This window comes from Rhipicephalus sanguineus, chromosome 11 (genome assembly GCF_013339695.2).
Source record: "Rhipicephalus sanguineus isolate Rsan-2018 chromosome 11, BIME_Rsan_1.4, whole genome shotgun sequence".
Lineage (NCBI taxonomy): Eukaryota > Metazoa > Arthropoda > Arachnida > Ixodida > Ixodidae > Rhipicephalus > Rhipicephalus sanguineus.
In genome coordinates, this window is record NC_051186.1 from 118,328,135 (window position 1) to 118,400,223 (window position 72,089).

General features: G+C 46.8%; 1 long non-coding RNA gene across 1 annotated transcript; it reads right to left on the reverse strand.

Moving 5' to 3' along the window:
- Positions 1-7,490: 7,490 nt before the first annotated feature.
- On the reverse strand, positions 7,491-19,116 carry LOC119374442 (uncharacterized). The gene is made up of 2 exons (XR_005180178.1): positions 19,009-19,116; positions 7,491-7,651 (listed from the first exon to the last, which is right to left on the reverse strand). It is a non-coding gene; the product is annotated as an uncharacterized LOC119374442 (long non-coding RNA).
- Positions 19,117-72,089: the final 52,973 nt, after the last annotated feature.

Genomic DNA, 72,089 nt, shown 5'->3' on the forward strand with positions numbered 1-72,089 from the left:
TTTTTTGTTTTGTGAAGTTCCTGAGAGAAGACAAGCCGACACGCTGTGCCCCGGCCAGCATAGATGTAGAAGATTTATTCCATTCCCTGCAGCAACAAGAGATTGTTCGCAGCGTCAACACATGCATCACGGATTTTGCATCATGCATCACACATCACGCAGAAGAAGATGTGTATCTGTGATAAGTGAAGTGCGTGTTTTGGTGAAGTGCGCGAGTGCAACTAGTGCGTCATTTGAAAAGTGCGCGAGTGCACCGGCGCAAGAAAGACGATGACGACGACAGATTGGGTGGACGCGCGCTTTCGCGGTGTATTCGGCGAAGAAGACGATGGGCAGACGAGGCGCGTGAATTTCCAACGAACGAGAGACCCCCACGCTGATTTGGAAGAAGCCCGATGGAAGAACGGGCAGACGTGGCCGGGACGCGACGGAGGCAAGCAGGCGACCAGGGCGCGGGGGTGGCAGCTGAGTTCCTGAGGCAAGGCCGCTGCGGGCTCCCACCTGGCCGTGTACCCGAGCATCAACCATAGTCTGGCGTTGGCCAGGCTGCTCGTAGTCTGGTGTTGGCCAGGCTTCTCATCGTCTGGCGGTGGCCAGGCTGGTCTTCGTCTGGCGCTGGCCAGGCTCATCCCGTCTCCGGTTCCACGTCCCAACGTCGGAGGAACGCTGAAAGGGCGCCTACCTTGGTTCTCCCGACGCCACCTTCGACCGAGCGACGCCTGGACTTCAGGTCTACATTGACTGCGTCTTGCCGCGTCAACCCTTGCCGTCTCCACGAGTGCCGCTACTGAATGGTGACAGTCGCTTTTCGTCTCGCATACGCTGAACTTGTGCACACTTAGCATGTCGCGACTGTTTGGTTAGTTCAGTTAATTTCTCCTCTCATTTGCATGCTTTGTTTGTTTTTTCTCCTATTTCTTTCTTTTTATCTAGTTTATTAAAATATATTCAGTTGGTTCTTTTTCTGTGCGCAAACGGTCTCGTGTCCCCTTTCTCGATGTCGGTTTTGTCATCGGCTTACATTCACACGAACGTACACGAGAGCTTATTGGTTATTTAACAGCCTCTTGACAATTGGCGTCCGCGACAGGGCGAGACCGTTTATGCAATTTAGTGTTTTGCAGAAGGAAGGGAAATGAGCACGTGAGATCTAACGGCGTTAGTGATACGCATGGGGCTTGAGGGCGATGAGTTGAAGGCATGGCTTGATGAGCGTGAGGCACGAGCTCGCGAAGATAGGGCCGCTGAGCGAGAGGCAAGAAAGGAGAGGATGGAACAGGCGGAGTTGGAACGGAAACTTGAGGCCGAATGCCAGAAGACGATTCAACTGCGTCTTCAACTTGCTCAGGTGGAAGGGGCCAGGGGATCCGCGGCGTCGGACCATGGTCGACAGGTGCGAGAACCGTGCAACGTTAACCCGCACAATTTCATACCCGGATTTAACGAAAACCGGGATGACCTTGATGCTTATCTGAGGAGATTCGAGAATGTGGCCACCGGTCAGGAATGGCCTTAGGATAAGTGGGCCACGGCCCTGAGCCTTTGTATGAGTGGAGAAGCTCTCAAAGTATTTGGTCGCTTGTCTCCAGAAGACGCACTTGACTACGAGAAAGCCGAATTAGCATTACTGCAACGTTTTCGTTTCACGGCAGAGGGCTACCGGGAGAAGTTCCGGCATAGCAAACCTCAAGATGGAGAAACCGGCAAGCAGTATGCAACGGGGTTGGCAAGTTTTTTCGACAGATGGGTGGAGATGTCCAAGACAGCAAAAGAGTATTCGTCTGTTCGAGATCTCATATTGGCTGAACAGTTTATCAATAAGTGCCATAACCGCGTGGCGCTTTTCCTACGGGAGAAAAATTGTCGTAAACTAGATGAAATGGCCGAGGCTGCAGACAGTTTTTTAGAGGCCCAACGACAGTCAAATCTGTTAGGTTTTCGAGACAAAACGGAGAACGGCTCCGCAGGAAAATGCGGAAGTACAGCTGGGAAGTCTCTCACCCGATGTTTTGTCTGTGATAAAACAGGTCACAGAGCAGCAGATTGTCGTGCTCGGACGAGACAAGTGTACTGTGACTACTGTCGCAAAATGGGGCATGATATTAATGTATGTACCCGAAAGCAGAACGTCACGAAGAAGACTTCTTGTATCTTGTCGCCAGAGGAAAAGGCAGAAGTAGTTATTGATATGCCTGCGGCCAAGCAGGAAGAGAATATGGCCAGTGCGGTAAATACGCAGCCAAAGTCAGGAAAACAGCCGATGCCGGTGCTGCAAGGCATTATATTCGGTCAAGCTGCTTCCGTCCTACGGGATACAGGAAGCAATACAATGGTGGTACGGCGTTCTTTGGTGCCAGATGAAGCACTGACAGGAAGCACGACGGCTTTATTCTTAGCAAACTGGAGCCGGATCACGGTACCCGAGGCGAAGGTGGAGATTTTTTCGCCATATTTTTCGGGCACGTGTATCGTGAAATGCATGGCCTCCCCGCTATATGACATCATCGTTGGTAATGTGCCAGGGTTTCGTGCTGCTGATAACCCTGACAAGAAATGGAAAGAAAAACTGGATGAAGGGAACTTCAATCCGAACGGCGTAGCCGAGACCTTGTATAAGAAGAAAGAAGACCATCGGGTAAAGTAATCACTTGGTAGTATGAAGAGCACAAGGGTCCGGCCGGATTCAGCTGCGGTCAACGCTAGCAGTGTGAAGATGAACAAGAGAGAACTCGAGATGGCCCAAGCAGAAGACAAGACCCTGGTGGCTTGCAAGAACAAAGTCGGGCAAGTTTTTTATGGTAGAGGATCAACCCAGTATTCCTTTGTCATAGAGAAGTCCTTGTTGTATCGCAATTACCGACTATCCTCTGGAAAATTGATACAGCAGGTGGTAGTTCCTCTCAAGCTGCGAAGTCAAGTGTTGAAGATGGCCCATGAGAGTTTGATGGCCGGGCATCAAGGGGTAACCAGAACGACCGATCGGGTGTTGGGTTCATTCTATTGGCCAGGAGTCCAGGAAGAAATTAAAAGATACGTGCGTTCCTGTGACACGTGCCAAAGAATGTATCCAAAGAACAAAGTAGGAAAGGCACCTCTTGGGAAAATGCCCCTGATTGACACTCCTTTTGAGCGCGTGGCCGTGGACATTACTGGACCCTTAAAGCCAGTCTCCAATAGGGGTAATAGATACATACTGACCATGGTCGATTTTGCTACGCGCTATCCCGACGCCGTTGCTTTGCCGGCGATTGACTCCGCAACTGTGACAGACGGGTTGGTGGAAATGTTTTCCCGTGTTGGATTTCCCCGCGAAATCTTGTGCGATCAGGCCTCGTGTTCCACGTCGGACCTGATGAGAGAAGTAAACGATCTGTTGGCAATCAAACATCTGAGCTCGACGCCCTATCATCCCATGTGCAATGGGTTGGTAGAACGATTTAATGGGACCTTGAAACAAATGCTGCGCAAGCTATGCCAAGAGGATGCAAAGTCATGGGGTCGATTGCTCGCGCCACTTCTATTTGCATATCGAGAAGTTCCTCAGGCCAGCATGGGGTTTTTTCCTTTCGAACTCATTTATGGGAGGTACGTCCGAGGACCAATCAACTTGCTAAAGGAGCTGTGGACGGGAGAAAAGATCGAAGAGGAGATGAAAACGACCTATGGATATGTCCTCGATCTCCGGGATCGTCTGGAGAGGACGCTAAAATTGGCCCATGAGAACCTGAGGCGAGCGAAAAGGATTCAAAAATATCACTATGATCGGAAGAGCAAGAGTCGTCAGCTGAAGGTTGGAGACAGAGCTCTTATTTTGCTTCCTACAACGGCGAATAAGTTGTTGATGCAGTGGAAAGGGCCGTTTCCGGTCATTGGGAAAAAAGGCGACTACGACTATTGGCTGGACTTGGGGCATGACGCCAAACTTTTCCATATTAATATGTTAAAACGCTATGAAGACCGGCAACCAGACCCAATTCCCCAATTAGCATCCTTTGTGGTCATGAAAGAGGAGGAGACAGATACCCCTCTACCAGCTTGCACAGTTAAGCCGACTGCGGGCGTAGAAGCGGTTCCGATCGGCAGTGGTTTAGAGGAAGACAAACGTACAGAACTTCAGAAGATTCTAACCACCTACAAAGATGTATTCTCTGAAATACCGGGAAAGACGAATCTGTTAGAATGCCGACTTCAATTGACGACTTCTGAACCGATCAACACACCGCAGTATCCTTTGCCGTTGGCCTTGAAGGAAGTGGTAGAGCAAGAAGTTCAGGACATGTTAAAACTGGGTGTGATTGAGCGATCCCATTCGCCCTACAATTCGCCCTTGGTACTTATTAAGAAGCCAGATAACACTTATCGCACATGCGTCGACTTCCGTCGCATCAACGAGATCCTGGTTTCCGACGCTGAACCCATACCTAGAACCGACATAATGTTTACAGAGGTGGGCACAAAGAGATACTTCTCGAAGTTCGATCTCACAAAGGGATATTGGCAAGTCCCACTTGACCGGAACTCGAGGCCAATAACGGCATTCTCCACGCACTCAGGTCATTTCCAGTTTATATACATGCCGTTTGGCATAAAGACAGCGTCTGCGGTGTTTACGCGTTTAATGAGAACACTCCTACACGGCCTTGAAATTGTAGTCCACTACATCGATGACCTTCTCATAACCACGAACACCTGCGAAGAACACGTAGACACTTTGCAACGTTTGTTGCAGAAAGTCCGGGAGTCTGGCTTAACCATCAAGATTCAGAAGTGCGAAATTGCTGTGGAGTCTATAGTCTTCTTGGGACATCATTTAGGAGGCGGGAATATTCAACCTGTACAAACTACGGTTTTGAAGATAGCCAGTGCACCTCTACCTGACACCAAGAAGCAGCTCCGATCTTTTCTGGGACTAGCTGGGTATTACCGAGATTTAATACCTCGCTATGCGGAGAAGGCGCAGCCTTTAACTCGGCTAACCAGAAAAATGGAGAAAAACAACATTCATTGGACTCCTGAAACAGAAGAAGCATTTCAGACGCTGAAGCAAGCCCTGGCTTCTGGGCCGGTCGTGAAGGCACCAGATCGAAAACGTGTGTTCGTGCTCCGTACAGACGCATCGGACACGTGTATCGGTGCAGTCCTCATGCAAGAACACGATGGGGTGTTACACCCAGTATCGTATGCCAGCCGCCAGCTGTTGCCTCGTGAGCGGAATTACTCCACTATCGAACGAGAATGCTTAGCGCTAGTGTGGGCGGTAGAAAAATTTCATATTTTTTTGTACGGAGTACAGTTTGTAGTGCAGACAGATCATCAACCGCTGCAATACTTAGCGAAGGCAACCCTTGCCGTCTCCACGAGTGCCGCTACTGAATGGTGACAGTCGCTTTTCGTCTCGCATACGCTGAACTTGTGCACACTTAGCATGTCGCGACTGTTTGTTTAGTTCAGTTAATTTCTCCTCTCATTTGCATGCTTTGTTTGTTTTTTCTCCTATTTCTTTCTTTTTATCTAGTTTATTAAAATATATTCAGTTGGTTTTTTTTCTGTGCGCAAACGGTCTCGTGTCCCCTTTCTCGATGTCGGTTTTGACATCGGCTTACATTCACACGAACCTACACGAGAGCTTATTGGTTATTTAACAGCCTCGTGACAGTATCGCAGGTGACAAAGATAGGGATAGCTTTCGCCGCCTTCAAAGCAGCACTAGATAAATGATGCACTTAAAAATTTCAGTACAGCTACCTCAAATAGGCAGAGAGGCTAAACATGGCTGGGTATCCGGACCACGTGACAGCCACTGTTTGTATTAAACTGGTAGGTGTAATCAAAAAGAAGGTCACTGATGAGCACCGGCTTCCCGTGATCCCATATGATGATGGCCTCTTCCAGGCCTAAACAAAATAGGTACGAAGTGTGGCGTGCGCATATTGTTTTCAGCACCACATAAGCCGAAGAAGGAGAAGCTCTGCTGTTTCATGAGGCAGAGGAAACGATCAGCCAGTATGATAGAGAGAAATGAGTGTCATGTTCAGCATGAGCACAAATGTGAGCCTAGCAACGCAGGCACAGTGTATCAGGCACTGTTCACGAGCGGGAACTCTAATATCAGTGAAAGTGCGTTATGCATTATTATGATGTTTAGCGAACGCGATAGATTGATTTCCAATTCCCCGGGCTTACATTTGCCAGCGAACTGCCGAGAGTGTGGTTGCGTACCGGGTCTCCAAAAAATACATGGCTGATCCCTCTGTCATAGGAACCGGTATAACACGAAAGTGAAACGTGCCTTCAGAGACATAATTGAGCGTTTGTTGTGCATTCTTTAGCCCCAAGCGCGAAGGAATGAATGCTGCAGTAACAAATTATAATGTCACGCGAAGAACATCAAGCAGCACGAAACTTTCAACGCGCTCCTCAAGCAGAAAGGACGCACGCAACGAACATACAGAGGATGAGCGCGAACTAACTGTCACAGTTGTAACTTATTTCTGTGTGAGGAGCGTGCTTCTTTCGCAAAAGCGGCCGCTGCGGTGAGTGAAGTAACTATTGTGCTCTCAACGCAAACTTGCGGTGAGAGCGCAAGACATACATACCACCGCGATCACGATATACTAAGCGCGCCCATGAGCGACCCCGCCCTGTAGAGGCGCGTGCTTCTCGGTGTGGGGCGACGACCTTTAAAGCGCACTCTTCGAGCCCATCGCGCCATCTCGCTATTAGATAACAACAACACGCTGATGTACCACCGCTCTCCAAGTACCGCCACCCGCAAATAGTGTGTCTAAATAGCTCGCCGTTAGCATGGTAAAGAACGTGCCGTATGTGCCCGCGTCGTGTCGCGCCGCGCGCTGCGGGGCGAGAGGTCGTAAGCTCGACTCCCGGTGACAAAAGTTTTCTTTCTGGTTTTCTTTCTCTCTAATCTGTTTTTTATATTTTACAACGTCATATCCGTGACGAAAATACGTCAGTGGAGCCGTGATTGACCCCGGCATAAAATACTTCCATGTAAAAATTTTGTCGAGGTTTGTGCGCTAGGACATCTGATCATCTGGTGATAAGCCCAATCATCAGCCGCCACATGGTAGAGGTTGTATTGATTTCAATTATAGCGAGCCGGTAACACTGCTATAAATCTGGCATTACCGCCAGCGACTAATCGGAATTCAGAAAAATCTGGCTCTAACGCGAATTGAATGATTTGTAAAAGAGATCGTCATCTTGTAACACTACAATAGCGGGGGAACAACTGGGGAAAATATTACTAAGCGTACTTAATCGATTTTTCCATAAAATAATAATTATTTCAAGGGTATGCACAAGAGGCAAAACATCATAGTGGCAACGAAGTAAATCCGCTGGCATGAGCTGTAGAATGTGAACATTATTTGCTTGTTATTGCTGGTAAGCATCACGTCAGATAATTCAACCAACATAGGCTTGAGAAATGCGGCATGAGAAACTATACCGTAGTAGAATGTTGAGCAGAATACAAGAAGATAAGCATTTTATTGTTATATTTTTTCCGAGACCTTCTCTACACCAGAGCGTAAATCCTTATTTACTAATTTACGACTTTTCTGACCCATGATAAAGGCATAACCATCAGAATATGGCGGCACACACAAATACATCCTGGTATCGCAACGCGCTGCAAGACAAAATAAGAACAACTATTAGCTATTAGCACCAAGAAACACCACGCAATGCGCTTTCGAAGAAGAAATGTTTGGTTTTTTGAAGCCTCATTTGAGAGACCCATGTATAAATCGTGACAACAAAGCCAGTTAAGCTGGCGGAAAGACCCTCGTCAAAGAAGGTAAAGTGTGCAGAGACAAACGCAAGAGGTGAAAATGAGACAACAGAAACAGCGACTACAAAGGCATTCAGTAGCCACACCTTCTTTCATAATGAATGCCTAGCAATCTTCCCAAATTTCTCTCTTTTAACAGTGGTAGGCAGCCGCCATGTTGCTCCAGTGGTTCCGGTGTTCAACTGCTCACCCGAAGATCGTGGAATCGAATTCCGGCCGCTGCGGCTGCATTTTCGATAGCGGCGAAAATGCTTGAGGCCCGTGTACTTAGATTTAGGTGCACGTTGAAGAACCCCAGTGGTCGAAATTTCTGGAGTCTTCCATTATGGCATTCCTCTAATAACATATCGTGGTTTTGGGGCGTTAACCACCAAGTATAATTATATACAATGCTAGAGTGGTTAAACATTCATCCGATCCCACGTCATGTGGGAATCACCTTCATGAGAAGCTGTGAGCGAGTTGTTCCGTGATGCAATTTTTTGGCTTTGAGCTAAGCGTCACGGGGCGGATGGACATGTTTCTATAGGTGCAATAGCTGTGTTAAAATTGTTGGATTACCAAGCATGTCAACAACACTGACATTTTAAGGACACCTTATGGTCTGACGTAACGTCAGCACTCAAGCTAGAGCAAAGATGTCAGTATTGTCGGAACGAAGTGCACTGTCGCGGTTCGATATGAGTATCAAACGTAACTTCCGTTAGCGTAAACCTCCGGGGCCGAGTATCGCTTGAATATTTTTTATTTTATTTATAGATTTTTCGAAGTATACAAAAGCATTGCCCGCGGTCAGGACAAAAGGAGGTGGTTAGCCCCCTGACGTGGTTCTGCTCGCGCTGGGCGCAACATTAGCAATAGAAACAACAGAAATCATTGCAATGCGCACACATAAATATATATACATACACAAAAATATATGCATGCAAATAAAAAGACAAACAAGAGAAATCATTGTAGTAACAATATAAATCATGGCAAGGCGCGCACATAAATACATATATAGATACACAAAAATATATACATACAAATAGTATGAGAGACTGTAGCTCACCCTACCGCGCAGAAAGTGCATTTATCATAAGTGTTGAAAGGGACCGAATTTTTATTTTGAAATTTTTAGAGTTGATACACGAGAGAGCCTGCTGAATCACAGGAATAGAAATGTTGTGTTTAGTAGAGTGCTATAAAAGCAGATCCAACACTGGAACCACAAAGGACGTTAACGCGACATGAGGCCTTAATCATAAGAGTACATATGTAGTATTTATTGCTTTGTTATGAAATTGATAGCCAGCACTACAACCACAGTGTACGTTGCACCGAGATTAGGCCTGCTTAGGGAGTTTTTCTAAAGCAGTTTCTATACTTTGCGTGGCTCCGTGGTAGAATACCTGACTGCCACGCAGAATGCTTGGGTCCAGTGGCGTAGCCGGGGGGGGGGGGGGGCCCACACCAGGTCCCGTGCCCCCCCCCCCCAAATTCTTTCCTATAGAATACATAGAACGAAATGACACTCGACCACATCTGCCTGCCCTGCCCCCACTTAAGATCATGCAGGTGCCTCCCCCCCGGAAAAAACAATTTCTGCCTACGCCCTGCTTGGGTACGATTCCTGCTGGGATCGTAATATTTTCTCTTTGCATTCGTCGGGTGATCGCTCTCAATGTCGGTTTTTTTACCCTCTCGCATTTACCCTACCAATGGGTAGATATAAAATGTTAATCACCTGTGGCGCATGCCTGTATACCGTGGCCTGATGTATACGAGTATGTGCCATATCTCTTTGGGGAAAAAAATTTACCACGTACGCGACAGGCTTCTCACGTTATTCATGACATGACTAGACAGTCATATTCGTCAGCCTGATGCCTATTTTGGTCCACAGCAAGCGGACTAAAATTGTAGATCACGAGAGCACCCAGACGTAGGCCGCTAGATAGATAGATAGATAGATAGATAGATAGATAGATAGATAGATAGATAGATAGATAGATAGATAGATAGATAGATAGATAGATAGATAGATAGATAGATAGATAGATAGATAGATAGATAGATAGATAGATAGATAGATAGATAGATACGGAGAAAGAAACGCTTAAAGGGCGTTGGGTTCGCTTATGAATATTTCGCATTCAATAATGCTAAGCAAAACGTGGAGAACGCTTGAGCTTCGCCTTCAAGGGTAGAACGGGATAGCGTAGGCGGGCCCCGTGCGCATCGCTTCTCCATTGCTAGCCTGCCTTGGCATCTGGGTGCATGCATCAGTTATGCCGTAACGATACGAACGACTCTGCGCGCAACATTGCCCGTTTCACACTATTCTAGAATACCTAGTGCAAATACAGTTCTTAAGTGCCCACTACGGATCAGCAAAGGGTCCACTACACGTCCGCATTGTAACACGCGAACCTACGCAGCTGCTCACTTTGTTGATGCTTTTGCAGCTGATGATGATTAAGTATATCTGAGCGCTTTGTAATGCCTGGGCCCTTTAAACACGCACTCCTTGAGCAATTCACATATTTTGACACGTGGCGCTATTCTGTTCTTCTGCCACGCAATATTACATGCGTTGAGGAGACTCCTTCACTACATGTCAGTCATATATCGTTTTTTCCGAAGCACTGTCAAGCAAGATTGTGTCTCTCTGTTAGCACACCTACTTGCCACACAGACGGCCTGGGTTTGATTCTCACTCGAACCTAAAAATTCATTACTTATTTTATTTCACGCGGGATTGTAAGCTCCGGTCGGCGAAAGCTCTGCAGGACTATCAATAAAGTTGTTACCAACAAATTTTCCATCTTTCTCGATATTTCGGTCACAGACAAGACGATGATTTATGGCTGACAACCGACGACACTACCTTCGCCGCCTACACCGGAATTTCTGCGAAACGAGCTCTTTAGGCTATCGTGGTAATATGGTTAAGCAGATAAAATGACTTATTTTTGCAGTCCGTAAGGGAGCATAGCGCAAAGCCGTAGAGTATGGTAAGAGAAGAAAGGTGAAGAGAATGAGGATGAAAGCTTGAAGTCAAAAGGTATTATGGCGCTACGAACAGCTGCGGGAAATCTTTAGAGATTTCAGAGTTTCTTTTATTGGAATGTACGAAGCCGCAACACGAGGGCTTACGATTCTATTCATAGGCGCGACTGAAGGGCGTAATTGTGCAATCACAATGCCTGATCATTGTATAGGAATGATGAATTAAACATTTGATTATTTACTTCTTTAAAGTACTTAGCTTTAAAGAACTGTAAAAGTACCATCCGAGAAAACAGAGCACAAGCTTTTTAATTGGGTCATCCTTTAAACATTCTTGCAGCACGCTATTTAGCTATCACTGGGGCGTAATGCCGTATTTTCAAAATGAGCCCAAGCCCACACCCAAAATAACAATACAATATGCGATCTCGGTGAAATCTTTTGACTGAGAAAGCCAGCAAGCTAATGTTGTGAATCGATATTCAGTGTATAAGGAAGATACAAGAAATGTCGAGCGGGTCAGTTGCTGAAGGAGCTTCTCGGGAAAAGTATTTGTCAATTCCCTCAACATTAAATGCCATAATTATTTTCACCAGCTTTGTACGTCCATGCATACATGGGCTTTCTGTGTGTTCCTGTAGATACGAAGTAGAGTTGCCAGATTTCGTCACTTCTTATGCCAGTGCGGCGAAGAAAAACGCCTTGAATTCTTGGCTACTTTTCGGTGACGCTCTTGTACCTTAGATTTGAACCAAATTATCAATATCTTGTGACCTGGCAGCCGCTGGCGTTCCAGTATGACGTGTCAAAATATGCTGACCAAGGCGCGCTTCCAGCTAACGAAATCGCATGTGGTTCTTGCATACCTGGTGAGAGAACTGTTGCATGGGTCCTTATTTTGCAGGCCATCTACTGATGAACTCGTCCTTTCATCGTAACAGGAAGTGTCTAGGACAATCGAATGAGCTCCGCATGCAGGAAGCTTCGCACCACAGACGTTGGAAATCGGATATCCAACGAACAGTCTATCTTATTTCTTAGAATTGGGTACGGATTGCAACTTGGAAATATTACCTTTCTGCGCTTCTCGATCACGCCACAGAGTATTGCGAAAGTAACTATAATTGATGCTTCTATCTAAGCCTCTGTGATACTGAGCGAACTCATCTAGTACTCATTTCCATTGTCTCCACTTGGCTGGTACTTTAATCTTTTTAAAAATGTCACTCAAGACGCGTAAAAAGAGTGTCATTTCTGTTATAGCGCACAAAACTTCGTTATCCTGCACGAAATGGTTGCTAAACTCCATAATTTATTCATAGCGGCAGGTAAGCATTATTTGTGAACTTTAGCAAGTCGACAATTTATGTAGCAAGCGCGCGCTCGGATCCAAGCGGATGGTCACGTCTGCATGTGTGCTGCCACGTTGCTTCGCCGCCACGGTTAGCGGCGGGGACATATATAAAACTTCGGCACATCCCACGTAGGAATCGGTGTTATGCGAAGCATGCACGCAATGGTGACTGTGGCGTCAGTTTTCATATTGTGCGAAACGTTACGGAATGACGCTAGAGAAAAGTGGAGGTGGTATACACACACTCATATGCTGAAGAGGCGAATATGTATTATATAACCGGTTGTTTACAGTTGCGTAACGATGCCAACAGCAACACGGCTGTTACCAACACCAGACTGGTACTACTGGTAGCGCGAATCCGAACAGCACAAACACAAGTTGACAGGACCGGCGTTACTCGCAACTAAGCTTCATGCAGGAAAGTTCCCCTGCACTAGCCGAGTGGCACGGGCAGACCAGGCCCGTAGCCAGGTGGGCGGGGGGGGGGGGCTAGGGGCCCGACCCGCCCCGAAAGTTTGGTGAACTAGGTGTTTTGATTAAGAATAAATAATAAAAATAAGTGTTTTTCGCAAATAGTCGAGGTTTTGAGCAAGAGGGCCTCCTAGAAAGAAATTCCTGGCTACGGGCCTGGCGCAGGCGCACTGCATGCATATTACAGTCACAGATGCAGTTATTACAGTTGCGTTAGAGTTATGCTTATGCTTGTCCGTTATGACGGAGAACGAACGCACGTTTCACGAACCCGTGTGTATGTGGAGAAGGGGTTCTTGACAGTTCTTGAAAAACGTCATCATCACCATGAACAGTGAGCACCAGCAGCTGGACCAGACTTGGTAATCGGATCCGTTCGTGATCGCGGCTACGAGGGGTCTCAGTATAGTGAAGTGCGAGGTATAGTACAGCTGGTGGAAATCCTGGAAGCCTCTTACCATAAAATGATCTTTGGTGCCTCCTCTGTCCTGGACGTGGCAGCGCGATCTTTTGATGGCCTATCCACATCCAAGCCGTCTTTCACGCAGTGTAAGGACCAGGCGTAGTTGGGTCTTGATAAGTCAATGTTGAAGTCAATAGTAATGATGAGAGGTCTGGTACTCTCGGTAGATTTATTGTAGGAAACATTGGCTTCGGTGTTTGCGTAATCCACGTAGTCCACGTTGCGGACCACGTGCACGACTGGATAGTAGTTGAGCGTCCTCCAGGGATAATCTGTCTTCAGCTTCCTCACCTTCCTTGCGTTCACCGCTGTGGTGTAGCGGCTACAGTGCTCGGCTGCTCACTCGAATGCCGCGGGTTCGATCCCGGCGGCCGCGTTCGCATTTCGATGGAGGCGAAATGCTAGATGCCCGCGTACTGTCCCATCTCGGGGCACGCTAAAGAATACCAGATGATCAAAATTCCAGAGCCCTTCGCTACGGCATCTCTTATAATCATATCGTGGTTTTGGGACAAAAAGCCCCAACAATTATTATTATTATCACTTTCCTTGCGTGTGCATGTGTGTTCGCGGTTACTGTGTTGGTAGAGACTTTGTATCGCCCGTGGCACATACCCGCATAACATGTACTCTGGTATGCGGGTATGTGCCACACGTGACTGAGAGAAAGGGTTTCATGACGTACGCGACAGATATTTTACGTTATTCACGTCATGACCAGTGAATCGTCTTCGCCACATGCTGATCCCCTGCTGTGCCAATTTTGGTATATTACAAGTGATGGAGACGACCAGGAGAGCGCCCAGATGTAGGCGGCTAGATAGATGAATAGATAATAGAAACGCCCAAAGTGTCTGAGTTTCGCCAAGAAATACTTCGCATTTAAAACTGAAGGCATGCGGCTTACATGCGATTCATAATTAGCGGATCAGGTATCGTTGTGACGTAGCTCGTGCCGAGAAAGCACAATAGTTTTAACGCTGCAAATTGCATTGTAGTTAGAAACAGAAGTGTGCAATGCTGCGCAAGCGCGTTGTCTGCTTGCACATCGTAGCTTCCGCGCTACTTCAACCTGCTTGTGAGATGGATATAGTTGTCCGTGTCCTGTGATCCTGGCGCTGTACCCGATCACAAGGCTCGTTCAGTTGTTCATAGAGTTGGAGAGGGCATTACGCTTTCAAACAAAAGCTTTGTCGAAGGCGCGGCACGACAGACCGCCGTCTGGAGTTCTATGCAGTCTGTGGGTGTGGGACAAGGCACGTCACATGGTCACGAGATCCACTCACCGAGACCTACCTTCTTCCAACGTAGCGATGCATTCCAACACACTGTGCACTCGTACGACGTGGCCAACGTAATACGACCCCAATTTTCTGTTTTTTGTTGTACTTTAAAAACTGTGTGAAGAGAAAGGCGTGTATGGAAATGCTCCCTATGTAAGCACAGTAGTCGAGGTTTCCTTGAAAAATATCAGAGAACAAGCTGAATTCTGGCTTAGCCTATCGATGTGGGTAATTAACCTTTTGTGCAACAGCGGCACACATACGTCCTACTTTTCCGTCTGCAGGAAACGTTTCTCCCACATCACCCGTTGCATTTAGCGCAACGAAAGTCACTCATACCTTACCTCAGTCTTCTTAATATTGAGGAAAATTCTTTTACCACGCTTTCGAAGGGTGAAAGTAGTGTTACAATGACGTTGAATTTCGTTCTATTTTTAGGATAGCTTCTGAATTTTCTGTTTCTTCAGATAGAAAGAACAACACATCGATATACCGCGTAATTTCTTCTTTTTTCTTGTTTTTCAGACAGCTGAATTTAGCTTCCTGTCACCATGTGGTTTTGTAAATTTGCGGAATAACCTGACCGACAAATGCATCGATACAATCCTCTGCGATATTGCCACGCCCTTTCCTCAACGTAATTGAGGATATTTGTTGAGAATATTGAAAATATCCTCAACGTAATGGCGATATTTTTCTTGATGGGCATATTCACGGACAACAGCTGTCCTCGACAATTTCAACAGCCAAAGCGAAGGCTGACAAATGGACAAAAAATGGTTGGTTAATGGTGTGAATTAAGCTTTACAGGAACAGACCACAACGTTATGACGGCTCACAAGAGGCGCAGGTGCATGTGGTGTTCGACTGCTGGAATGAAATCTCCACAAGTTTTGTCAGCACACCTTGAGATGCGATACTCTGTGCCACTTGCTTCGGCCATTTCATCCAAAATGCCCATTGATTCAATCTCGAGATGGTGCCTTCATGAGGCAATGGGACAGTGTTTCCCACTTTTTGAAAACACTTTCATGAGTCAGTGGGACATATATATCCCATGTTTTTTTCAGTAACTACTGGCTTGATTTCTTTGTAGCTTATATTACTATACCACAGCCGCTTTTTACATGATCATGCCAAAATATAGGCAAACCCACAAAGGGTTAAGGCGTAAGCGTTAGATACTTTATTCAACGCGAAATTTGATCGCCGGCGTCAGCATCCCGCGGCGTCGGGGACGAGTGATGTAAAACCTCGTCATCACGTGATGAAGTCACAGATCGCCAAAATTCGTGACGTCACCATGACGTCATTACCACTTCTCTGCGACGTCACGTGGCAAAACATCACATGATGACGTCATCACAAGACATCGTAGGCTGGTCAGAGGTGGTCCGATCACGGAGGCAAAGCAAAACCAGTTGAACCGCCTCTGGTCTTAGAGGCAGTGCGAAACCAGCTTAGATGCAGAGTTTTCGGAGGGTGACTGAGCAGAAGTGGTACATCGACTGGGAACAAAAACATTCGGCAGATCCCACATACCGTGGGAATCGATGTCATGCGAAGCATGCGCAGGATGGTGACTGTGGCATAATTTTTCACGTGGAGTGAAACGTTACGGAATGACGCTAGAGGAATATGGAAGTGGTATACGCGCACTCATATGTTGAAGAGTCGCATATCTATTACATAACCAGTTGTTTACAGTTGCGTGACGATGGCAACCGCAACATGGGTGTTACCAACACCAGACGCGGTTAGCTGATATGTAGTGCTTATACTCTTCAATACTGGACAGCGCGAATCAGAACAGGACAAAGAAGGAACACAGATGCACAAGACAGGCTTTAGTCGCAACTAAGCTTCATTCAGGAACGTTTCCCTAGATATATACACAGCCGAGTGGCACGCGCAGGCGCATTGCACGTACGTTACAGTCACAGTTGTTACAGTGGCGTTACAGACGGAGAACGCACGCACGTTTCACGAACACGCGAGTATGTGTAGAAGGGGTTCTTGACAGTTGTTGAACAAGGTCATCATCACCACGATCAGTGAGCACCAGCAGCTGTACTGGAATTGTTAATCGGATCCGTTCGTGATCGCAGCAATGAGGAGTCTAACTGTAGTCAAGTGCGTGGTATAGTGTATCTGGCGGAAATCATGGATGCCTATTACGATGAAAGGATCTATGATGGCTCCTGTAGTGGACGTGGCAGCGAGGTCTATGCATAAGGGACCCAGGTTTTCTTATGCCATTGTTGAGCGGCTGTGGTGAACGCCACATGTCTCATTATATTAAACCTGTCATTTAATATTACAACAAATTCACAATTGAGGAGAGTGCTCTTTCCCGAAAACGTTTCACCTTTACAGCATGTGTAGGTACGGTGACTCATCTTGTTAGCTGTAGGAATCCGTGTATTTGGTTCTTTTGTGAAAATTGTTTTATTCAGAAATAACGCAACATAATCCGGCAGCGCATTGGAAACCTGATTAGAATAAATATTTACTGGCAAGTAGACATCATTGTTATAACAAAGAGGGCTGTCGTCAAAATACATGTGAGGAATTGAGCATTAAAGGGCCCCTCACCAGGACACATAGCAAATTTTAGTTAGACGCTGGAAGTTGTTGCGTGCCGAATTAAGAGCAGTATGCCGCAAGAATTTTTCAAATCGGTTCATTACGAGCTGAGAAAAACAAGAATTTGTAGCGGCGCGAAACCATGATGCGAGGAGGCGAGTTTCAAACCCTTGCCGCTCGCCCCGTGTAGCCTTCGCAAGCCAAATCCCTTCCCTGCCCTCTCCACTTGACACATACGCATGAACACGTCATGCGCATGCATGGTCACGTGCGCATGACGTGCACGAGCCAGCCCGAGCACGCGAGCGGCGTTGCACGGCCGCTACCTTTTTTTTAACACGAAAGTGTTTTATGCCGGGGTCCACCAAGACTTTCATGACGTATTTCCGTCACGGAAGTACGTCAGCAAAATGAACGCCATCAGATGGCAAAGAAAAAAAACTATAAGAAAAAATTTCCGTTGACGGGAGTCGAACCCATGACCTCTCGGTCCGCGCGATGATGGCTCGCGGGCTTTTAACCCACTGAGCTACCGCCAAACACATTACGGAGGCTACATGAACGCGCCTTTTATCTTTCACACTTTCCTCTCACAGTTTTCTTGAATTGATGGATGGATGCTATGAGCGTCCCCTTTGTAACGGGGATGTGACATCTGTGCCACCAGGCAAGAAAAAAAAAACAAAAAAAACGCGCCGTTGCTACGACCGTCCCATTCGGCGCGTTTCCGATACAAGTTTAATTTCGTCAACGCTTTAACAAACCGTGAGGTGGCAGCTTTAGCTCAAGCCTCGCTCATAGCATCCATCCATATCGAAAAATAGCTCTCCGACGCTCGCCTGGCTACCGCGTTCCCCGCTCGCCCTGTGAGAAGTAACGGCCAGGCTAGAAGGAAGACACGACGCGCGTAGCGTTTTCTCTTCGCATTTCACGACGCTTTGAAGGAGTAGATATCGAGTAGCAGTGTTTATGTGCTTGTTGATGCCATCTTTGCGCGGGACTCACCATATGCGGTATCCACGTATATGTTAAGAACTTCAGCTACCGCAAGGGTTAAATCATGATCATGGGCGTTAGTCGTCGGTACGGAGATGTGCCACTAGGCGTCAACGGTGTGCGATGCGTCCACCATCAAGCGGTGCTATATCTGCCAAACAACAGTAGACATTGTACAAGCTGTCATATGCCAATGCACTATAAACAATAAACTACTTTTGTGACGACACGTTTCACTTTCGTGTTATACCGATTCCTATGATGGAGGGATCAGCCATCATTTTTTATGTAGCGGCCATGGGCATTTTGTCGGCGTTCTCTGTGGTGTACTGCCTGTTTCTGCGGGACGGGCATTTAAAGTTGAGACATTTGTACGGGCACGAGAGTGGCGGTATCATGAGCCAGTGCCGTATTAACGTTTACTTGGACGCGGTAGAATAAACGAGCATAATGAGTGCTCGAACGCGCCAGAACATTACTTTCGTTTCCAGGGCTGGCGTCTGCTCGATGCGCTAACCGCGGGGACACGAACGTAGGGGGAAAGGGAGGCACATTAGCCCCGCATCTCGCTGCAATTCACGAAAAAAAAATGAAGAAGCCGCACGCATTGCCTTTGTGTGTCTCATTATTACTCTCAAGTTTTATTAATCTATTCAAGCAACAAAGTGCACAAACTACACATGTCGTGTCAAATAATTATCGCAGCGTCACGTGCTCCTGTTGGCGACGTCAGAGCACACTCGTCTACGTAGAGGAGCGACGTCACAGCACTACCACCTACGTAGGGCCATTTTCTCATGTACGTCATCCCCTCATTCTCTAAAGCGCGCGCCCGCGAGGGAAAGGGCAAGCAGCGTTCACCTTGAAATTTGACCCATTTCCGCGGCGCGTAGCGTTGCAAATTTTGGCAGACGTGATCGTGAACGCCCAGTGTATGCATTGCGCTCGTTAGCTCAAAATTGTCAAACCTGGTGAGGGGCCCTTTAAACAACGCTTGAAGCAACTGGGCTCCGAGCGCATTCGCTATAGTAACAGTTCACTATACCTCCATCTTCGCAGGGGCAATTAAACATATAGACTCCATTGATGGGTGAGATGGTACACTGCTGTCTTAGTTTTGCTAAGGGTTGGCAAGTTGGCCAGTAACCGCCGATTGGCCTTAAGCAGCAGGTTCCGTAAGCACACTCGCTTGTGGCATCGCAATAGTGGCCTAATGGCTTATTCTGTAAAAGGAAATCACATCAATGGTTTTACATAAACAAAATGATTAACGACCACAAACGCAGATTACGTTTGGCTATCTTTCGAACGTTATATTCTTTGTATAAGCAGCAGTGGCCTTTAAAATAAAGTGTGAGTAGACTGCGCTGGTGCACGTAAATAAATATTTGTGTCTTTATTAACTGTTGAATTTTTATCAATAAATTCACTCTATACTGAAGTAAATGAATGGCAAATGTACGTGAGGGAAAATGTAGGTGTCACATTACATTTTGGCAGATGTCGCACTGTTTTGCCTAACAAGGCACGCGTTTTATTCATGTCATGCAAACTATTTATTCCTTTAGTAGTTGTAAACAAGATGGCCACGCCCTCGTGCGACAGGATATGCGTATTGGAATATTACTGCCACGGGGTTATAATGGTGAAAGATGTACACGTCCGATTTTTATACGCGAAACTTTTGACTGGGCGACGTTGTGTCCGGGAAATCAGGTACGACTTCCTGTGCAAGCGAGCCTAAGCACAGCACAACGATAGCGGCGATTACGGCCTTCATAGCCGAATAGTCCCGTGGTTGAAAAAATGCGTCGACTTTTATTAACGCCTAATAAAACCTTTCAGCGTTATCGCTGGTGCTGGCCTGAGCACGAGAGTAAACTCGAGATTTTTGGACGTGCGCGTAATCTTAACAGAACGGTCCGAAATAATCGCGAAGTTTCCAAAACATGCGGCAAGGATTGCGCCCAGAGATGGTCAAACACGCAACAGGCCGGTTTCATAAAAATACAAAATGACTATTGCACATATCAATACAAAATAAAGGAATGAACAGATAACGTTTCAAAACATGTTTCCGCTACTGCGTATCATATTACTAGCCTATAAACCGCGTATCCTTGTTTGTGTTAGCAACATTTCAACAGACTACTAGCGTCAAGTTATACGGGCTTGGTACTGTTCTTCCGAAGGGTATTTTGTCGATTGTTGTATCTTGTACATGGAACAAAAACCAAGGATCTATCTCTCCGCGATACGTACTGCAAAAAATATTATATGGCACCGAACTATGTCACCAAAATTTCAAAGACTGGCCGACTTTGCTGTGTTAGGAGGCAAGGGGACCGACTATACTGGACGCGGCAATTTGACGTGAAGAAAACTTGCTCTATCTAAAGGAACACTTGCACCTTATTAACGTCATTTGCAAGAAAGAAATATTAGAAAGGAAACGCAATAGCGACAATGTGTCACACATTACGGTAGAGCAGGTAATCGCTGTATCAGATTTGTGCAGTGAATGTTTCTTGTACGTTTTGCGACATAAATTGCCGTTTCATATATTTGGCTAATTTCACACTGTCGGCATAGAATATGATCTTTATGCGTTTTCCGCAGGCAGTTACCCTCAGTTAGTTTAGACATTTTACAGCGCCGGTGAAAACTCTCAAAGCTTTCATTTTGGGCCAATTTTTGAATCAAAAGATAAACTGTTGATGTCGCAAGCGATGTCGAATGTAATTTAATCGGTTGAAGTCGCATCGGTTGTTGTTAGAGAGGGAGAAAAAAGCTATTTTAAAAGGCCATTTCTGGGTCCGAGCTGTAGGCTGACGCTCCACAAGCTCCCCCAAGGTGGTGAGTATATGGTGAAGGACAGGTGGCCACGGCGAACTTGTTTCGCCGTGGTGCGCAACCAACGCCTCTCATTTAAGCATGCCAGAGCCTAGTGATTGGTGTTAAGGTGTAAAGTCAAGAATACGGGACAAGTACTACTGGTCACGCCTTGCCGCTGACGTTGTTCGCTACATAAGGACATGTCGAGACTGTCAGCGACGCAAGACACCGCCAAGAACACCAGGCTTTCTTCACCAGATCGAACCACCTTGTCAATCGTTCCAGAGAATCGGGATCGACCTACTGGGGCCGTTCCCAACGTCAACTTGCGGAAATGAATGGATCATCGTATCTATCTACTAAGTCACCCGCTACGCCGAAACAAGCTCCCTGCCCAACGGCAGTGCCACCGAGGTGGCCAAGTTTCTCGTTCAGAACATCGTCCTTCTTCATGGCGCCCCAGAGGCTTTCCTAGCCTACAGAGGTACGGCCTTTACAGCTGACCTAACTCAGGCAATCTTGGGATACAGCCGGACGAGCCACCGCCGGACCACCGCCTATCACCCGCACCCCAATGGCCACAACAAACATCTAAATAAGTCCATCGCCGACATGCTGGCCATGTACGTCGAAGTCGAGCACAAGATGTGTGATGCCGTCCTTCCTTACGTGACGTTCGCATAGAACACGGCCGTCAAAGAAACGACGCAGATGACACCATAGAAGTTGTCACCACAAGTATCACCATACAAGTATCACCATACAAGTTGTGACGCCACCCAACGTCACCGACGCAGAAAACCTTGGCGTCACTGTCTACCTTCAGCACACCGAAGAATCCAGACAACTCGCCCCTATGCGCATCAAGAGCCAGCAAAAGACCGACACCCGGCATTATCACCTGCAACGACGCCAGGTTGAATATCAGCCCGGCGAGTGTGCTTTGGTCTGTACGCCGACATACCGACGTGGGCTCAGGGGAAAACTTCTTCGTCGATACCTCGAGCAATACAAGGTGCCTCGACGTCACGGCGCTCTGGACTGCGAGGTCATCCCGCATGGCATTACGAACTGTCTGCGGCGCCGCACACGACCATAATGCGTCCGTGTCGTACGCTTAAAACCGTTTTATACGCGTTAGCGAACCTGAGGACTCTACTTTTTGCTTTATTCATTATTGCTCTCTCTTGGTGTATGCATACTCCTGCCCCCTCCCCACGTTCCATGTTTTGTTTGAAGCATCTGGATGATGTTTTTCAGAGGGGGTGAATGCCACGCACGCTGCTTTTATAGCGAAAGCTGTTATGACATCACAACAAGGGCCATTTTTGGCGCCGTAGTTGTCCGCCACCGGTGTCCGTTGCCCTATCGCGCAAAATAAAAAAAAACTTAAAAGAATATTCGAAGTGGATCGAGGTTCGAGCCTGGGCCCTCTGCGTGGGAGCCCAGTATTCTACCTCAGCGCCATGCCGGTGCTTCAAACTGCTTTGCAAAGAGACTCTATACAGGCTTCATGTAGGGAAGAAACCACATTAACATATGTAATGTAGTGTGGTAGAAGAGCAAAACTACAACCGGGCGTCACACAAGACTAATTCTGTAACCAGGCGCCAAACAATGCGAATTGCGCTTCGAGTCGGTTGTTGAATGCTTCCAACCCATTACAAAGGCGGTGTCATAATTTTTCATCACCCTCAGCCACAGCATTAACAAGTGCACATAATGCCTTAGAGGTGTTTAGCGAGTGCTACGGTTCTCCGCAGAATGACAAAAAAATTGGACCATCTCCCCGAAGGGAACGCTGATGGGATGCGCAGCTGCAGCGTTGCGCACGGGTGGCGTCACGGGTTGAACGGCGCAAACGCGGGTACTGCGGTGAGCACTGGAATATTCGTTTGAAGCGAAACTCGGTGTAGCGTTTACTGGTATAAACGTTTGTTTGAAACGCAGACACGGGAAGCGAGTGGGCGTTCGAGCCGGCAGCTGCGGCGCTCCGGCGGGTGTGGGAGAGAGTGACGTACGCGCGCACCTGCGAGGGGAGCGTGCAGGTGTGCGTGACGTCAACGCCCAGCTGTGGCGTGACCTACTTGGCACCGCTCCAACACCTGCGCCGAGGGAAGCCCGATGCGTCGCGCTTGTGCGGACGGACAGCGTTACAAAGGCTAGTCAAAGAGCTGCTACGCATCTAAAATTGCATGCTGGCTGCTTCCTTACTTCACGAAAACTATGAATATTTCTAGCGTAGTGGGTTTCTCGCAAGTGTACTTCTATTCGTTGCCAAGGAAGCCCATCAGGCTCCCACAATACATTTCCTCAGAGTCTCAACAATGTTAATTCCCCCTCTTTCTCTCTCTCTTTCTCACGTTAATGTAAGTTATAAAGCCTGGTGGGAGAGTTAAATAAGGATCGGGCGTCACACATTATGAATTACGTTACTAGTGGGTCGTGTAAAGCTTCCAACCCATTACAAAGGGCTCAGCCATAATTCTTCATCGTCATCAACCGTGGGATCAAAAATGCACATAATGCCTTACAGATGGTACCTCGCTTCTCCGCAGAATAACGAATAATGTCGTGACGGGTGCTTCCCAACTTCACAAAAGTTATGATTTGTGGTGTAATGGGTACGCTACTCGTGTACTTGTATTAGTAGCCACAAGAGAGATTACAAAGCGCTCTAGCATCGCCGCTCTTCCAGCTTTCGCTGCGACTGCCAGGGGAGTGAAACTTCCCATACCTTCCATGGAACGCGATATTCGCTGACAGCGCCGGATGAACGCCTGGTGTTTGGGGGTGGTGCTAAACCATGACGGCGCATTGCAGACACACACTGGGGGACGCCATCTTGATGAGGACTGAGGATGCGAGTGGCGAGGGGGCGGGGGGCGATTTAGTGCCAAATTCAATTGGGATGCACCAGCAAGCCAAGCTGAGCGAGTGGAAGGTATTCAAATGGCGTGCGCGCAACCTTCTTCCTGTTGCGCAATCCGCCACATGATGAAAGCGGCAATCGTTGCATTCTGATTGATGAAGGTTTGCCCATCCGCCTATTTTTGCAGCACTTATTCTAAGTAACACTTTGTTTTTGTTTACGTGTACATATAAATTAAACAAGAATAAAAAGCAGAGTATGTTTGAATGTTACATTGCCTAAAGGTACCATTTATGCAGTAAAAACACAACTTAAATATGTTACGTCCGTAGTCGCATACAAAAGTCGCATCCCGATGTGGCGTGCAAGTGTAGAAAAACAAAACCAGCAGCATGCAGATCGTACCTTCCGTCCACCGGGATACGAAAGAATTTTATGCTGGTGCGGCGTGAAAAATTTCGACACCACTCAGCACAGCACGATTTGTGATGACGGCGCGAATCCATTCATGCATCTTTTTCGCTGACGCTTGCAAGGGTTTCACTGGAACAAACTTTACGGTGGTAAAAGCGGCCTTTGGGACACTGTAGGCCGTACTATATATGGGCGCACGACAAGAGACGCCCATTTTTCGCCGTGAGAGATAGGACGACGCAGTTCCCGCTTTCCACTCCGGGTGGCGCTCGTATTTTCGCAATTTCGAACTGCAAATTTTAGGTTCGCTTGCGTGTTAAAAACTACAGAGTCAATAAGTAACCTGGTAATAAATATAAAATGGAACAACAACGTCCATTTATGCTCGTAGGTAGTACAGCCCCCAAACATTAGGATCGCTGCGGTCACGGGACAGAAAAACGGCGAAGTTTCATCCCCCTGACTGTGCTGCGCTTTCCGCGCAGGCCTGGCGTTTTTAACACGAAAGTGTTTTATGCCGGGGTCCACCAAGACTTCAGTGACGTATTTCCGTCACGGAAATGACGTCGAAAAAATATACACGATCAGATGGCAAAGAAAAAAAGGTACCATCAACGGGCATAGAACCCACGACCGCTCGGTCCGCAACAACAGATGGCGGGCACGCTATCCACTGCGCCACGGTCTTTTTTTTTTCTTTATTGACTGCGCCACGGTCACAGACTCTGGAGGCATTACGAACGCGCCTTTTATATCTACCACTCTCTCGGTCGGCTGGGTGGTGTTGACCTCTGGGAGTAGTAAGGTAAAGTAATTCGTCATTGCTGTGGCCTCCGCGACTAGCACCTGCAACGCGTTACGCGTCCGTCCCATTCGGCGCGTTTTCAACAGAAGTTGAATTTTGTCAATACCTTAACGCACCGCGAGGTGGCAACCTTTGCCCAAGCGTCGTAAAAGCGTCGGCCTCGCTCATAGCACCACGCTAATACAAACCAAAAATAGCTCTGCGACGCGCGCCGGCCTCACCTGGCTGTAACACCGCGTTCCATGCTCACGCGCTCGCCCCGAGAAAAATAGCGGCCGGGCTACCGGGATGGCACGACGCGCTTTGCGTTTCCCTTTAGTCCGGCCGTGGTGTTCAATCACTTTTAGGGGCGAAGCTCCTTAAGGCGGCACCCGTTCGTCCCTCGTAGTCATCGTAGTAGTCCGTAACAAGTCTTACGCTTTGACCTCCAAGGTGGTGCTGGTGGGAGATTTCTCCTGTGCGTTGTTGAACAATAAAAAATTCGCAGCGTGCGCATTAACTAAAAGCCGAATTCTTCTGTCTCTCATTCCCCATTAGCAGCCATTGGCATGTTCCAGTAGGAAACGTTAGTAGAAGTAGAAGTGTAACTGTTAGCTAAAAGCCGACTTCTTCTGTCTCTCATTCCCATTAGCAGCCATTGTTCACCTCCAAGGTAGTGCCTGGTGAGATTTCTCCTGTGCGTGATTAAACAATAAAAATTTTGTTCAAAACGCCGTTGATTGATGAAATAAACCAACGAAAGACGCCAGATGTTTTGTAAAAGCAGAACGAAAGAACGCCAGATGTTTTTCTTAAAGTGTAGTAGTAGTAGTTGTATGTAGCCACCTCTCCCGATCGTCAACGGGCGAGGTGGACCGGCAACGGCGCGAGGACCCTGCCGTACGAGAGTTAAATCACACTAAAAGACATACTTTGCGGGCGATACACTCTAGTGAGCTTTCAACTTTCCGTCTTAATGTACATGATAAAGAAATTATTTCTACGAAAAACGCAAGGCACACTTTGAGCAATATATTTGGTTTTGGGACGCTAAATGGAACCATGAGGCGATGCGAAGCCGGAGCACTTGCACGATCGCGTTCCGTTGGCTTTCGTTGGGCATGCTACCGACCTCGCGTCGTGGAACGCGCGTCCTGTCTTCCCTCTAGCCTTGCCTTTAATTCGCACAGGGCGAGCGGGGAATGCGGTCGCTCTTGGCGCTCTTTCGCTCGGGAGCGGACTTCTTCCTTGCATTTCACCGATCACAAGTGATAATGAAGGGACCACGTAAACCAACAGTACAATAAAAGTTTGATGTTTAATATATACACGATGTTTCACACTCTTTATATTATGTACTGGGCGCATTTCACGGAAGAGTTTCACAGTTTACAGATGATTCCCTCCGTAGCTTCGCCCCACTCATCATCATTCACCCCGTGGATATGTTGTGATTTTTTTTAACATGCCGCGGGATGGCGACCAATTTCTGCGTCCAATATGCGACGCTCTTCTGGCTATCACACCTCATTCTCTGATTACGCTTTCACCGTTAACTACTACAGATGCCACAAGGGTTTGTGTAATCATTTAACATGGACGTTAGTCGTCGGGATGGAGATGTACCACCAATCATCAAAGTGGGTGCATCCACGTTAAACGGTGCCATTAGCTGCCAGACATCAATATGCATTTTAGAAGCTCCCCTTATATCAATGTACAGTAAACATTGAGTTACTTCTGTAAGGGCACGCTTTACTTTCGTGTTATTCCGATTCCTATGACGGAGGGATCAACCATTGTTTTTTGTATTTCTATGTAACCGGTCCGTTACACTGCCTTTCGCAAACCGTGCCCCAATGTCTCGGCATCTTCCAAATTGTTTTGATAGGCTTTAGCGCGAAAGGGTGAACAGTTGAGTTCATTATGGAACTAGCGCGGGCACCAGCGATAAGACTAGAATGTTTGATGTCTTTTGTATAAATGCCGACGCGCCTAACCGCAGACCTGATTTATCCATGGCCGACGACTATTCATGCTGCTATAAGTTTACAGCGTGAATCGCATGCGCGTTGCATTTTGGTTTTCGGGCCACATGTTCGCCCAAATAAAAAGTTTAGCTTTGAACACGCCGACTGCTGCTTTCTTCGACGTCACGACCACGTGACAAAATTACGGCGCTAGGATATTAGCGCAAAATGCATTTATATGTATGCGATTAAAATGTGACTAAAACGCCAGATCATCGCAAACATAACTTTAGGCGACAAGTGGATAACCAAGAATAATAAAAGCGGTGCCGGTTTGTAAGAGATTGATTACTGTTATTAATGTGACATCTGTCTAATTTTCAGTTAATGGAAAAGCCCATGTAAGACTTGATAGCAGATGTTATTGATAGCGAATGTATGCTGAAATTTACTTACAACAGGTTGTGCAGTGACTGATAAAGTTGCTGGTAGCATTATAATGCAGATGAGGCGATATAAATAAGAAACAGGGTCCATGTGCGCTGTACCACTTCTTCATTAATTCGGCAGCACAAAGCTCATGATATCATCTTTTATAGGGCGTCTTACTTTGCCGCGCAGGTGCACGCGAATGATGGCCTACAGGTATGATTCACTGTTTTCACATTTAATGATGACGTTGAACTTATTGGTCCGAGTTCTAAAATGATATCTCTCCATTCCCAATCACCGGAAGCCATTAAAATTCTTAAAATGCATGCATGCAATTGTGCAAAGCTTCTCAACCACCTGAAAGCTCCCGGCTAAATTTTGATTGACATAAGCGTAAAATTTGCTTCTAAAGGAAATAGGCAAATACACTGCAAAACATATTCCGATCTCCCAATACTGATGATAACTTTAACATTCAATCAGCTGCTCATACATTCATTGGAGCTTCACTTCTGATACTGAAAGTTTGTTATGGGTGTTACATGAATTTAGATAGCAGTTTATTACACGCAAATACAGCCATGCCTTCCGTAATTTTATCCAAGCATCAAACAAACATGCACGCTCGGCTGGTATCAACTACAACTCGGAATATAACCCAGATAGTATTTAAAAGAGCACAAGTAGACAAACAAATTGAGCCACAAATGCAATCTCAAGCATTAAAATTTTTCAAGAACACTTAAAGTCTTGAATATTCACCAAACTCTACAATTCTTGGAGCGTATCTTGAGTGCTCATCCTCCAAGAAACGCTCACAGTTTTTATAAACGTTTTGCAAAAGTATCTTCGAAGTATCCCGTTACGTCGAACGGGATAGGCATCCAGCACGGGTATTTGGACAACTGCATTCCGAAATACTTTTAAGAATATCTCTACCCAGCCCTGCTTGGTATAGGGGTATACCAAAACATGCATGGCATGATTTGAGTGTATGAAAAAAAAATGAGTTGCTGGTCATAACAACAAGGTTGCCGCGCACGGTTATTCTGCTATTTCTTGTAACCGGTCCGTTACAAGTATAATCAGTGTCTTGCACGAACCGCGCCCGAATATCTTGAAACCTTCCCGATTAGTTCAGAATCTTCTCATAGGCTTGAACGTGAAGAGGCGAACAGTTGAGTTCATTCTGGAACTAACGCCGCCACCACCGATAAAGCTCGAATGTTCGTAGCCGTATGTACAAATGCCGACACGCCTTACCGCAGGTCAGATTATCGACGGCCGACGCTCTGTTCGCCGCTAGCAGTGTACAGCGTGTATCGCTTGTAGGCTGACTTCTCTCTGACCGGGCACAAGTTCACTCAAATAAAATGTTTCTTGAACCAGCCGACTGATGCCTTCGTCAATGCCACAACCACGTGACAATATCGTGAGCTGCATAATTGTACATCAAGACAGAAGCAGCAAAATGCCGCAGTGATTTGATGGCGTGCGTTTCATAAGCTTGCTTTTCGCAGAATGCGTATCACAATGGTTGCGTGTATGAAGTGAATGAGGGGTGATAAAAAGGAGAGATGATATGACGCATTCGTCATGACGCCATAGTAGCCATCTACTCAACACCGTCTATATAACAATGTGTACATATCCATCACAAAGATGCGGCAATAAGGCCCATATGGAGACATTAAACCCGTGATTTGTATTGAGTTACATAATATAGATATCATTCTAGCACACCATGTACGTTCGCAATGACAATATTTACTGCACTTGTTTATTTAAGTAAATACCTCAAAATCATCATCACCATCACCATTATCAGCCTAACTACATCCGTTGTAGGGCAAGGCCCTCGCTATGTTTCGACACTTAGCTTGTTTCTGTGTTACATTATCCCCACAAATTTCTTAATCTCTCTCAACAAACAGGAGACGAGCGCACAACGAACAACGAAGTGTTCCTGTGTTTTTGAAGACGGATTGGTCGACTGAAGATTCATTAAGGATGGGTTAGATGAAGATGAAAATGTTTGTGGAAGATGAATTAACAAGTGGCACCAATTTCAAACCTTTATTTAAATGTGATCTGCCCATTGCTTGGTTTTTGCGTACATCAGGCCCGGATAGAGGGTTCTTTCTCCAACCTCAGCGAGTCGGCTCACTGTGCTGCGCCCGACCTAACCTACCGCACGACCCTCTGGTACCTTGGAGACGACTCCCTCCAAAATAGTGCATTCCATCTACCTACAACGATCATACAAAACTATTTTACCTCACTGGCAGACCATACTCCCTTCCACAATCGCGGCTCAACAGAGCTCAGGCGTTCACATTTCAGCGTTTGCAAATGAATGTGTATCCTAATCCGTGTCTCTTACACGTGACTTATCCTGGTTCTTATACCGATAATTCTTGTCCCTCATGTCAAAAAATAGACACTTTAGATCATATGCTCTGCCAGCCTGCTTACTCACACTCTACGAACGATAACTCGGTCCGGGGGAATGAGGCCCTTCACAGCCCTCTTTTGACCGACCAAGTCTGGCCGCCCAGCAGGCCTAGGATGTGCATGAGAGGTTTGACCTACCTGTTGACTTTCTGTTGAGGCAAATTCTGAATGACCGCAGTAATGTTCTTCATACCATATGTAACTTTATACCTGCTTCTGGCGATCTTGCTTTCTCTTGCAATCCAGCATGCTATTCGTAATGGCCAGTGATTATGTTACTTTCGTGCTACCGGCCTTGTCCATGCCAATTCATTCATACTGATTTTGGCTAAGATATCTTTATAACCCGTCTTTTCTCTTACCTACTCTACTGTGGCCTTCTTTCAGTTTACACCTATATTTTAGATGCGAAGCAGCTGTTGCGGTGGGCTTTGTCCGTAGATCCATTGGCGGCCGTACGCTTTATAAAACCGACCATAGCCATCTATAACATATTGAGCGCGCGCTCGCACCAAGGAGAAGTCTTCTTCGTCTTGTTCTTCGACCGCCTTGATGATGATACGAGCAGAGCACTTTAGAGGCCCGGGCTGCCGTATGTTGTCCTAGCTTGGCGTAACGCAGACAAAACCACATGCGCTGGCACGCGCTAGCGCATTCGTGCCTGTGTAAGGGGCTGGGTAAGAAGCTGTGGCCTCTCCTTCTTACACTCTCTCAGTAATCACGTGATGGCGCCGGGGAACGAGACTGTGCAGACGCGCGATGAGCACGCGTGGCGTGCTCCAAGAAGAGTTCGGGACGAGTAACAGCAACAGCAGCTACAGTAAATTCATGGTGTGATCCACATGCACGGACGCGTTAACATCGGGCGAGGTGCCCGTGATCAACAGAACTTTAAGTTGACGCATGCGCTCCTTCGCATCCCCACATGGTTCCTTTTAGTGGGAGATGGTGAATTTTTTTTCGTTGCATGACTCTATGCGTCGTTCACAATTTAAGTTGAACCCTTTTCCCAAGCCTTACTTAATTCACTGACAACTGAACTGGAAGTTCGTGAGAAATTTGCGAATATCGACGTAACACAGCACCGGCGGCAGAAGTGAGGTGTGAGCCCCATGAGCGCAATACCACACCTTTGCGCGTTGTACGAAATAAATATAATCTTTGATATGGCGCATCATTTTGCAACCCAGCTGCAAACAGATTGAAGTATACGGTTGCGATAGGCATTTCACGCTTTTAATGAACAGATAAACATTTGATACCGTGATTCCTATTAGCAATTTTTAATGTAGAAACAGCGCGATAGAATAAAAGGAGCGCGTGTGGCATTATTATAGCATTCATGAATCAGCGTCTTTCCTGTATTAAGCGCTGTAGAAGTAGGTAGCGGCCTCCCGGAATGAAAGTAGATGCTCTTCATAGTGATGTTATTCGGAGCTGTTATTATCACGATCCTGATCCCATAGGGACATTATATTATCTACAAAGTGTGATATGCCCGCATATGGTCAATTTTGCTTGCGTACAACCCGCGATTTCATGAGGTAGAGCAAACGGTCAAAATGAGTACATCAAACTGTGAAAAGCATTATTAGACCTGAGTATGGTTGGCAGGCTTGCACATGTATATTTGGAAACTCCAGACATCAGTGAAACAGTCGGCTGCGTATGAGCGATTCACTGAGAGTAGAAGTGACTGACCCATAGGTTTCAATTCTCTCAGGCTATGGTTCCCTCCTATGAAGCTGCCACGCCAGTATAATACGCGGCCGCCGACGCAAGGCTACAGGACCAGCGGTTTCTTTTGCCGGAATATTGACAGCGACGCCTGTTCAATTTAAAAGTTATGCACATAAACCGCGGCGTAGTTTTAAGTGCGAATCATTTGTTACCGAACCAAAGGACATTTATGCGTTTCTACCAAAGGATCTCTGTATCTATATATCTAGGCCCTGTGTCTGGGTGCTCTGGTAATCGCCTCCTTAACTTGTTGTAGACCAAATTAGCATGGGACGGTAACAGGGTTTGGCAATTATTACGGCTGGTCATGACATGAATAATGGGAAACCCCTGTCTCGTACATCGCGAAATATTTTCCTAAAGACACGTGTGGCACATACCTGTATACAATGGGCCACCGTATGCGGGTATGCGCCCCAGGTGATTGACAGTTTTGTCGCGTTAGCTACACTGGCCTAGCCGAGCCAGTTTCGCGTGCCTCCTCAAGAGCCGTGCTGCGCATGCGCGAGGATCAGCGATGTCACACAGCTGGCGCAAGGGAGGCGGCACCTCCCGCGCACTCCGCCGCCGCTGCGCGCGCGACAAGCCGCCCCCGCTGTGCGCTTTCCAGAGGAGTGACGTCGTAGCCGCGACAGACGTACTGGCGCCGGCGCGCGTGCAGCTACTTGCCTTCGCTCTCTAGTCGCCGTCTGACACTGCGCTGGAGCCGCTTGATAGCGCCTCTGACTGGCGTTTGCCATGTGGTATAGCCATGGAGAAGGAGAGCGCCAATGCTGCTCAACGGCGCAGAAGTGCAGATCAGCTTAACTCATCGGATCGCGAAGTAGTTGCCTGGCAAAATAAATATACATGTGCCACATAATACGTATACCGTGTGTGTGTCATTAGAGCAGCAGTAAGCATGATAATCAAGCTATAGACAATAAGGAAAGCTAAGAATGATCAGCTGAACCTTTGCTAATGCTACGTAATTGTGGCATAGCCGAGCTAAGCCACTGCAACATTTTTTTTTCTACCCAGGAACGGCGTGATCAGGTATTCTTAATTTAAATGAGAGAGCATTAAGGAAAACCGACATCGGCAGCGTTGACCCGACCAATACAAAGAATAAAAATCAGGATCCTAGCAGGAATCGAACCCAAGGATTCTGCGTAGCAGTCAGATATTGTACCACAGAGCCACACTAGGTCTTGAAACTGCTTCGAAAAAATGCCTTATGCAGGCGTAATGTCGGTGCAACGTCAGCTGTTGCTGCACTGCTCGCTATCTAATTTTATAACAAGGCAATATATGGTACATGAGTTACGTCGGGCTAACTTCAAATGTAGTTCCAGCGTTGGCTCTGCTTTTTGAGCAGTCTATCATGCATCAAACTTGTGTTCCCATTATTCAAGAAGCTACATTCAAGCGTTGCTCGACCACGGAGCAATACGCTAACGGAAGTTAAGTATGATATCTACATTAAAGCTCCACGAAGTGCACTTCGTTTCGATATTACTGAAGTCTGTGATCAAACGGCAGTGCTGACGTATCGTAACACCATAAGTTGTGCTTTTAATGTCAGTGTTCTTGACGTGCCACTTAAGCCCATGATGTTCACACTACTTCATTTACAAAACAGCTCGATATACCTCATAGCGCAAAACTCAAAGCCAAATTATTATCACGTGGTCGCGACGTCGACGAAGGCAGCAATCGGTGCGTCCAAGATGGACCGCCTTCTTTGGCCGTGGCCGGGAAACGTGCAGTCAAACTACAGCAATACACACTGTACACTGATAGCGGCGAACAGGGCGTCGACCGTCGATAAACTGAACATCTCTGGGATGCGCCGTCTTTTATACATCTCGCATCGAACTTTCCAGCTTTATCACTGGTGGTGTTGCAAGCTCTGGAATAATCTTTACTATTCGGGTCATGTGCACAATCTGAACAAAATTATCTACTACAATCTGGAATCTTCCCAGATATTCTGGCGCGCTTTGCTTAAGGCAGCAGCTACACGTGCAATGGGCCGACAACAAAAAACATGGACTAAAGAAGCGTGCGTTGCAAAATACAGCATGGACAGCTACTCGCTGATTATTACGCATGAAACCAATTACCACAAGGTGTGGGTTCGGCAGAATGTTTAGTAGCTTAGCATGTAAGCGAAATGGAAGAGCACTGAATACTTCAATTTATACGCATGAGTAACGGGAAACTTTGGAAGAATGCATATGTGGGTGTATTCCGGATGAGCGGATGGAAAATTGCGTAGGGAGTCCGTGAGTGGTCGCAATAAGGCACTTCTCAATGAATTTGTATTGGTTAGAACGGAGGGCTCAGTCGGTTGAGCAACGTGCTCATACAGATAAGGTTGCAAAGTACTCCATTGCAACGTGTTGAATACGACAACGTGCTCAATAAAGCATTGTGCTCTCGCAGGTCGGACCTCGGCGCAGAAGCCGAGTTATGTATTTCATTTCTTCCTACAGTGAAACAAAATTAAGGCGGATAAATATTGGAGACAATGCAATGCGATGAGAGGTTCTCTCTTTATAAGCACATTACGACACCCTTTAATGAGGCGTGTCGTCGAATAAGCTTTTTGGCTAAGCAAATTTACACGAAATGGAACTGAGAGAAATTAGAATAACAGAGAGCTGAGCTAGATGCTACTTTTCAAGTTAGAAGAAAGGCGCGTCCATGTATGCACGCCCTGTCTGAGAAATCATGAGTAATCTGAGAAACAGACGGCCACAAGCAACAAACATCAACCGAAACATGTAAAATATAGAAAAATATGTTAAAAGAAAAGGAAGAAAGGAAATATGACGCTGCAACCAAAATTTTTAAAAAGTTTGAAGTGACGTTATCGTCATTCATCTTCTATCTATTACTTGAGTTGCTTCCAAACACATTGTAGACATCCCCAGTTTCATTGCATATAATTCTTGTGACGATATTTTCGCAGCTGTGATTATGAATCATTCGCACACTTTCTATGAATCAACCTGAGTCAACGTGACTCAGCTTATTATTTGGAAGTTCAAAGACTGACTCCACTAAACATAATGATTAACAAAGAGGCTGGTAATGAGTCCTTTTCTGCAAGGTGTGGCGCAGTCGAAGATGGCTGTTTTATTTTCTAATCAAAACTGGAAAAGGAGCGCCAACACAGGACGAATGAAGTGTGGCACGAGGACGGGTGCTGACAGCCATCCGAAAATGATATTGTACAAGCCAAGTATATATATGTACAGGGCACCATCAAAAAAGATTAGGTTATATTTTTCATCACACGCGTGATGTAAGATAGCCGATTTCTTTGGCTAACAGATCAAGCGACGGGACACTTAGACAATGCTAGCAACTTTGGTAGATAGCAAATGCCTCAAGGTCTCTCGTGCGCCTTTGACGATAACGTTTTCGGATGGTGACGTCAGACGGGCTGGGGTGCACCCATGACTGGCACAATGCGTGCCTAGATTACTTCGTACACCAGTCTTTATATAATTGGCCTATTCCCAAACATGCTCAAGGTGATACATTCCCCTTTTTGGCTGCCCCCACCAGGCGGTTTAGACCCACCCTCTTTAGCAGCTTCATGGCTTCCTTCTTGAGGCGGCAGAGCCGGTTTTCAGCCTCGCGAAAGTTTTCTTTCATTGCCTTCGCTGCTCTATCTTCGTACCTGCTAAATGTCAACACCACAAATGTTCCTTCCTTGTCAGACAAGACCAAGCCGTCATTGTTCTGACGCAGCAGTGCAATAGCTTCACCTTGTTTTACGCGGGCGTTGGCATTCACGCTTGGCTTCAAGGATGCATCGGTCGGCTTCCGGGGCGTTGGCCTTTGCTGCTGTGTTTTGCGCAAGAGTACAAGGTCATCTTTTACCATCTTCGGCTGTATGCAGTAATGCAGGTGGTGGCGATGGAATCTGGCGATGTAACTGCGGCCGTGCGGCGTCTTGGCGGAGGCGCGACGCAACGGCTGACAGCAGCAGCGTCTGCAGCATTACTGCAGGCTGAGCCTGCGCTGGTTCAGGAACCCAAAGTGATTTTTCAGTTTCCTCACGAACAGTGTCAGCAATCAACTGCAATTGACGCTGCAATTCAGGGAGCACTTTCTGCTTCTGCTCTGGCATGGCCGCTCTGATCGTATCCCGCAGGTCGTCGCTGCTAAGGGCTTGATATTTGGCATAGTCCGTTGTCGAAGAGTGGCGGTTGCGCTGTCTTGTCTGCATGTCTCGAAAATTTTCAATCGTCACGGCATCTGAAAGAAATGCTTTGAATGTCTTCCGCGTGTTACATACAGTGCCGACAAACAGTTCTTCGTCCATTCCCAGCATTAAAGAGCGAACTTTTTCTATTCGGACATAGCGGGGACGGTATTGTGGCAACAACGAGACCTTTCCGTCGTGTACACACTGATGCTGTCGTTTGGAAGCTGTGGTCTTCTCTATGGTTTCGTAGTGTTTTTGTATGGACAAGTTCGTGCGACATCTGTGAAGTCAAACAACATGGAGCACGAAGCCGAAGGACTTGGCCATGTTCTTGTTTCATTTGTTTTTCATTCCGTCTTCCTGATTCGTGCTGCTTAACTTCGCAGTTCTGCCCTCTCTTCTTTACGGACGACACTCGTGATGGTGCATATGAATGCGGCTAGAAATAGATCCTAGGGTCTTACTGTAGCCTTTTTCTTCTCAAACCAGGTCCTGGCGCCATCTTCCAAGGCGAGAAAAACGTGGCGAAGCTTCCCATCACTGTCCCAGTTGATGAATATGGCAACGCCGTCGTAGGTTTCCAGCCAGCCTTCTGGATCTCAATTATAGTAATATCTGTGGTTCAACGTCCCAAAACCACGATATCATTATGAGAGACGCCATAGTGGAACACTCCGGAAATTGAGAGCACCTGGGGTTCTTCAACATGCACCTAAATCTAAGTACACGGGCCTCGAACATTTTCGCCTCCATCGGAAATCATCAGTCGAGCGTCATAGGCACTAGACCGCCGTGGCGGGGCGAGAGGGGGGGGGGGGTGCCAGCCATCTTGATCTTCGCACGATAATGCGCGGAAAGTTGGCGGCTACCATGGCTGCTGAAGTAGGATCGATGTAGCCGACACAGAGGTTGCCAACGTAGCTGATGGGATGGTCTCTGTGACTCTTTCCCTAGGAAGCCTGTATTCCGGTGGCAGTCCTTGCTTCCTGCGGCTAGCTTGGTGGGCTTGCAGGGCATTCCGGTCTTCTTCTTGACGTGTTGGGATCGGTTTACGGATTTTCGTAGGCGTCCGGAGAAAGAACCAGCACCTCCACCATATCACACTGTGGTTGTAACCCTGAAGTAAGCCGATCTCCGGCAGGTGAAGGAGAAACAGTCTATTTGGCAAACTTTTCCACTCAAAGAAAAGTAGTGGCGTGCTCTGTGTAACGATAACCTCGAGCACAATCGTCGGTCGTCGGTAATCTGCTCACTCCTGAAGTGCGTCGGATTTTATAATGCTTTATCACTGGTTATAGTGTGAGATCTAGAGTAAACTTGCTTGCACATCTGCACGTTATCTTTTCAGAAGAGTGTAAAGCACTCGCGAGGTTTCCAAACATACCCCGCGGCCCGAAACGTGTGGAGGTAGCAGTGTTTGTAGGTTAAGCATTATGTTGAAAGCTGCGCGAGAAACGTAAAGGAATTTGTCACAATGGCGTCTGGGTGCTGTTTGTAAGAAAATGTATTATAAGAGCGTCGTTTCTTGTTTCAATACCAAATTTTGGTTAGATATATTAAGCGAAGCTGTTTGTGCAAGTAATATCTCTAAAATTTTTCTGCAAAATACGGCTCGAGCAATTTTGCCAGAATTTTCTATGTCTCCATTCTTTTCCATTGCAGTATTGCGCCTTGCATGAATGTCTTACTTTATGTACTTACTCTACAAATGGTATATTCTGTGTTAAAAATATTTTCAGACCCCTCAATTTTGAACTTCACGAAAAAAATCACGGATTTCAGGAAATTGTCATTTTTGTCCACAATAAGACGAAATTTACACCACTTGGTGCTATTGATATATAAAGCTGATTTTTAATTGGATCACCACGTGGTGTGAATTGGTCGTAATGTGATAAAAAATGTCAATTTTCTGAATTCCGCGATTTTTTTCGTGACGTTTAAAAATTAAGGGGTCTGAAAATATTACTAACGCCACATGGACCTTTCGTAGACTAAGTATTCATTACTGAGATATTCATACAAGGCGCAATGTTACAATGAAAAATAATGAAGATATAAATATTTTCGCAAAATTGCTGAAGGCGTATATGGCAGAAACGTTTTATTATTACTGAGCTTCAAAGACCTTACACAAGCACCTTTGCTTAATATGTAAGGAAAACTTGGTATTTAAAGAAGAAACCATGCTCACAAATTTTCTGACAAACAACACTCAGACGCCATTCTGAAAAACGAGTGAACTGTCGTTTTTGCGGCAAATGTATCCTTCGTGAATATGGAGAATGCATACAGCATTGCAGTGGATCGCGCCACTGCTGCCGAAGAAAAAATATGAGAAAAGGTAAACTGCAGCACCAAAAAATAAAGAAGAGTTCGGTAACTGCTCGTAACAATATACGCGTCTCACTAAAATTCCCTCTCTCTCTCTCTCTCGCTCTCTCTCTCTCTCTCTCTCTCTCTCTCTATATATATATATATATATAGAGAGAGAGAGAGAGAGAGAGAGAGAGAGGGAGAGAGAATTTTAGTGAGACGCGTATATCGTTACGAGCATTTACCGAACCCTTTTCTTTATTTTTTTTGTGCTGAACTTCAGCTTCTTCGATAGCCTGTCTGTGACGAACGTGCGCTGACTGCCTCCGTCTATGACAATTCTCACGTGCCGACATGTAACATCTGTTACGGCTGAAGCCCGAAATGTCTGCAGGAGGACGCTCGTCGATGAATTCTCGAGGGTATGTCGATTCGTCCTCAGAGTTGCATACATAGTCGTGTTTGTGCTTGGTTTGCTTGGCGGTATTCTGGAATTTGTCCTGCCGGTTTCGCGTTTCTTCTGGCCTAATTTCTGCAGATCACACACGCTCGTCGCATGATGTCCTTGACAGGTAGAGCACGTAATCTTGCGCCTACAGTCACATGCCCTGTGAGCTTTAGTCGTGCATCGAAAGCACTTCATGTCTCCAGATAAAATGCGCTTCTTTTGCGGTAGCGGGAGATCCAACGGGCAGTCTTCCGTGGAATATTGGCTCGATTTACAAAATGCACAGTTCTCGGGTGCTTTCATGGCATTGTTATGGAGAACTGAAAACGTGGGCTTCAAGCCACGAAACTGGCGCGATTTATTTTGCGCAATTTCCGTATGGCTGTCTCTGCCTCGATGATTCGCGAGCTCGCTTTTCTCTAAACTCTCCAATTCAATGGACAATAAATGTAATAGGCGTTCTAGCTCCGTCATAGAGGCTGCCTTACTGATGTCACTCGTCTCGCGATTCGTGTGGTAGAGCCCGCAGCAATATGTCGCACAGCATTGCAGAAAAAGACGTCTTCCTTACCCCAAGGGTCTCCAGTCCTCGAATTTTTATGAATACCTGGTCGTACAGCTTGCGAAGAGCTGTCAAGTCGCTTGAACGGACTGAAAGCAACGTACGAAGCCTGGAGAAGTACTCCTGTTCGAGTCTAGTTTTGTCACCGAAGCGTATCTTGAGTATGTCGATGGCGTCCTTGTAGCAAGCTTCCGTTGTTGGCAGGCCCACAATAGCTGAAGCTGCGTCGCCCCGTAGGAAGAACCTCAGGTAGGTGAACTTGTCCGTCGCAGTGAGGCTTCCGTTCCGGAGACTCATCCGGTCAAATTGCTCCCAGGAGTCGTTCCACCGACACAGATCACCAGTAAATGGGGCGATGGTAAGCTTGGGTAGCTTGGTACCAAAGGCTCCAGCGGTACTGGCTACTGACGAAGTCTGAAGCTCCGGTGTTGAAGACATGGCCGCAGCCATACGGTCGCGCTTGCTAAGCAGCTCGCTCATGACGCTGGTAGCGTTGTCCTCGTACTCAACGACGGTGTTGTACTCTTGCTCAAACTCAACCGCTATGTGGCTCTCTAGCTCCTGGTTGATTTGGTTCAGGTCATCATTGTTCGCCTTGAGATGTCCGTAAAGGCTCTGATATACTCCAGCGTAGCGTCGACGCGCGCGTCACGGCGACGTTACGTCAGCAAAAAACAGCCCTCTATAGTCCGGCGTCCGCTGACCGCCGACGCAGCCGACGGCTGCTGGCGCGCTCAGGCGTCGCTCGGCTCCGAATAGATCCTGCTGCATTTCGCGCGGGACGCGCCGGACTCGAATATACAGGAACCTGCTTAGCGCTCTGTTTCGACGGCTCCCGACACTCGAAATCGAAGAACGCGCGGCGCGTTCTTCGATTTACTGCTCATGCGCTCCTCTAGATGCAATCGCACCGGCGCGTTGGAGCCGGCTCGACTGTAGCGGAGAGCGATTTGCGCCTGGCGTAGCGTGGCCGGCTCGGCGTGACGAAACGCAACGTCCTGACGCTCGCTCGCGTCGGATGTCGGAGTATACCAGAGCCTTGAATAGCGTTGAGCTGATCTATGGTGGCTGTAGCATCGCCGCGAAGAGCTCTTGCCTCGTTGAGAATTCTTGTGTTGAGAGATCGTCTCGACGTCCGCTTCAATTTCAGCCGCTCCATGCCGGTTAGTTCGCTCGTAGCCTTCCGTGGTCTCTAGTAGTAATTCCCGGGTTTCGGCAACAAAGTGTTTAAAATGGCATACGGTTCACTAGCAAGAAGTGAGGCTTAAACATCACGAACGATATTTATTGTCAACCGTTCCTGTCGATTCTAGCTGCAAGTGCTCGTGAGCACGGGCTTTCTCGTGGAAGGATGCGCTTCTTCTTCTTTGGTCCGACACGGTGCTGCGCTTGTTTAAGCACCTGGCTGTTACGTCGTGTGCCGCCGATCCGGCGCACCTCTGTAAAAGGAGCCCCATTGTCGTGAAGGGCGCTCCGAGGCGGCAGAGCGACGTTGGAGGGGAGCCGCCATGTTGTCTTTTCACACAGCGTTTCTTAGCTTGACCGTAAGAGTAGCCGCATGAGTGTCGCCAAGTGTCGCATAACGTACATTCAATTGCCCTGAAGAAACACATAACCTTCAAGGTTTGTATTGCAAAGATGGCGTGTATGATGTAATTGGTTTCAAGCTTGTTTGTAGAACTCGCGAAACTGAGGTCTGCGGGAGTGGCGTGTTTACGCCGTCGCAGTGGCGCAATGACGTCGTATCGTCATCGTTATTTGTCGGAGACATGGTCAGATGAGTCCGTGTGGTGCCGATCCGTAGCGCTGGTCGTGTTGCAGATTCTGTGATTTCACGCCTCCGACTGTTGTTGCCAAAACATCTGATGCCTGTATTACATTTCTGTGGATGACACGTTCCTTAGCTCCATGGTACTGTCCGTTGGCTAGATCGTAGCTGTGTGCGCCGATGCGTGCACCAGCGGTGATGTATCAGAGTTGGTGCAGCAGGGTTCATTTTCTTCGATGATCGCTCTCAGGGATATTTTCACTTTTGCGAGGCATTCGACCACCTACGACACGCCACGGTGGTCCGACACGATGCCCACAGTGCTATAATATCGCTCGGAGACATCGACGCATCCGGTGGCAGTCTCGCGAAGGTATCGACAATAGTGATCGCTTTCTAGGTACCCGCCGTGTTTGCACTAGGTTTATTAAACTATGACACGGCAGGTGTTCAAAGAACTTTTTAGTGCTCTTCCCGCATGACTAAGCACATCTGTTAACATTGCAAGTTTTTTTCAAGCCTACGCACTGAGAAACATTCTGCGCCACTAAGTATTTAGCCGCTTTTCGGGTCTGCCGCTTCCCGGCTATTACGTATATTTCTTACGGTGCCATGGTACCTTGGAGCACGTATCACGTGGTTCAACTGCATATATATATATATATATATATATATATATATATATATATGTATATATACCCCGCACCTCCACCAATTTGTTAAGCGGTTTATTGGACGGGACTCGGCGACAATTCGCTATGGCGACAGTCCAGGCCAAAGCACGGGCTCCGAGAGCGAGCGGCGTTTACAAGAGGACGACCCACTAGGAGCCGCTGGAGAACGCAACCGTTTAACAGTACCAATTGCTTCGCCACAATATATATATATATCATCAACCCGGTCCTGTGCTTTCTGCTGCCATGTTATACCTACAAACTTCTTAATCTCATCTACACACCTAATTTTCTGTCTCCCCCTCACGCGTTTGCCATCTCTTGGAATCCAGTCAGTTACCCTTAATGACCACCGGTTATCCTGCCGACGTGCTACGTGCCCGGCCCATATCCATTTCTTCTTCTTGATTTCAACTGTGATATCCTTAACTCCCGTTTGTTCCCTGACCCACTCTGCTCTCTTCCTGTCTTTTAAGGTTACGCCTATCGTTTTCATTTCCATCGCTCGCTGCGTCGTCCTCAATTTAAGTTGAACCCTCTTTGTAAGTCTCCAGGTTTCTGCACCGTAGGTAAGTACCGGTAAGATGCAGCTGTTGTATACCTTCCTGTTGAGAGATATTGGTAGACTGCCATTCATGATTTGATAATGCTTGCCGAATGAGCCCCATCCCATCCTTATTCGTCTATTTATTTCACTCTCATGGTTCGGCTCTGCAGTCACTACCTGTCCTAAGTAGAGTCATTTACAACTTCCAGTGCCTCACCACCTATCGCAAAGCGCTGTTCTCTGCCAAGATTGTTCCATATTACTTTAATTTAATGCATATGAATTTTCAGACCTACTCTTCTACTTTCCGTATCCAGTTCAGTAACCATGAGGTGTAATTCCCTAAATGTGAATATATATATATATATATATATATATATATTGTGACGTGATTTATTGACGCGTCTTCAGGTAATGTCAGCAGGCGTCTAGAGTAGGGCTTCGGAGAGCGGCGGGCGTCAAGCAGCCAAAATCCGGGCAAGCGCGAGCTGGAGTCTCCTGCTACTGTGGACACTGCGGCTTGCTTGCTTGCTAGCTTGCTCGTGTGTTTCTTCGTTGTCCTCTCTTCACTACATTGGCCCCCGGGGAATAGCGGAGCCATCCTGGCGACTTAAGGCGTTGACAAGATAGCGGGGTCATAATATGGCTTGATGCGAGACACGTGGACGATTTCTCGGCCGCGACGGCGCAAGTCGTCAGATGGTGTCAGGGGCTCGACCTCGTAATTGACGGGAGAAGTCTGAGCAAGAATGCGGTAGGGGCCGTGGTATCGGGCTAGTAACTTGGAGGAAAGTCCAGGAGTGTTCGGCGGTACCCAAAGCCAGACGAGAGCACCTTTCTTGAAAGCAGCAAAAGGTCCGTCGTCGTCGCGCCTAAGCTTCTGGCGACCTTGGTCTTCTGTCGTGAATGAACGGGCCAACTGTCGGCAATCTTCTGCGTACCTGGCAAAGTCGGAAATTGGGCTGTACTCACATGCGTCAGGTGTGTAAGGAAGCATGGTGTCCAGCATGCATGATGGCTCTCGTCCGTATAAAAGAAAGAACGGTGAGAATCCTGTGGTGGCTCGCGTAGCAGTGTTGTACGCGTATGTCACGAAAGGAAGAACGGTGTCCCAGTTGGTCTGGTCGGATGCGGTGTACATCGTCAGCATATCACCGAGAGTGCGATTAAATCTTTCGGTTAGGCCATTGGTTTGTGGATGATATGCGGTCGTCATGCGGTGAACGATATTGCACTGAACGAGCAATGCTTCAATAGCTTCGGAGAGGAAAACACGTCCTCTGTCGCTCAAAAGTTCGCGCGGGGCGCCGTGGCGCAAGACGAAGTTGCGTAGAATGAAAAACGCAACTTCTCCGGCTGTTGCTGTGGGCAAAGCTGCAGTCTCTGCGTAACGCGTGAGGTGGTCTACGCCGACAATAATCCATCTGTTCCCAGAAGTGGTCGAGGGCAGCGGGCCGTATAAATCAATACCAACGCGGTCAAAGGGACGCGCCGGGCACGGGAGAGGCTGAAGTGTACCGGCTGGTCGTTGGGGTGGAGCCTTTCGTCGCTGACAGGCGGTACAAGTGCGGATATACTTGCACACAAATGAATACAGTCCGCGCCAATAGTATCGCTGACGCAGGCGGTTGTAGGTCTTGAGAACGCCGGCGTGAGCGCTTTGCGGGTCGGTGTGAAAAGCAGCGCACATTTCCATGCGCATGTGGCGAGGTATCACAAGGAGCCACCTCCGACCATCAGACGCGTAATTACGCCGATAGAGGAGACCATCTCGAATAGCGAAATGGGGCGCTTGGCGACGAAGAGTTCTTGAAGCGGGGTAAGCCGATGGATCAGCCAGAAAGTCGAGCATGTGGCAAACCCACGCATCCTTGCGTTGCTCCAACGACGTGTCTGCGACGTCGATTGGCGACAAGGAAGCTGATGGAGAAGCGGTGTCGGACGCTAGCGGTGAGCGGGAGAGCGCATCAGCATCAGAGTGCTTGCGGCCCGATCGGTACACAACACGAATGTCATACTCTTGCAGCCGAAGCGCCCAACGACCGAGGCGTCCCGACGGATCTTTCAGTGATGAGAGCCAACATAGAGCATGGTGGTCCGTGACGACGTCGAAAGGGCGGCCATAGGGGTACGGGCGAAACTTAGCCAAAGCCCAAATTATGGCAAGGCATTCCTTCTCAGTAACCGAATAATTGTACTCCGCTTTCTTGAGAGTTCGACTCACGTAAGCGACGACGTATTCTTCGTATCCCGGTTTCTTTTGAGCCAGTACTGCACCAAGGCCGACGCCGCTGGCGTCAGTATGGATTTCCGTTGGCGCATCAGGGTCAAAGTGCCGAAGTATTGGAGGCGATGTCAGTAAGCGCCGTAGCGTTTCGAAAGATGTGTCGCACTCTCTTGACCAAGCAGACAGGCCATTAGAAGTTGTCAAAAGATTGGTAAGAGGGGCGATGATGGAAGCAAAGTCGCGGACAAATCGGCGAAAATAGGAACACAGCCCAATGAAACTTCGAAGCGTCTTCATGCAAGTGGGCTTGGGGTATTCGGCAACGGCCCGGAGTTTCGCTGGGTCCGGAAGAACGCCTTCCTTGCAGACGACGTGACCCAGTATCGTCAACTGGCGCGCCGCAAAATGACACTTTTTGATGTTGAGTTGAAGACCAGCTGAGGCGAGGCACGTCAAAATCTCACGTAGGCGCACAAGGTGAGTAGGGAAATCCCTAGAAAAGACTACGATGTCGTCGAGGTAGCAAAGGCAGGTGTTCCACTTGTAGCCGCGAAGGATGTTGTCCATCATTCGTTCGAAGGTAGCTGGGGCATTGCACAATCCGAACGACATGACGTTAAACTCGTAGAGTCCATCAGGAGTGACGAAAGCAGTCTTCGCACGATCGGTGACATCCATCGGTACTTGCCAATAACCCGAGCGTAAATCTAAAGAGAAATATTCTGCCCCTTGTAAGCAATCGAGGGCGTCATCGATGCGTGGCAACGGGTACACATCCTTTCGAGTAATCTTATTGAGGCGGCGATAGTCAACGCAGAACCTTATTGATCCATCCTTCTTGCGCACAAGTACGACAGGAGAGGACCAGGGGCTCTGGGACGGCTGTATCACTGCGCGTTTAAGCATGTCGTCGACTTGTTCGTTGATGATTTGCCGTTCTGCCGCGGAAACTCGATAGGGTCGTTGGCGTAAGGGAGCATGTGAACCGGTGTCGATGTGGTGTGCGACGCTCGTCGTGCGGCCCAAGGTTGGCTGGACACAATCGAAGGACGAGCGGAAGTCTTGCAGAAGGGCGAGGAGTTGGCTGCGATGATGTTTATAATATGTCCTTTCGATGAAACTCACGTCGAAGTGCCGCTAACAAGTAACGCTGTCCTTCGTCAGCTGTTTGTCAGTCTGCTTAATATTTCGTGCTCATTGCTCTCGCCTCGAGAGATCCTTCGGGGCTTTAAAGCTTCTCCGAGCACGATCTATACCCGCCTTTACAGCCAGGGACGAAGCATGTACTTGCGCGATTTGAAGGCATGGTCGCAGAACACGTGGACACAGTGGCGGGTAAACAAACGACGACGGCGAAGGCGAGGCATCCGAACAAGGTGACGGCACAGCACAGAGAGAACGAACGAGCCAAAGCAAACGCGTCGAGCACCTACTACTACACCAGCGCCCCTTGCGGCGGCCAGAACTTTCATTCTAAAAAGACAGGGCGTGCAAACACGGACACAAGAAAAAAGTCAGGACACCACAAACGCCGACTAACAACTGAAGAGACGCACAACGGCTAAAAAGAAAGAAGGCACGAAAACTTATCCGCGCATGCCCATGCAACACGCGAACCTATCAATCCGGCACGCGTGGCGGTCTACGTAGAAGATAACTGTTAAGGCATTTGATTTCATCTTTATCGAAATTAATCGACGGTTGGGTCACGCATGCGCTACCACTATTCTCGATATGCCACGCTTCAATCATCAGGCGCGTTTCTTCATTTCTATGCTGGTACAACACTGCGCATTCATTATATTTTGGCGTGCAATTACAATCTCGACAATGTAAAGACAGATTAGGTGAGCCTCCTGTTAGCGATCTCTTATGTTCCAACATTCTCTGGTTGACGCATCGGCCCGTCTGTCCTAAGTATAAGAGGCCGCAGCTGAAAGGAACTTTATACACCACACTCCTACGGCAATCAGTGAATTTTTTGGTGTGTTTTACGAAACAAATATCGGTCGCTTCTTGCATTTTACTCGCTCGTTCTTCCTCTGCACAGCGGCACAAATCTTACCTAGCTTATTGGCAGCCGCGAAACGTTAAGGAAATGTTTTACTAAAGATTTACAATAAGGTGCCTCAGAATAATGGAATACAATTTCTAGACATTTTCTTAACGTTCCAGAAGAACCACGTGTGCTAGCAGTATTCTCCTAGATCTTCGAAACCGCTGTTAAATTTTTCGTCGAAGCACTCGAAGGTTGTAAAAAAGGGCATCGCCATGTCTTGCCTTAAGTCAGCCCTCACCAAGTCGTGTGAGCACAAAATGAGTGATAGCTTTAACGCACATGTTACACGTCTTTTAGATGTAGGGTATCCTCGTGATGCAGTGGCTACAGTCGCTGAACGTTTAAAGAAGTCAGTTGTGTTATGTCCGAGCATGGTTGCAGAAAGCGATAGGAAGAAACGTGTCGTAGGTATACCGTACATTCATCGCGTATCTCAGAGGCTAAAAAAAGTAGGAAGTAGATACGGCGTTAATGTTGTTTTCACGGCTGCCAATAAGCTATGTAAGATTTGTGCCGCTGTGCAGAGGAAGAATGAGCGAGTAAAAGACAAGAAGCGGACCGATATTTCTTTCGTAAAACACACAAACAATTCACTGATCGCCGTACGAGTGTGGTGTATAAGGTCGCTTTCAGCTGCGGCCGCTTCTACGTAGGACAGACGGGCCGATGCATCAACCAGAGATTGTTGAAACATAAGAGACCGCTAACAGGAGGCTCACCTTCTAATCTGTCTCTACATTGTCGATATTGTAAGTGCACGCCAAAATTCAATGAATGTGCAGTGTTGTACCGCATAGAAATGAAGAAACGCGCCATGACTGAAGCATGGCATATCGATTATAGTGGTAGCGCATGCGTGAGCCGACCGTCGATTAACTTGCATAAAGATGAAATCAAATGCCTTAACAGTTATCTTCCATGTAGACCGCCACGCGTGCTAGATTGATAGTTTCGCCTGTTGCATGGGCATGCGCAGATAAGTTTTCTTGCCTTCTTTCTTTTCAGCCGTTGTGCGTCTCTTCAGTTGTTAGTCGGCGTTTGTGGTGTCCTGACTTCTTTTTTGTGTCCGTGTTTGCCGCCCTGTCTTTTTAGAATGAACACACTTACCAACTGGCTCACATCTCTGTTATTCCAGAACTTTCATTGCTTTCCGCGCATCCTTCTCACACGGCAGCGATGCAGCGCCCGTCACAGTTCGGAGTTGCTCGCCGGATTTCATGCAAGACGGTCGCGTCGTCCGCGATGCCCTGTTCACCCGTTCAGGACGTACTCGTGGCTCTCGCCGTCGACGCCCCGTGACGGTTACCCCGTCCTCCTTGCCGCGCGCCTCTCACCGACCGGGGCTACGCCACTCTGTCACCGATGTTCTCGTGCCTCTAGCCGATCGTGGTCCCGTCCCTGAACTCCTATGACCGACTCCCACCCCGTCTTTCCTCTCTTTCTTCTCCGTCGCTCTGCCCCTACTTTTTTCCTTTTTCTTTCTACTTTTCTTTTTATCCTCATCCCCCTATCCCTATAGGGCGCTTAGCCGTGTCGCCTATAGGCAGACAGAAATTAGCGCCCTCTTCCCTTTCTTCAAGAAACACTACAACAACAACACACTTCAAAATGCGCTCTACACAGAGCCTCGTGACGTCTGGCCAATCGGCTGCTTGAAAGTGCGGCGGCGATTCATCAGCGGACCTCGTGTGTTCCAGAAACGCTGCAGATTGCTCGTTTCAGGCGTCGCATGGCACATAATGAAAGCAATGTTCACTAATAACTACACGCGTGCCGCTAAAGTGTCTGTCACAATTCTGTTTCTGGACATCGCGGAATGAAATCTGGGATCACGAGCAGTAGATATATGGAACAATATCGAATTTTCCGTGCTTCGCGTCTATGGAAGAGCACGGGGACGGTGGGAAAGCATAAACTTTTCTCGGATATATACTTTATTCATAGATCTTCATCCAGAAGAACTTTTTCGTAATTCCTTCCATCAGCACATCCGGGTTTGTAAACACTTTGCGGTAAATACCCTTAAAAGGCCCTGCTTTTTCGATCTTGTAAGTGCTATGGTACCAATTCAAATTTTTTGCTTGCTTTTTTTAAAGAAAGTTACAGTTTCGCCGCCAGGGTGAAGCAATGAATGCGATAGCAAGGATCCGATCTCGCGTAACTCTACAAAACGCTGGTGTAAGAGAATACGGCCTCTTCAGAGAGATCCTCTTTCCGCACACTCTGTTCGCGTTGAGAGCGCAGCACGTAGAAGGTTATACGAGCTGCCCGCGCATGGCCGCCGATAGCCCGCGCGCCAGCGATCGCGACAACGCCCTTAGAATCAAAGTTAAAATTTGCTGCTCTAGCGACATCCCCTCCCCCCCGCATCTTTTGAGGCACTAAGACGGGCGGTGCATTTCTTCTCTGGTTCAACGGTAGGCCTTCCGAGCGGGGTGATGTTATCGTATGCGCCCTCCGAGCGACGGAGATGGGCCGGCTCGTTTGAACTCTGCTTCAGCCGCGTTTATCGGCCCCGCTCGCGCGCTTTTACTTGCGGTAGAACATACGATGCGCGGGATTATGCTATCAATTGGGACTTATACGTACGGGACATGACGGCGAAAACCCGTCGAGAGTGTCCCTATAATTGCTATCGCACTAAATTTCATCTCATTAATAAAAACATGCCTCCTGGTTGCGTTTTAATATGCGCAGCTTTCATAAGCGGGCCTGTCGCTGGCTGTGAAGCCACTGTGAAGTGGCTGCGCCATGTTACACGTCCGCCCCCCCCCGCTTTCCAGGGTCAACAGCTGACGGTTAAAAAAACTGTTTCGCTTAAGGCCGAAGCAATAAATGCGATACAAACAAATTGTATTGTTATACGAAGTAAGGCTAGCAGCTAACTCTTTTGGATCCATTCTCGCGTAACTCAACAAAACGCTGGTTTAAGGGAATATGGCCGCTCCATGAACCGAAGCGGTATTCGTGCTGTGAGTTCCCTAAACGCAAAGTAAGCATTGAGAGTACAAGTATACAAGCCATCTCCTGATGCCTCGCGATAACGCGCGCGCCAGCGACTGCGCTTTTCGAGCGATGCAGTCCCCTAACCCCCGCACCCCTCTCCTGGCGTCCCTTCATACATACTCCTTAGGAAAGGTGGGCGGGGCGTTTCCTCTCTGATGAGCAATCGATGGCAGGTCCGCACGCGCGAAGATGTTATCTCATGCGCTCTCCGTGCGACGTAGATGCTCGGCTCGTTTAATCACCGCTTCAGCCGCGTTCGTCACCAGTGCTCGCGAGCTTTTACCAGCGGGCAGAATGCGCGGCGTGACGTTATCAATTTGGACTTCATACGGAAAGTTACGGCATGGCCCCCGAGATGGCGGGCGCAAACACGTCGCGCGCCCGCCATCTCGGAGGCCATGGTTACGGCAACGGCGATGGCAAAAACGCGTCGGTAGTGTCTATATAATTGCTATCACAATAAAAATCAAAAAGAAGTTGAGGAGCCAATCTACTCTGTGATGTGGATGATAAGCGAGGCTGTTTCGCGCGCCGCAGAGGTGGCATGATGGAGGACAGTTTGGTATGTAAGGCCAGGTTGTTAACGGCCACGCTGTTAATGTTCAATATGCAATATTAATGCGAAAGCCTTAGATCTATGCTTTATCAAACATGAAAAGTGACCGTCGGTGGCGTCAATCGATTCATGCAAAAATACAATCATCACATGATGGGTGTCATAGACCGTCAGAACTTGTCACGTCATCATGGCGTCATATATCGTAATGTCACGTGATAACGTCATGACATGACGTCGCCGCTTTGCACTGCTTCCGTGATCGGTGCGCCGATCATGGAGGCAGTGCAAAGCCATGTGAGATGCACAAAGCTTGCAGAGAGGGAGGGGGAGGATCAACACATCGATTAAGAAGAAAAAGAACCTGGCTTTCGCCTTGAAGTCGTCTTAAGGGAATGGATGAGGGACCGTGTGACTCTTTAGCATTGATGCACTGTTGTACACAGCATAGATGTACTTACAGTGTTATTTCATAAAGTACAATTTCATTGATCCGCTATTCTGTTTATTTGCTAGTGTCGAAAATAATAACCGAAGAGGTTATTGCAGAACACTTAACTGCATGAGCCCTTATTTTTGCAGTAACGAGTGAAATACGGAGTTCTCCTGAGTTTATTTTTTCGATGAGATCTGCAATTAATCGAAATATTTCTAGCTCTTCAAAAGCGCCCCGTAATAATTATTAAGGTGCTTGAATGTTAATAGAATTTTCTTCTCTACTGCACTAAATTATCTGCTCCAAAGTGCTCCAGTATGGAAATTTTGCTGCTCCAAAGCGCTCAACAATGTATATTTTGCTGCTCCAAAAATAGCTCCAAATCTGAAGTCCTCGGTGGCATCACTGCTTTGCGACGCATGGACGAGAGCGGCAGAAGAGCATTCGTGATGGCTCCACCACTTCTGACCCCACGTTCCTCCCTGGAGCGCTCGTATGGCTCTCGGTCCCTACCACTGCAAGTGGCCCCTCTTGAAAACTGCTGCCAGAATACGAAAGCCCGTACCGTGTCGTCGAGCGCACATCCCCGGTGAACTACCTAACAGAACCCATCGAAACATCTTCGGACATGCGCCGTAGAGGGCGCGCCATTTTCATCGTGGAGCGCCTCAAGGCCTACTATGACCCACTCATTTTGACAAGCTGTTAGGTCGCCGGGCGTCTCGGTTTTCGTACCCGGAGTAATTGTAGCGAAACCTTGGAACTTAGTAATGGGTTGGAACTTAGTAAGGCGCCGTCTAGTGGGTCGTCCTCTTTGCATTCCCCTAAAAGGACGCAGTTCGTGCTGAGAGCCCGTGCGCGTTGCCCTGACCCTCGCCATTATGCATTAGAGCGGAGGGGCCGGCACATCAATACCTCCGGAACAGACTACGACTTTCGTTGGTTTGGCACTGCTCTGTTAAACATTCTGTTAGCTTTTTTTTCCAGATGACAGGAGCCATGACCATCCTAACATGGTGAATGAATGGCTGGATGACATGAAAGTGGCCTGCTGTGAGAGCCCCTGACCTAATACTTTTCCTATTGAATTCCAAGGCATGCGATCTGCAGTCCGTGAAAAATTACAGGCCGCTGGAGTCCTACAATTATGTACAGAGCGGTTGGGTCGGCAAGCTGTTGGTCCACCGTATAGACCAAGCGCTTAGCTGCGCCAAAGGAGAACTTTCTCCATCACAAGATCTCAGTGGCACGCCTCGTGCTGCGTGGATTTGTGCCAAAAAGAGTGGGGAGGTCATCACGGCTGGCTGTACTTGTATGGCTGGAGAGGGTAAAGTTTGTAGCAATGTGGGTGCCATATTATGGAAAATTGACATGGCGGTTTGTCAAGGGTTGACAACAAAGACATGGACCGACCAAACGACAGCTTGGAACGCAGGCACGAAGCGAAATGTAGAACCCTCGGCTTTAGAAGACATAGACTTTGCAACGAGGAGCTGTGGATACCCAGGCAGCGAGGCACTCAAGGTCAATGGTTGTGCCACAGACAAAAGTTTAAATACAGAAGCTGCATGAGGAATCACCATATCCTGACCTTTTCACTATACCTGGTATGTATTTAAGATTGTACACCACTGTCATGTGCAGCAATGCTGGGAACCTAGTTTTGCTCTATTACAAAAGTGAGCCACTCACTTTACGTCCATCTGTATGCAAGAGTGCGTTACTGGTTGCTTAATGTGCGCATGAACAAAAAAAAAACAGCCTGAGACAGCTTAGAAAATGCAATATTCATTGTCTCTTGAGAAGTTGTTTCATGTCCTGTCAACAACCTGTTCGTTTCTCTAGTTTCATGTTACATAATTTTGTAAAGACACAATAATAATGAGAACTGACAATGATGCCAATGATTTCTTGGCATCATTAATATTGTACCTCATTATTATTGTGTCTAACAAAGAAAACAAGCCCTTAAATTTACACTTCCCATAATTTTGTAAAATTGTTCCAAATAAGTTTAGGCTTGCATGATTAAAAGATTCTTCTTAATGGCTGTTGAGATGACATTTATGAGTCGTACTCATGAATGAACTCAAAAAGCTTTTGTATTGAATGAACACGGGCACAATAAAATAAATTCAGTCAGATTTTTCTGATCAGGTATTCGAAAAAATTAATGTGCTTATAAACTGAGCTTGCTGTTGACTTTCTTGCCGTAAGATAGTATGACTTCGTGTAGTTGCATGCGAGTTTAAATAATAATTTTTTCGTAACACATGCAGAAATAAGAAAAAAAAGCAGTGTTTAGATGAAGCACTTTGAAAGCACCTGTGCTTTACTACTTTTAGAGTAGGACAGGTTCTACTAGGTGGGAATAAAGTGTTTAGAGGGTAAAGAAAATTTGCACGCTCAAAAAGGATATGTAATATATGTTGTCTGCTGTCTGACCCAAAGTGTCTGTTGTGCCAGCAGCACTAGCTTGATAAACTTGTTTGAATGACCCTTGTGAGGCTGTACTAGGAATAGTATTTTCAAAACGAGTGATAAAATTTTTCAATGATTTCCTCAAACACTAATTGAATGTTGGGCTATCAAATTTCTGCAACATTTGGGAAATCTGCGGCTCTGCGAGAGTAATTTCAACATTGGTGAGCAACGTTTGTGATCAAAGTTGCTGCCTTGAAGACAAGTTCTCTTGCCGTAACGTTGCCTCTCATTCCATTCCCTGCTGAGTTATTTCCTACTATTTCAAACTTCAACATTGCTTAAGGTATGAGGCCAAGTGGAAAAAGCGAGTATTTCTGCAAAATGTCTTTTTTTGTTTTTTGGTACTGTTAAATTTTGCTGCACGATGTTTCCGCCTATGCACATTTTTTCGAAAGGTACAAGCAAATATGTGAGACCGCCTAACACCTACGAAACCGAAACTGAAAGTGTCTGTTTTGGGTCAATAAAGCAAAGATTTGTATATTGTATTTTGTTGGTTACTTAGCATTGATATCAAGTGCGAACATGTAATACTGCTCTAAAAGCGTTGTCAACACATCCTTTTTCTTCGTAAAAGTCACAAACTTCTCACCAGGTAGAGACGTAACATGGTACATGTGTTGTTCACCCTCATTGACATGTACGTGAGCCAGTACACCATCAAATTTGCTTTGTTTGACGCTGTGTGTCATTTCAATAATGAGAACAGAAGCACATTTGATAGTTTTAAGCAAATTCGGATTGATCCAGGCCTCCACACAATAGAAGCTTGCCTTACCAATGATCAGCACCACACCGCGAAAGCGTCCCGTCATTGCACCGCTGCGGCAGTACTAGCTTGAAAAAACATTGAGAGTTGCCGCTCGAGCAAGGGCACAAAGTAGTAAAGTCCACGATGGAACTGACAACAAATACGGAGAATTATAGCACTCGTAATCTGCTTGTGTAAGGGCCGCCCCTGTTTCCAATCATTTTTTGTTCATTTTTTCAGAACTTGAATTTCTGGTATTTTTTTTCGACGCGAACGGTCCTAACTTTCTGATAATAAAGATTCTTATCTTGAAAACTTGACACGCTTGCTTATCTAGTTACTTGCCGTGTGTTGAACCTCAATAAGCAGAATCGTGTCAAAAGATTTAATATGGCTGCCTCTTATACGAACATGCCCTTAGTACTAGTGCATACTTTCTTGGTTATTTATTCACTGTATTTGTAATATTCATCAGATCTCATTTGTTTTGGCTCATTGCACAGGCGAAAGCTTGTTTCATGTCCCTACAAAAAAATTAATCTTTTGATGAGCGGAACTTGAGTTCGGATCATTGGCGTAAGGTCATTTTTAATGACATTCTTAATTATGACATATTTACAAAAATTAGGACTTGCTTTAAATTGCTCACATGTGCCTAAAAGATGTGTTTTATATTGCAGGCTAATAATCTCTAGTGGTTATCACTTTTTAAAGTAATGTTTTCCGACACTTGGCTTCATACCTTAAAACTGCTACTTGTTTGAATTTTGTCATAAAAGGAAAGTGCCTTAAATTTTGTCATGCCTCTCTCTGTATTGCTTGCTAAACCCAGAACAGCTCTCTGGTTTCGATGGCAATATATTTTTGGTAAAACAATGCCATTGCATTTCACAACGATTTCATCACAATATTTTCATGCAGGCACACTCCCATACGAGACGCTAAATGCCCCTCCACCACCACAGCGCCCTGCACCAGACGACGTGGTGAACAGAATGCACTCTTTGGACAATTCTCCTAATGGTTGTGTGTTGTACAGAGAGTTCCACAGCAAATATGTTGCTTTGTCCACTGCAGCTGCTGCTTCCCTCAGCTCAGGAACTTCTGACCTGTGTTCAGAGCTGTGCCTGTTTGCACGTAGAGTGCGACTAAGCGCATCCAATGTGGCCAAAGTGCAGAAAAGAGAAAGTACTGCAGGCGAAAAAGCTGCAACAAGAATGCTGACCCCAGTGTTCTCTGGAAATGCAGCCACCAAACATGGAAAGCGAATGGAGGCTGTGGCTCGTGTGCAGTTTTCCAAGAAAACTGGTTTCTCAGTCACAAAAGTTGGCAGTATTGTCTGCGAACAGACGCCGTGGCTTTCGGCTAGTCCAGACGGCATGATTTACAGCGAGATGGCCATATTACAGATTAAATGGCCATTTATGAGCGACATCACAGAGCTCATTCAGCTTGGCAAATACGACGTCAGGAAGAGGCAGGATGGGATATTGGTTCTTGTAGAAAATAGGCCAAATGGCTATTATAGTCAGGTGCAAGTTTAGCTGCTTTGCACCAAAAAGGAACTTTGCTTTTTTGATGTATGGAGTGTCAAGGAAGACGTTCTCATTGAGTTACCTTTTAATCGTGACCATGTTTCCAAAAAATATGCCATGATTAAAGAAATTCTATTTTACCGAAATGCTTCCCCGCATGACGGACATACTTAATGATGGCAAACTAGATGTACCCGTTCAGTACCCAAGAATTCGTGGGATTTGAACTATGCAAATAAATGAATCTGTGTGTATCTTTTCAATTCTGCACTGGTGTACTTGAACAAAGGTGTGGAATACTGGAAATTTTGCAGATGATGCAACCTAGGAGGTTTCAATGCATTTCCTTAGGGTTCATTTATATCATTCGCCATTTTTACCACACTAAATTTTAGATAATTAGTACGTTGAGGCTGAGGATGGTGGAAATCTATTCTATTAGACGCTTGGCTTTTTGAAGAGATCCGACTTGGAGTTGCAAAGTTCTGCACATACGCATACCATCGTACTGATGGTTTTCTTCGATCGTATGGGCAGTGATTGCTTCAGTATTCTGTATGTCTTTAAGCGGTGAATTGCGCGCTCAACATGTATGCGTACAGATGCAATCCGTTTTGTACATGTTACTTCCTTGTTGGTTAGCTGCGTTTTACAGCGAAAGCTGTTATGAGATCATTTCACCGGCCGTTTTTGGCGCCGTAGTTGTTACGGACACCGGCGGCGGCGGCGGCGGCCGCTGTCGCCGCCGCCGCCGCCGGTGTCCGTAACCAGTATCGCTCGAAATAAGAAAAAAAAAACTAAATAAGAAAAAAAAATTCCAGGATGGAACGAGGTTCGAACGTGGGCCCTCTGCGTGGGAGCCCAGTATTCAACCTCTGAGCCATGCCGGTGCTTGACACTGCTTTGCAAAAAGGTCCTATACAGGCTTCATTTCGGGAAGGAACCACATTAGCATATGCAATATAGCGTGGTAGAAGAGTAAAATAAGCACCAACCGTCGCACAATGCGAATTCTCTAAGCAGGCGTCGCACAATGCGAATTGCGCAACGAGTAGGTTGTTGAATGCTTCCAACCCATTACAAAGGGTTCTGCGATAAGTCTTCGTCGTCATCAGGCACGGCATCAACAAAGTGCGCATCATGCCTCACATGTGTTTAGCAGGTACTACGGCTCTCCGTAGAATGAAGAAAAATGGCACAGTGCCTGCTGCCCTACTTCTCAAAAACTACAATGATTTATAGCGAAGTGGGTTCCTCGCAAGAGCACTTGTATTGGTTGCCAAGGAAGCCCATAAGCGCATAATCCATTTCCTCGGGGTCTCAGTAAAATTACCATGATTTAGAGCGTAGTGGGTTCCTCGCAAGTGCACTTGTATTGGTTGCCAAGGAAGCCCATAAGCGCATGATCCATTTCCTCGGGGTCGCAGTAAAATTACCATGATTTAGAGCGTAGTGGGTTCCTCGCAAGTGCTCTTGTATTGGTTGCCAAGGAAGCCCATAAGCGCATGATCCATTTCCTCGGGGTCTCAGTAAAATTACAATGATTTATAGCGTAGTGGGTTCCTCGCAAGTGCACTTGTATTGGTTGCCAAGGAAGCCCATAAGCGCATGATCCATTTCCTCGGGGTCTCAGTAAAGGTCTTGGCCCCCCCCGTCTCTCTCCCACGTCAACGTGTGTTATACAGCATGACGGGATGACGGGAGAGGGAAATAGCGACCGGGCGTCACCCAATGCAAACTGCATAACTGGTGGTCCGTTTAAAGCTTCCAACCCATTACAAAGGGCTGAGCCATAATTCTTCATCGTCATCCGTCGTCGCGTCAACAAAGTACACATAATTCCTTACAGACGTGTAGCTGGTGCCTCGCTTCTCCTCAGAATGACGAATAATGTCTCAGTAGGTGCTTCCCAACTTCACAAAAATTGTGATTTATGGCGTAGTGGGTACCATTCTAGTGTACTTCTATTGTAGCCCCAAGAGACCTTACAACGGGCTCTAGAAACGCCGCTCTTCCAGCTTTCGCTGTGACTGTGCTGAGATTTCAGCGCAGGCCTGGCGTTTTTTTCCTGAAATGGTAAAGTAGCAGTCAGTTAGCACACATGGTATGCAGCATGTTCAAAATCAAATGTTTTTTTTAACGAATAATCAACATGTGCTTGTCGTAACATGTTTTTCTCCGAGGAGAGGTCTTGCTAAAATGTTTCCACAGACTGACGCAAATAAAACTTTACACTAGTTTGCTGTGCTAACATTTGTCAGGCCGCGCCTATAACAGAAGTGTAATAATATAGGCGTTATGTTCTTAGTCAACCCTTTGATTCCAAACAGCAGAGCACATTAGCTTTAATCAAGAGCGCAGAACAATGATGAATAAGAACCACATACCCTTAGTGAATGCTGGTGTGTTCAATCGTACACCTTGAATTTACATTTCATCTGTGAGTGCGAAGGCTCGGTCCGCCATCACAACATCACCATCTCCGAGGTATTCATTGATGCCACTATCATTTGTGATGAATTTATCTGAGGCACGCCCTCCGTAAGCTTTGAACATGAACATGATGAAACCATTCGGGGCAATTGGTACAAGAAATTTTACGGTGTTATGGGCTTTGTAGCTGCTGTAGTTTGTGCTCTTGCCATTAGCTTTTACAGCGAAAGCTGTTATGAGATCATTTCACCGGCCGTTTTTGGCGCCGTAGTTGTCCGCCGCCGCCGCCGCCGGTGTCCGTAACCAGTATCGCTCGAAGTAAGAAAAAAAAAACTAAATAAGAAAAAAATTCCAGGATGGAACGAGGTTCGAACCTGGGCCCTCTGCGTGGGAGCCCAGTATTCAACTTCTGAGCCATGCCGGTGCTTGACACTGCTTTGCAAAAAGGTCCTATAGAGGCTTCATTTCGGGAAGGAACCACATTAGCATATGCAATATAGCGTGGTAGAAGAGTAAAATAAGCACCAAGCGTCGCACAACGCGAATTCTCTAAGCAGGCGTCGCAAGATGCGAATTGCGCAACGAGTAGGTTGTTGGATGCTTCCAACCCATTACAAAGGGTTCTGCGATAAGTCTTCGTCGTCATCAGGCACGGCATCAACAAAGTGCGCATCATGCCTCACATGTGTTTAGCAGGTACCACGGCTCTCCATAGAATGACGAAAAATGGCACAGTGCCTGCTGCCCTACTTCTCAAAAACTACAATGATTTATAGCGAAGTGGGTTCCTCGCAAGAGCACTTGTAGTGGTTGCCAAGGAAGCCCATAAGCGCATAATCCATTTCCTCGAGGTCTCAGTAAAATTACCATGATTTAGAGCGTAGTGGGTTCCTCGCAAGTGCACTTCTATTGGTTGCCATGGAAGCCCATAAGCGCATGATCCATTTCCTCGCGGTCTCAGTAAAATTACCATGATTTAGAGCGTAGTGGGTTCCTCGCAAGTGCACTTGTATTGGTTGCCAAGGAAGCCCATAAGCGCATGATCCATTTCCTCGGGGTCTCAGTAAAATTACAATGATTTATAGCGTAGTGGGTTCCTCGCAAGTGCACTTGTATTGGTTGCCAAGGAAGCCCATACGCGCATGATCCATTTCCTCGGGGTCTCAGTAAAGGTCTTCGCCCCCCCCGTCTCTCTCCCACGTCAACGTGTGTTATACAGCATGATGGGGTGACGGGAGAGGGAAATAGCGACCGGGCGTCACCCAATGCGAACTGCATAACTGGTGGTCCGTTTAAAGCTTCCACCCCATTACAAAGGGTTGAGCCATAATTCTTCATCGTCATCCGTCGTCGCGTCAACAAAGTACACATAATTCCTTACAGACGTGTAGCTGGTGCCTCGCTTCTCCGCAGAATGACGAATAATGTCTCAGTAGGTGCTTCCCAACTTCACAAAAATTGTGATTTATGGCGTAGTGGGTACCATTCTAGTGTACTTCTATTGTAGCCCCAAGAGAGCTTACAACGGGCTCTAGAAACGCCGCTCTTCCAGCTTTCGCTGTGACTGTGCTGCGATTTCAGCGCAGGCCTGGCGTTTTTTTTGGACGCTGCAGAAACACTTCTGTGCAATCGAGAATGCATGTTGTCTCACCATGCTTGTTTTCCACGAATGACTGCGGCATTATGTTCTGTATGCACGACTTGGGCAGCCATATTGCAACATTCTTCGTGATTTTGCTCAGCAAACTCAGCATGTATGCAACGTTGTTGCTGACACTCAACACGGATAGCTTAAAAATTCGTGCAAGGTGTCCATGCAGCAGCCCAAGGCGAAGCCTCATTAGATACATTAGTAACTGGTCGGCACGTGTTAGGGTGCTTGGCTTCTTTGCCAGAGCAAACACAGCTCTCACAAACCTCTGAAACACTATCTGAGATACACCACCATAAAATAAAATGTCGTCACCAGTTACAGGCTCAGAAAATGACTTTCCCTTGAATCGAATGGACAGATACTGGACATATGTATAGTCATCATAGGGATTGTCTTCCCACTGTATTCACTGGTCAAGTGTTAGCACCTGCAGGTAAAATAACATAAGCTTCAGAATCCTGCAGGTTCTTTATGTTGAGTTTATGGTAAGGCTAAACTAATAACAAATTCTAAACACACATATATTTGCAAAGTCCACGTATTTCTACCATGAAATCTCCAAACTGCATGCTCCAAACGCGTTATTGATGGCACACGCTTTGTGGGAATGTATATCTGCGCAAGCCATAGGTCGGCAAACTCACTCGTGAGTCGATTCACACAGACTCAGATCAAGCTGTGAGTCTGAGTGAGTAATATTTTGGTACGTTTAGGTCCGAGTGAGTCCGTATGAAAAAACTTTTAGTGAGTCTCAGTCCGAGTGAGTCCTGTTCAGGAAAATATTGGTAAGTCCGAGTCCAAGTGAGCCCTAAGCGCAACATATAATTCTTGAGTGAATCTGAGTGAGTTTCACCTTATACAGTAAAACCTCGGTGATACGAATCTCGCGGGGTTGCCAAACATAGTCGTATCATCCAAAATTCGTATGACCAGAAAACATGGAAAATTAGTATGCGACGAAAGAAAGTTGGCCTGCGTTTTGATTTAGCGCTTCTCAGGGTCGCAGCGACGTCATGAACAGCTCTGAATGATTCCCAAGAAAGTTTTTAGACGTCAACTATCATACTTTTACTCGTAATCATACTTGCACCAGGTGTGTTGAGCCCCGTGGCCGCTTGCATGACACCGGAGTACTGCGGCGAACGTGACTTAAGGAGCGCTTTGCACACTATAGAGGCCAAGCTCCTTTGACAAGACCGTCCGCTTCGTCTCTTGAAGTCTTCGTCCACCTTTAATGTGACTTCATGACGGACCCGCAGCCCAAGTTTTAGTCTCGTTTCATAGAACGTCTGATTGCGGGGACAGGGCTTGTAATCGACGTGGCAGGCACGTGTTAAGACACTATAAGGACGCTGCTGCATCGAGCACAGGAGCACGCGTCAACACGTCGATAAAAAAAGCGCGACGTCAACGTCATCTGTAATATAAACGCGAATGCGCATAAAGGCCTCCAAGATTCGCGCGCACTATCTCGGAGGCAACGACGCACTGTTGATGGTAGCGCAGCGCGTATGCCCGCGCCCGCGCGTGACTGCCGCGTCTTCCGCGAGAGCGCGGGCAGCACCTGTTCGTACCTGTACGCTAGCGTGCGTTCGTGTCAAACATCAGGGGTGCAAATCGGTTCGCAACAACCGCGCTCCAATGCAATGCAGGCTAATGGGCCCTGGCCGGGACCACACAAAAATTCGTATCACCCCAAAATTCATACGAGCCGTGATCGTATCACCGAGGTTTTACTGTATTGCCGACCTATGGTCTTATCTACTCATCCTCAGTGTTACTATTAGCCTTATATCGGCTTTCGTTTACAATGAAGTCTATTCACACATATCTCAACGCACTAGCGTTCATGTACCACCTCATTGTTTATTATCAGAGGCATGCGTTTGGGTGGGGTGCTAACCTCCCCACCGCAAACTTCTTCACAGGACGTTCTTAATAGAAATGTTGCTTACTGAGTTGCATACTTCATAAAAAATGTCCTTACTAAATGAAAACCACAGCTGAAGCACTCTTAAACTCAAGGTTTCTTGCTTGTGTCTTCCCTTTAACAGCACACACAGCTGTACAAAGTCAACGTTACTTAAAAAGAACATAAGAGGGCAAGATTAAGCTCGGTGGATTGTCAAATAGAGGCACCGCATCAAATCTCGCACAATCAGTGTACGAACCATAGGCAACACGTCCTGTACAGTGTGCTCCAGTGGTCGTATTGCTTGACAGAATAACCAAAAAGAAAACCTGAAATGTGCATTGTCCGAAACAATAGCGTCATGGTTTATGTAAATGGTTTTGTTCACCAATGTCTTACTCTTACACAGTGCAAGCAGTGACTACTTTGAAACAATTATGGTGTAGAAAATATATCAGTCTGATCAACCCGCAGAGGCTGTTAATAAAAGTACGGGGTGCGGGCTTGGATGAAATGGGGGAGAAAAGTTGGAAACTGGAATGAGCCCCTGCCTAATAAAGACATTAACGTGAACTGCACTCATGTGTCCTCATTTGTTGCACATTTTAGGGCTCCAACCTAGTTATTACAGTGGGCCTAGCGTACTTTTTGCAAGGGTAAATAGCTCAGCTTTGCATTTAAATTTTGCCATTTATGCAATGTGTACAAATGATGGCACACGAAACAATAATCGTGTGTTTTCCGGTTGGTTTGTGACCCTTGTTGCTTACATGCAGAGCCTCTGGGCACTGTGGTCAGCAGCATGTCTACTATTCTAAGAAAACTCTGCTGTGGATTTCGCAAAGAACTAAAAAGGTTCTACGTAAGAATACCAGCCCTAAAGCATTTAAACTTGCCCGTTACTTATCACTTGTGTCCTGCCAGTTCTGCTGCACTCTAGAATCAGTTAGTCACCCCTCAGGCATCTGTAGAAACACACAAAAAAGTAATTTTCTTGCGTGGCTCTCACCTTAAAACATGTACCACAGTTGCGCATATAACAGAGAGCCAAGTACGTACAGGTTGGGTCATTGTAGCATGAAGATTGTGCATGGTGGCTTTGGTAGCAGCCAGTGTTGCATTTTAGGTTGCTCCTGAAACAACTATTCATCGACATGACACACATGTAAATATACATGCCCGCCACAAACGAGCGCATTATAAAGCGCGCGCGCAGCCGCTTTCAAACAACAGGGGGATAAAACGGCGCGAGCCGCGCACCGAAGAAGTGCGAACGACGAAAAAAGAAGCATCAAAGGACGCCGAGGAGGCGCATCCTCCTCACCCACTCGAGCCAGACGCAGACAATGCGATGAAACGCCCGGCAAAGCCTGGAAACATCTGGAAGAGAAGCGTGATGCAATGCCAAGCGATGCCGCCGCGATTCGAACCTACGAAAAAGCTCTCGCCCTTTCCCTAGCCTCGGCTGTACTACACGCCGAAGAACGCTCCCGACGCTTCTAGAAACCGGGAGAGATGGGATAAAAGCGTGCAAAGGACGACCATTCACACAGTCAGTGAAGGAGTGAAGTCAGTCAGTTAGTGAGAAAGGCAGTCTGCCCGGAGATGGTGAAGTTATGCTGAGTGTGGCTCCGTCAGCCAAAGAAGACGTGTTTATGATGGCATGCGGCCAATCGATCGTCGATCTGGAAGAATCGGATGACGACGCCGTGTCAGCCGTGACAAGTTACGACGACGGTTGAGCAACGAAAGACACCGCTGGAGTTGGCGTGAGTGTTTCCTTGAAGAAAAGCATTCAAGTACCGCCAAAGAATTGTGGACTGGATACGCAATTGTATATTCAGGACTTTAACTGTCCTTGAACAGTTGTAATGCATGCTATTGCATTTGTAGAGTGATCTGTTTGTTTAGTTCCCGTTGTGTAAACACCATCTGAGTTATATTGAGAGGCTGTAACTGGTACCAGCCGAGTGTGCATGTTCTTGTGGTATTTGTATTGCCTTAACTAAGAATATATTTCGTTTTCGTTTGTGTTATCGACTCTCGGCTCTGAATCGGTCTTTGGACCACAACCGGCGTTCGTGGCGCACCACAATGACCAACTGTAAATTGTCCGGGCTTTCGTGGTGCGTTTTCGGATGGCCGAGACGCCAGCCCTTGGAATCCGCCCGGCGATTGCCATCCCCATTAACGGGACAAGTGACAATGCCATAGCATTTATACTGACATGCTGCTTCTGGCGTTCACCACTTGTGTCACTGAAGTGTCGCAGGGCACTGCCTGTGTCCTGCTCCTCAGAAGAAGTAGCGTGAGCTGCTGCACGCACCTGCAGTGACCTGAAAAACAATGCTTTGTTTACATTGCTCTCGCTTTAAATTTGGTACCACAGTTAAGAGTACACCACGCTGAGTGTCAAATACGTACATCTGGGGTTAGCGTAACATGGCAAAGCTGCATGATGGTGTTGGCAGCAGCCAGTCTTGCATTTTCCTCTTGTTCCTTAAAGAGTTACTCTCTGACGTGACACACATGCATTATAGGTTTATATGCAAATATACATGCCACAGCATTTACACTGAGATTCTGCATCCGGCATTCACCACTTGTGTTATATAAGTGCTGTGGGTCACTGCCTGTGTGCAGCTCCTCAAAAGAAGTAGTGTGAGCTGCTGCAGGCACCTGCAGTGACCTGAACAATGTTTTGATTGCATTGCGCTCGCATTAAATTTGGTACCACAGTGACGAGTACACCCCGCTTACTGTCAGACACGTATAACTGGGGTTAGCGTAACATGGCAAAGCTGCATGATGGCGTTGCCAGCAGCCAGTGTTGCATTTCCTCTTGTTCCTCAAACAGCTTTCTTGGACGTGACACACATGCAATATAGGTTCCCTATTGGAAAACCCAGTGTCACTGTCCCAGTGCCATACATGATTATTGGACCAGTGTGGCGCTGGGTACTTGGACGCTGAACACTGGGACACCCGTTACGGGCCGAAATCGGGCTTTTCAACTGTTTTCAAAATCTCTGGTCATGCCCAGGTCGTAATTAGGGCTGGAACACGAGCGCTGCGAGAAAAAAAAACACCTCAAAAATAGAGAAAGACGAGCGAGTGGGAGTCGAACCCATCACCTCGACACACTGTGCATCCTGAGTCGGACACGTTCCCGCTACGCCACAGCTGAAAGACGTCAGTGAAGCTCTCATTTCTTCATGTTGTAACTACTTCCGGTAGTCAGTATTTTCATTTCCTCGATTAGATACTCAGATTTCAGTCTCTTCGTGCTCGCGAGAACCTAACAGAAGATAGTTAATTTGTTTGTTATGTGCTGCCTAGCTTCAGAACGTCTGTACGGCACGTTTTGCCGCAAAATATACTAGCGTAACCGCAGATGTGTTGCGGCGATCGCACTGAATCGCTAAGCAGTTAGTCATACCTGTGTAGAAAACAATGTTTCTCTAAACCGCAAATTGAACACTTTAGTTTTCATCATCCGTTTGAACATATTTTCTGTCCTCTTTGTTAACTTTCCGCGTAATATACAGCCGCAGTAGTTCACCCTAGCCCATAGAGTTAATATACTGACCCTAGAGGAAAAGCTGGGCCGCGAGACCTATAACCACAAGAACGCTGACATCTTGGAACGTTGTCATTCTTGCCATCACATATTAATCCTAAAGAAGCATCTCCACAATTAACAACTTACGGATATTGTTCTGTGTTTATTTTGAATACTTCTACGAAAGAATACGACGACTATTTATGCAATTTACTGCGCGCGGAAAGGAGCGTTTGCAGGCTGGTTAACTAGATGGCACCACCATATCAACACTCGCGCACTCTATGCTCGCGAGTACGCGAGTGTGTGCTTGCGGCCGAATGCACCGGTTTGCGCGTCGTGTTAAAGCCCCTGAAACTTCGTTCGCGTCGTGTATCTCGTAGTTGTCATAGTGTCCCGTTGTGTGCGTTTTCTGTCGACGCATACCACTCGACTTCATGTGGCAGCCCTTTTTTTCTTTCAAGCTGAAAACTTCAGGGCAAACCAGGACGGACGGCTAGTCGCAACCGATTTTTTTTAGACTTTTTAACGGCGATAAAGCTTCGTGGGCCGTGTAAGTTTGGTTTCGATTGAAGCTTTCAGGAGATGTGTCATTCACATTCGCCGCTGCATGCTGCAATCGACATTTTTCTGCTTTACGGCTCTCTGCGCTGAAGTACGGCAGCAATGAGCTGAAAAAGAACGTGGATACAGGTGTCTCGCCATTGCAAGTCTAATCAGCGCGCGATCACGGCCTACGGACTTTGCTTCGAGCTGCGAATCTGTCGAGTGACCTTTGTGCCAGCGAACGGAGCAACTTTGGTAGGGAGTGCCTAGTAAAAACCATGCACAAACAGGTGCAAATTTTAACTGTTAGTAACCGGACCAGCTGCACAGACAACCGTACACTAACACACGGCTTCACGCATCAAAACACAGCTGGTGCTCTCTGAACAGCGCGCAGCTGGCTTAGGTTGGTAGATTAAAACTGATTACTACCGTCAAATATAGCGAGCGTCTCAGGGTCTGGCAACGCTGGCAACGATCGTTTTGTTCCATCATGGCGGAACCCATGCGTTTATAGGTTTCAATGCATGGGCCCTATGGGGAGCTTCTCTAGACTCTACGCCCTAGCCGAACCAACCGTTAGGCTTAGAGCTGTACTCCGTGCGCCGCGATCGCCGTGAAGAACGTGCATAGTCAATTACGAAAAATCTAATAACCGTTCAAATGTTGTTTCGATCATGCCTGACTGAAGCGAGGTTATATTTGCACCTTCGATTACACAAATCAGAAGCTAAAAACGCCGACATTGAGCGTTACATTAGTTCACTGTTGCGGGTGACATGCGGCGATGGTGCGGCTTTCAGCGGTTCGAGCCCAAATGGTAAGACTGACTCGTAAGGTAGGTTGATGTTATTTTCAGACTAATAATAATGTCATATTGTGTAGCGAATGATAAGTTGATTCGATGCAGTTATATGAGCTACATTCACGACACTCGATCACACACTTCAGCGAAAGCGTGGGCGCTCTACAGACTGCTATAGCGTATATGTACGTCCGTCGCTTAACTAAAGCAAAAGCTAGATATGCGTAGGACACAGAATAGAATATTATTTTGAAAATATTCGATAAGTTTTTATTTCGACTTCTCGCGACTCAACACCAAATTTTAACGAATTCCACCCAGCACGCCCAGTTTTTTTCGCAATGTGCTGCCAGTGTTCCCAGTGCGCGGGCAGACACTGCACAGCGTGCCCAGTGCCTCCCAGTATATGGGCCACTGGGTACAGTATTCCCAGCGTCTTTCAGCGCATTGGGCGGCACTGGCCACGCTGTACAGTCTGTCCCAGTGTCTCCCAGCGCCCTGTAGTACACTGGGACACAGTGTACAGCGTTTCCAGTGCCACCCAGTGCGCTGAAAGGCACTGGGAGGCACTGGAAACGCTGTTTTTTCCGATAGGGTTTGCATGCGAATATACATGCCACAGCATTTAGAATGACATTCTGCTTCTGGCATTCACCAATTCTGACATGAGAATCTTGCTGCTCAGTTGCCGAGTCCCGCTCCTCAGAAGAAGCAGCGTGAGCTACAGGCATTTGCAGTAATATGAAAACAATGCTTTGAATGCATAGCTCTTGCCTTAGATGCGGTATTGTGGCGTAGTGGCGCCATCTGTAAATGGCACGCGAACTGAGAGTGCGCCTTAGTGTGTAGTAATGCCAGCATATGTCGTATATAACGGCACACGTGATTGCATGAAGCCAATCGCGTGTGCACGCGTGTCCGTTGTGTGTATCTCGAATAAATGGCCGCTGAGCGGCACAATCTTTGTCGGGCTACCGCGGGCTCTGGCGCCACTCACTTCTGCTCGTGTCGCAGGCCGTGCCGGCGCACGTCGTGTCTTCCATCCAGTCGTCGGGCCCTCGCCGTCGGACACCGCCCGCCGACACAACAGTTATCACAGCTCAAATATGTGCGCGTGTCAGTGCATAGTAGTTGGTCTTTTTTTGCGCAAGAACATTAGCGTCAAAGAACACTTTTATTTTGTCAGTGTTTGGGTCTAAGCCTGACATTTTCTATGACAATGGCCTTGCTGTCACAAAAATGCTGACAAAATGAATGAAGTTCTCTTGGAATGATTCCTCCGGTAATTTATATTTACACACATGCACAAACACACACGTTTATTCGCGTTTATATTTGCCCATTTTCTATAAAGTTTCTGCCTATGCAATAAAATTCTCTACAAATAATTGCTCTAAAAGCAAGGCTGTATTGTTCCGAGCGAAATTCTAGTCATTTGAAACGTCTCACACACTAATACTTAATAACATCAAAACTAAACTTTCTCAAACAGTTAAAATTGTGGGTGTCCATTTTCACGAACACATGACATGGAATTACCATGCCGAACACATTAGTCACAAACTTTGTAAAGTTTTAGGTGTGTTGCGTCGATGCCAGAATATACTACCTGTGAAACAAATAAATATGAGTATAAAACGCTCTTTTTTGAGATTTACATCATTGTCACATGGTCAACAGGCTCTAAAGCATCTTTAAAGAACCGAATCGTGTTACAAAAAATTGCCTTGCGATGAATTGAAGGTGTATCCTATAACGCACTCATTGCTTCAATATTTGCAAAATATAAATTTTAAGAATTACCAGTTATTACGAATCCAGCTTCTGTCAACCTTTAAATCAGAAATACGCAGATGAAATATCCTTCTACGCACTTTGGCCACCTTGCAACCAAATGCTGTCTGTCGCGTTACTCGGTATACGGAGACTTGGCATGTATCATGTCCTCGCACTAACTTTGGATTCGATACCCTACGTTACCGCCTTCCAAGCGTGATGAACAAATGGAAACTAACAATTGATAATCTGCGTATATTGTGTAAAACTGAAATGTTAAATTGGATGTGCTGATTGCGTTGTTCATGAATGTTGGGCGTTTTCAGTAATGGTTATTTAGTTGTTCTTTCATACATTGCTTAGTTATGAATATTTTGTATCTATTTCACAGTTGTCATTATAATATTAGCTGTCATGGGCCACATACGTCTTCTTTTTGTATTGTCGCTTTCCGCTGCCTGTAATTTTTGTACCTTTGTAATTTAGATTTTTTGCTGGGTGACATGGCCAGTCAAGCTGTGAGATGCAACTTTTTTCCCTTCGCACCAAACCACGTATTGTCATGTACTTCTCATGTGGTTAAATAAACTCAAACTCAATCTGCTTTAGATTATAAGGTGCATATTGAGCAATGTTCTTGAATATCTTGATAGTCACGCGATTAGTGCGAAAAATGAGATATCTAGGTTATGTTTTGTCAATAGCTGTACGAATACACGCGAAAATGGTGAAAGAGCTCTCGTAGAACAGTACTGTATTATGGCACGGATTCTTTTTTTTTTGTATCTACGGAACAAGCGAATGCTGTTACGATTGACTCATTTTTGCAGGCTCGCATTACGCGTAAAGCACGATATTTTTTTATTATTGTATCTTTGATACCCACGTGACAAAATACTGTGCAAACGCTTGTTTGTTCTGATAGCCTAGCTGGCTAATAGCGGGACCAATTGTGTGACATGCCTACATAATCGCGCAAGCCGTTACAACAGCGACAAATGACAGCAAACTGAATACGAATATTAAAAAAAAAACACAGGATTCAATTATACAGGTGACAAAATCAGACAAAATAACCGCTTATGCAATTGGAAGACTAAAAACCGTATATGAGACGCTTCATGACCATAGAAAAATTATTCGCCTCTTTCAGGTCAGTCGGCATGGCATTCTGAGAGTGCCGTGACATTCTATGAGCCTTTGACCGTACGCATTTGCAACCGGTAAATTATTAAATTGTTGCTGCAACCACTAAATAAAGTAGTTGTTGTTTTGCTACCTGTGAATTAAGCCCTTCTGTTGCTAACAATGCTATTGTGTGCCGCGTCACCGCAAAACTAAGCTCCAAAATCAGCTAGGAAAATTTCTTGCGCCCCTAGAAATAAGTGAATAAACAGAAAATTGTGCGCTAACTTAAACATGCATGAATGAACAGCTGCGCGGATGTATGTACTAAGCAGCATTTACCACAGCAAGATTTCACAGCAGCGCGTGATAACTTTTTTCGACTGGTGTCAAGCACGCGTAAAGCTTGGCATAGCAATGCACGAACCGTCGGCGCTCGTACTCCCTGTCAACCGGCATATCTAGTTTCGAGGTGTACGGATTTCTCCGCGGGAGTACACTTGTCAGTCGGTGGGCATGGCTTAGCCACTGCGCATGCGCGGCTTGGCCAGGGGGTGCAATATCTGGCGGGCCGATGACGCCATGGTTGCTTCTATCTTTTTTCTCTCTCTACTTCTTCCTTTCTGTTTCGCTGATATCTCCTCGGTCTCTTCTTCTTTCCGCATTTTGCTTTTTCTATTTCCGTCTTTGTCATTATTTGTGCAACATTTTGCTTTCTTGACTTCTTATCACCGTCGCATCTCTCCTCCTCATGCTCACTTCCCTTTCCCACCGCCTTGCTACACTCTACCATACAAAGCTATGCTGTGCCCTGCTAGCGTGCCTGGATAGTCGTGTGGTGAGGACACTTGTCTTCGGATGGAGGGTACGCGGGTTCGAGTGCCGTCTCGTGAAGAACTTTTTTGTCAACAATTTTTGTCTTTCTCTTTCTTTCGATCTTTCTATCCGTCTCTGTTTGTTTCATTCTTTCTCTCTGTACTCGTTCTCAGGTAGCCGCACAGTGGTACATACCTCTTAGGAAGATGAATGTTTTACAGCGAAAGCTGTTATGAGATCATTTCACCGGCCGTTTTTGGCGCCGTAGTTGTCCGCCGCCGCCGCCGCCGCCGCTGCCGGTGTCCGTAACCAGTATCGCTCGAAATAAGAAAAAAAAACGAAATAAGAAAAAATTCCAGGATGGAACGAGGTTCGAACCTGGGCCCTCTGCGTGTGAGCCCAGTATTCAACCTCTGAGCCATGCCGGTTTTTTTTTTTGGTCATGGTATTTAATAGAATGCGTATGAATATAGTACACAGTATCACAACAGTAGAGTTACACTACTACAGACACTTAGCGACAATGAAAGTACAAGCACTTCCACAAAACTGGAAGACTAACTTATAGTCGTTGAAACTGCTTTGCAAAAAGGTCCTATACAGGCTTCGTGTCGGTAACGAACCACATTAGCATATGCAATATAGCGTAGTAGAAGAATAAAATAAGCACCAAGCGTCGCACAACGCGAATTCTATAACCACGCGTCACACAATGCGAATTGCGCAACGAGTAGGTTGTTGATTGCTTCCAACCCATTACAAAGGTCTCTGCCATAATTCTTCGTCGTCATCAGGCACAGCATCAACAAAGTGCGCATAATGCCTTGCATGCGTTTAGCAGATAGCACGGCTCTCTGTAGAATGGCGAAAAATGGCACAGTGCCTGCTGCCCTACTTCTCAAAAATTACAATGATTTATAGCGTAGTGGGTTCCTCGCAAGTGCACTTGTATTAGTTGGCAAGGAAGCCCATAAGCGCATGATCCATTTCCTCGGGGTCTCAGTAAAGTTCTTCGCACCCCTCCCCCGTCTCTCTCCCACGTCAGCGTATGTTATACAGCATGACGGCAGAGGGAAATAGCGACCGGGCGTCATCCAGTGCAAATTACATAACTGGTGGGCCGTTTAAAGCTTCCAACCCATTACAAAGGGCTGAGCCGTAATTCTTCATCGTCATGAGTCGTCGCGTCAACAAAAGTGCACATAATCCCTTACAGACGTGTAGCTGGTGCCTCGCTTCTCCGCAGAATGACGAATAATGGCTTAGTAGGCGCTTCCCAACTTCACGAAAATTTGATTTATGGCGTAGTGGGTACCTTTCTAGTGTACTTGTATTGTAGCCCCAAGAGAGCTTACAACGGGCTCTTGAAACGCCGCTCTTCCAGCTTTCGCTGTGACTGTGCTGCGGTTTCAGCGCAGGCCTGGCGTTTTTTTGGCAATCGACTCACCAGGGACGATTTGGAAAACAGCTTCGCTGTTAAAACTTGCGTTGGGGAAGATTTCTATTGCAAAAAAAAACCTTTCCTAAGAGCAAGGAAATTGCTGTTAGTTTAGAAAATTTTCTGGCAAATAAGTGACAGTTCTAAGGGCCAGAATCAGACAAAAGGTGATTTTAGGAAGCGCATTTGCTTAGTCGCACAAAAATGAGGTTTATAATTTTAAATGCGGACGACTTCTGTGAGAACAAAACAGCCGGAGAACGCCTTGTGACAGGTTTTCACGAGAAATTAGTCCTCTCGGCAGCGGCAGTCACATGAACAACCAACCGTTGCCACGTGGTGACTTACGCAGGAAGGTGTTTCCAAGGCAATGCACAGCCCAATGACACGAAACTTCAATTTCTCTCACAAGCTTAGAGTGAATATTTTCGGTCGTAGTAGCATTTCATTGCTTGGTTTACAGAAAAGGGTGCAATAATGATTCTCGCTCTGCACTGGCGTTGCGCCTTACTAGCGCAAAGCAACAATCCCAAGAGAAGCACGTAAACAGGTCGGCTGCTAGATGCAAAAGTTCATTTGCCATCACACTGCCAAGATTTCGGCGCTGAATAGTCCACGTGCTTGTTGTTAACTCTTGAACATGTCGCATGATGGCGACCTTAGCGCAAGGAAATGCCCTCTTTATTTTGGTAATAAAATGCTATTATCCTTGTCTATGGTGGCGAGGCTCGGCCACTCACGTCTCATTCCAATTTATCAACACATCTGTGGCCCCGGGGACCAAGAAAACCAGAAACCCTGGAGCTCTCAAGAGAACAAGGCCGACACATGAGTGATGGGTGAAAAGTATTTTCACTCCGGAAAGCAAGCCCGCAGCAATTGCGATTCTGGCGAATAGGACAGAATAAGCCATTATGTGACGACAGTGTTGTCGCCACTAGACATGCCCCCTAAGGAAGACAATCCGACGAGCTATGTGATGTCC